Below are 71,535 nucleotides of genomic sequence, written 5' to 3'. Positions count from 1 at the left end.
GTGTGTGTGTGGTCGTGAGGTCGCCCGTGAGTGCTAGGGTGGTGAAACGGTGTGTGTGGCCTTGAAATGATCATTGAGGGGTGAACCGAGACATACCCATGCATGTGTGGTCGTGAGGTGGTCGATGATCGGCCACTAGTGGTGGAGTAGTGTGTGTCTGTGGCCTAGGGGTGGTCGGTGGGTTGCCAATATTGGTAGAACTGAGGGGGGGCATAGGGTCATTTAGTGGCCATCGGGTTAGTGGTTGGGTGTGTGTGTGAGGCTGCTCGGTGGTCTCTATCTGTTTATTTGTATGTTGATTCTAGTGAGGTGACCTGTGTGTGTGTGTTTGGTTATTTTATTATTGGAATCTACAGTGAATGTGTATGTGAGGGTACGTAGATATTTGCAATGTGATTCTGCACGTTTGTATGTCGGTTTAGGTGCCATTCTTTGCATGACTTTATACATGAAACTGCTTTGTTGTGTTCCTGGTGGTATCTAGTTAATCTTAGTTGGTTATTTGTTGGTGGATTATTCTTAAGGTATGAGATGTGCAGTGATTGTTTTTGATCTTATGTTTCTTGGTGAGCCAGTTGAGCTGGTGGACTGGATGAGGTGTTATGGTCGAGTCGAGTTGGGCTGTGAAATTAGGTGTATGGTTCAGGGAAGGTAAGGGTTTAGGGAGGCATTGGGTTGCTCAAGAGATAGAGTTTTATAATAGGAGTGCAAAAGAAAGGGGACACTGAGCTAGGAGTTAAATAGTTTTTTTCTATATAACTCTGTTTTAAATTCTTATTGGGCTTGTATATGCTTATTACGTGTTATTTTCAGATGTGGTAAAATAAGACTCTAAACATTCCACGGAAGGACAACACTTCAAGGGGGCGCAATAATTAAAATACTAGATTCACATTGACACACATACGTGTATACAATACTATGCTATTTGTATATTGGGTCTGTATGCTAAAATTCGGAGGGGTAATAGGGATGTCTTGTAAAATTCCTATGTTAGAACTCATTGGAGGAAATTGTCTGTAAAGAGAAAACACATGATATTTTTACAATACTTACAGAATTGATTCAATGTTGAGTATGCTTTATTTAAAATAGATATACATGGTATATTAACGCTTTCAAATTTAGCCAGGGCGTTACATATGGACTATCGGTAATTGCATTTTTTTTACGAGAATATTAATTTAACGTAAATTGTACATTTTGTGTGTATCATTATTAGAAAAGTGACGACGTTACAATCGATTTATAAGTACCATCTAATTTTAGAACTACATAAATTTTTACTCAAAAAATATAAAACTTACTATGCATGTATCTATTATATATAGAAGTAATATTTGATTTTGTCACGTGACAATTTTTCATTTCTTAAATTTTTTAAAATTTTAATAATTTTTAAATATAAAAATAAAATTAATTTAAATATATATATATAAATATAGTTATATACTTAAAATAAAAATAGAATTTAATTCCTACCACAATTTTAAATTTTAGAACTTCATGCACAAGTAGATGTTTGATATTGATATATTATGATTAATTGATCTTATTAAAAATTTAAATAATTTTTAAATATAAAAATATGATTAATTTAATTATATATTCATATATAGCTAATTAAATTTTTATGTTTAAACCTATGTTAATTTTTGTTAATAATTACTACATATACACCAAAGGCCAGCATTTTTTGGGGAGGGGGGAGGGGATTGTAACTCTTTCTGCCCCTCAGCTTTGTACATGACACCTCTTTTTCTTGCAGATTCATAAAAAACAATTAGAAGAAAATTTTAAAAAATGCATATATTATTATATATACATATATATAAATCCATAAATACAGCTACACGCTGTAGTAAAGTGCCGGCAAAGGGGGGAACAAAAGAAGGGATATATAAGATGTGGTTCATTAAGTTTTGCTAATAAGACGTTAATCGGTCTTTAGTGGACCCAATTAATTAATTAATTAAGTGATCAAGATTAATTAAGCTAAGCTAAAAGCCGGCCTTGTTCACTTACAATTTGGCCACCAATGCTCATGCTCATCAATCATGTAACAGTCCTACAGTCTTATAAGCGAAGATGATAAGCTTTTCAATTAATTAATTAATTACTTACTGCCTTATGACAGCTTGTACCAATTAAACTTTAATGTTTATATATATATATGTATATGTATGTGAGAGTGATTCCTAAATCATATCTGATGCCCCAGCTTGTACTTATGCAAGGTGGTAATACGTATATATCACATATATAACATTATATAATGAAAAAGGAAACGATACATAGTATTTAAAGCTCAATAAGCAATTTACATGCAAATTCCTTGTAAAGATCAAGAAGGGGGAATACCTTGAGTGTCTACAACCAAAAGTACATTTTTTATACATGGTGTGGTGTATCTATAGATTTTTGGTATATATAGACTATTTCCTCGAAATAAAATATAGTTTGAATGTTCTTCCAAATTATAGTATATGTAAATTATCGTACAAGATGTCTTGTGAGAAGAAATACTTAGTTTTATTAACATACTAAAGTTAAAATAAAGTAACGATTTTTAGCATGTAAATAAAATAAGATTATAATAAAATAGTGTTCTTAAATTTTATTTTATTTTTGTTAAATTAATCATTCAATTAATTTTTCTATTAAAAAATATAATTTGTAAATATATCATCATCAAGTGATAGGTATATTATCAAACATTGTCAATATGAATACCTTATAGATTAATATATTTCATTCGAAAATCTTATTTATTTTTAAAATATCTAAATTTAGTTCACTAGAGATATTTTTTGTTTAGTTCTAATGTCTCTACCTTTCATAAGTACGTCGTGTTTAAGTTTATTTAATTTTTTTTTTAAATTTAATCTATATGAAAATTTTATATAATTTGATGACATAATTATTATATAGTAATGACTATATTTACATATGTATATATATTTTTTATTTAGATATATTATTAATATTGTTACCATTATAGTTAACGTACAAATAAATGATATCAAGAAATTGAAATTTTGAAAATGAGTAGCTACTAACATTGCATAAAAACTATAAGTTAGTGCAAATTTGACATTTCATAAAGCCTCATCAATTTACATTACCAAATTAATTAATCTTCTCCAACAAGATTTCTATTTCAATAATTATTTCTTTGTTTAATAATAAAGTAAATATTATTAAGAAAATTTACAAATTCAACTTAATAATTTGGATCTTTACGACATGATTGTTGTAATGCCCAAATTAATTTAATTGTAAATTAAATTAATTATAAATATAATTTTTTAATTTTTTAATTTTAATTTAGTATAAAAATGAAGGAAATATGATGGGGGATGAAATTGAAAACAATTTCGAAAAAAATGAGTGAAAATTTGGATTCTGAAATATTTTTAAAAGAAAAATCAAAAACCAAAGGTCAAAATATAATTTAGTAAAGTTTTGCCACGTAGGATGCCCGGTCAGCAGCCCCGACGAACCAGGGTGTGCTGCGTGGCAACAGACGCTTACGCGATGTCACGCGAGAGGCCACACAGGTGATCTGCGTGCCCGCGATCGAACGGCTCAGATCCATCCCCGTGTGCACGGACGGCCTGGATATGTTCCCTCCCCAAATGTGATCAGACGGTCAGATTTAAACGCGATCAGACGGTCTAAATTAGATCGCGATGAACAGTCCAAATTCACTCCCTATTTAATCGTGATCGGACAGTCCAGATCAGTCGCGATGAACGACCATATTAGATGAGGACGGATATAAATAACTATCTTCACACCAAACCCTAACCCTAGCTGCCAGACGCCCTCGCTGGAGAAGAAGACCCAGCCGCCGCCACCCGCTGTCGCACCAGAGCCCTTTCCGACTGTTAAAAGAGGTAAAAAAAAAAATTTTTGCTCGAAATTCAATTTTAAACACCTTCATGGCCAAATTGGAGTAAAAGAACCAGTCGATTGGCCGAAAACTGCAGGAAAGTCCGGCGATGCCGCCGTGGGAAATTTCACAAAACGCCTCCAATGAGGCCCTTCCTTATTCCTGTTATGCGTAATTTTTTTACCATTGTGATCATCATTTCCTTCTCTACAGGCTGACCAGAGCAAAACACCCAACCGCAACGTGAGTCGGAGGAACCGCCGCACCAAAGAGCTCCGCCACCGGTGAGTTTCAGTTTTTTGTATTTTTTCGACCAATTGAGGCCCCTTAACATGTTTTCTCGCAGAGATTGATGCAAAATCGATCGAAAACGGTCAAAAATAGCCGACTCAAGGTGAACCACCGCTGCGAGCGGTAGTGTCGTTGCCGGAGCACGCGGAGCTACCGTGCCGAAATTCCAGAATTGGCCAAAGTGAGCCCTGACACTGTTTTTAGATTTTTTTTTGGGATATTTGTAGGTACTTGTAGCGCGTTTTAATCCCCGAAAAAAAATTCAAGAAACCCAGGGACCGCTAGTAGGCATAGTCAATAGTTTAACCTTTCGGGCATCAAATTGAGTAAGAATTTCTTACCCTATTCTTCTGTCATAGAATTGAAGTTTAAATAAATAAAAACATGGTATTTTGTATAATTTAGAAAATATTCATAATTAATTACAGATTACTAATGGAGGCAGAACCAGAAATTATCTATTGTTGTTCTGTTGGTTATTTTTTTTACAGTTTAAATGCTTGATAGTTTATTGATCAATTTTATAGTTTTGAATGCATTTATTGTTTGATTTATGTGATTATAATTGAATTGGAAAATGAAAACTAAAGAAAAATAGAAAATTGTGTGATTAAGTAAATGGATGAAACGACAGCCTTACTTGTAGCGCCCGGAAAGGAGGAAGGAAAAAAAAAAAAAAAGGGCCACGTCGCCTGCCACGTGGCAAAACTACATCGTCCCAAAAAGGGCCACGTTGGCGATCCGCGTGGGCGCGATCGGACGGCCCAGATCAAGCGTGCGATCGGACGGTCCAGATTTAAACGCACGGACGGCCCAGATTTAATCAAAAATGGACGACCCAGATTAAAACAAAATGGACGGCTGAGATCAAAAGGCAAAGGGTTATAAATAGAACCCCCACACCAGACCACAAACCCTAGCCGCCTGCCGCTCGCCGGAGAAGATGAACCAGAAGCCGGCCGCCGCCACCCGCCGCCGCACCGGAGGAACTTCCGACCGCCGATCGAGGTAAATTTCGTACCCCCGACTCGTTTTTCTACGCTGATTCCTCCTGTGGCCAAATCGGAGCCAAAATCCCGGCCAAACAGCCGGAATATACGGCCGAAGCCCAGCGGCGCCGCCGCGCCCTTCTCGGTTTTTGCCTCCGATGAGGCCCTTCCCGGCCTCCGTTTGATGCAAATTTTATATCACCGTGATCACCATTCTTTTCTCTATAGGTTGACCGAAGCCGAATCACCAAAACACGAACCTCGCCGGAGAGTCGCCGCACCCGAGAGCGCCGCCGCCGGTAAGCTCCGTTTTTCCGTGATTTTTTTGCCCCCCGAGGGCCCTAGGGTTGTTTTCTCGCAGGGACCGATGCGAGTGTGGCCGAATTCGGCCAGAAATGGCCGAAAACAGCCAACCCGAGGCGAATCGCCGCCGCCAGCGGCGGCGCCGTCGCCGGAGCATGGCGGAGCCGCCGTGCCGGAGTTGCGATTTGGGCCGAAAGAGGCCCTGGGCCTAATTTGGATTTTTTTTGGAACACGTGCAGGTACCAGTAGTGCGTTTCAGTTCTCCGAGGAAAATTCAGGAAAAATTAGGGACAGCCTGCAAGCGCACTATGAAGCCGTGTTCGGACCCCGAAACGAGTAAGGACCCCTCACCCTATTTCCTATCACGGTTTTAAAGTCCAATAAATGATAAAACGGTATTTCGTGAATCAACGAATGTGTGAAATTGCTTAAGGTCGCTAATGGAGTCCGAGTCTAGTGTGTTTGTCGGTTAACTGTTATTTGGCCTGTTTTACAGTTTTAAAATGCAGCATGAGGTTCAATGTTTTCGTTTTATAGTTTCGTGTGCATATTTTACTGTTTTATTGATTATGGATTGAATGACCGGGATATTGATGCTGTATGTTGTCTGTTTGGCATAAATTATCGTTTTACTTGTTTGTATGTGATTGATAATGCTGACTGAGGGAAAAAGAGAATGAAAGATTATGTGAATGGAAATTGTATAATGTGTTCAGCCTGACTAGATATCCTGGGAGATGGTGGACGGACCGGGTCCGTAGGGAACCCTACCGGGATTGTGGTCTCTCATACCGGACGGGGTATGGAGATCTTATGTGTTTTGGCGCCCATACCGGACGGGGTATGGGGACGGCCCGTTTTATCCTCATACCGGACGGGGTAATGAGGTCTATGTTTTGGCGCCCATACCGGACGGGGTATGAGGACGGCCCTGGAATATGATTTCGAGTGTTAAGGATTAACGGGTAGCGGGACCCCTATGGATTCCCATGGATACTAGTGGGCTGGTGAATTAGGAAAATATGTTGTGTAACGATTGAATTACGAAGAGTGTGATAGGTATTATGTTATACAGTTCATATATATGTTTTCATGATGACGATGATGTTATTGCTTTCGTATATTGTTTTTATGAATTTCACCGAGGGAAGTAAATGGTAAAGGTTTTATTTTCGATAAAAGGATTTGTTGTAATTTATGCTCCATTGGTCTTTTTGTGTTTTCTATCCACCTTTACCTCCGTGACGGTGAGATATCGTGATGTCTTTACTGGGCTAGTGTAGCTCATTCCTTATTTAATCATTTCAGATCAAGAGGACATCGTTCCCGAGCCGGTTCCGCAGGAGGACGACGAAGGGGACACCTAAGGACTCCATAGTCACATTCGTAGTTTTTACTTTCAAGTTTTCCCTTTAGGTAGTTTAATCTTTTATATTTTGTGAGCACGTTTTTGGTTTTAGTGTAAGGGATGTTAATCAATTTTGTCTTCGCTTCCGCATTTGATATTTATAATATAATTTCCATTATGAATTACCGGGGCTGTTACATTACTAGATATGCTGGAAGATGGTGGATGGACCATGTACAATAGGGAACCCTACCATAAATGTTGTCTCATACCGGACGGGGTATGAGAACGGCCCATAATTGAGAATGTTAAAGGAAAGAGTTCATGCGTAGCGGGGACATCCCTATGAAACCCCATGGATGCCAGTAGGCTGATGAAAAGTGACAGTTGTTATTTTGGTTATTTGAATATGAAAGTATAATATGTGCTATGTTACCAATTACATATGAAATCATGATATGTATAATATTATTATTTCTATAGGTTATTTTTGTAAATTTCGTTACGGTAAGTGAACGGTAAATGATTTTATTATTAATAAATGCATTTGTTTAATTAAATGTTCTATTAGTTGTTTTGATTTTCTACCAACCTTTATTCTGTGTCGGTGAGTTGTCGTGATATTCTTACTGCGCTAGTGTAGCTCATTCCTTATTTAACCATTTCAGATCAAGATGATCAGGATCCAGAACCTGATCCACAAGAGAGTTGCGAGTATGATGCTAGTTTTATTTATTTTTTGCTTATTTCCTTATTTTTTTCTATTTTTTTTTAAATGGTAATTCTCATAACACTATTCGTAACTTTAAGTTATTGTGTAAGGAATGTAAACCTTAATATTTTATTTCGCTTCCGCACTTAAGTTATAATTTATTTCTTTGGACACTCCGAGGTCATTACAAATGTTCTCTACTTATAACCAAGTATTAGTAATATATTAATATAAATTTATTAAATTAATATTTAATATTTAATATTTATTATAATTTAATTTCTAAATTTTTAATGTATTAATATTTAAATCATTTCTTAATTCCTTAGATCGCAACGGCTTAATAGGCAAGAGAAGAGCATAAGAAGGGTGTGCTATGCATATAATTGACTATGCAAGACAATGATGTATAATATGTGGTGAGAGAATTATTTAATTTAAATGATATAATATTTTTATTGTTGAATTGATAGTTTAAATATAAATATTTAAAAAACTATATAAAATAATAAGTATTTTAATTTTTAAGGTTTAATTTAGTTCATTTTTATATTTATTAATTAGATATTACGTATACATAAATCATTATAACAGAATAGAAATAATATTTAAATAGTATTATAATTTTTCAAATTTAAAATTATTAGAAGAAAATGTAGTTTTGAATTTTGAATTTTGAGCATATATAATTATATTTAATTTATGTTTTTTTTTTCTAATAATTAGCTATTGTTCAACTCAAGACATTTTATGAACTAATTAAGTTAATTTATTTAACACTAATATCACATAATATGCACATAATATTAAATCATATACATAATTTTAAATTAAATTTGAGGAAATAGTCATATATACATTTTTTAAAAATTATTTTGTCTCTGTAATAACTAGATTATGATAGGAAAAAAAATAAATAAAAAAATAATAGTAATAATATATATATATATATTTATATATATATATATAGAAGAGAGGAAGAAGGAGAAGGGATGGCTCATATCAAGGGATGGGAATGGACGGTTGAGATGATTTAGTAGAGTAGGTATAAATAGGATGAAAAAAAAAAAAAGAAAAAACGAAGGAAAAAAAAAAGAAAAGAGGGGAAAAGAGAAAAGAGGAGATAGTCGATCGAGGATTTGAGAGAAAGCCGAAGAAGGAGGAGACGAGAAGAGAGAAGAGGTGGCAGTCGGCCGAGGACTTGAGAGAGAGCTAGAGAAGGAGGAGACGATTAAGGATTTAGTGAGTTGGGGCTGTGTTAAGGACGATGGAGACATGATGTATGGTAAATTTATTATCAGCAGGAGAGGAAGTCCGAAGGATGTAGGAATTATGCAAGAAAATATATAAATGTGTAGGGTATATCGGACAGTCGCCAAAAAGAGGGGAAGTTTAGAGGTCGCTGAGGTTTGGCTGTGAAGGGATTTGTGAACGAGACTGTGACAGTGGTAGCGGTCTAAAAGGGATGATGAGGGTGAGAGAGAGAGTTACCAGTGAAAAGGGGTGGTTTGATGAGGTATTGTCGAGTGAGATGAGAGGGAGAGATAAAAATGAGAAAAAGACAGAAACAGTGAGTGAAGGCATGGTGAAAACATGCATTAATAGTATGTGTATGTGTGCGCGTTGTGAGAAAAGTGTAATGAGTATGTATAGGAATTCTGTTGGTTGAACATGTGTGTGGACAGTGAAATGAACTGGTTTACATATTGGTTGAATATGTGTGCCTCTATGAACTATTCTGTGTGTTTACTAAATATGCATGCATGTATGATGATTGACTCTGATTGTAGAAATTGTATAACCATACTTATAGTATTGTCGTGGCTACATACGCCGATGTTGGTTATTGATAATTGTTGGTCTGGGAGAGGAGTGGGGTCGCCGATATTGGTGATGGTTAAGGGTTACCGGAAGGATAACGATGTGAGTGTGTGGCCAGTTTATGGTCGAGACTTGGTGGAGGTGGGGATGAGTTGAGTCGTCGATATTGGTGATGGAAGGAATGGGTAACGGTGTGAGTGGGTGGCCAGTTGGGGTCGAGTAGTAATAAAAAAAATATAGAGTCGCCGATATTGGTGATGGCTAGGGGTTTGATCTGGGAGAAATAGTGTGAGTGTGTCGTCGGGTTAGGGTCGAGTGGACAGGTACATCAGATATGTGGGGAAATGTTGGGGTGACCTATTGTGGTGACTTCACGTGGTAAGACGTGAAAATGGTTGACAATTTTTCTTCGAGGAGATGTTGTAATTATAGCAAGGGGTAGGTGAGTAAGAGGAGAAGAGTGTGAGTAGGAGGAATGGCGTGACTAATGGAAGTTGGGACCTAGGAGAGTAGACGTTTAACTAGATTTTCATGCTATGTTTATGATTTGAATTTACTTTAATGAATTTGTGTATACTCATTAACTATTATTTACAGATGATGTAGCATCGGAAACTGGACCAGAGCTGTGTTTTTACGATCTTAGCGAGTAGAGGAGACGGAACAGGAAGTATAGATAATGAAACGGAATACTCATATAGTTAGTAGAAAATAGCTCATGTTGAAATGAAAATTTGTGAAATTGTAATTTACAGTTGATGAACATACAATGAAGTAACTTTAAAATTTTGAATAATTTGATTTGAACCTTTTCTATGTGGTATGATCGATTGGTTACGGAATGATATATGTTATGCTACGTGTACTAACATGATCGTTGTAACGCTACTGAGGCTAAATTCGGAGCGTTATAGTCTCTCTACTTTGAAATAATTTATTCTTAATTTTATTTAATTCAATAAATTTTAACTTGAAGGTAGAAGAGAGAACGTAGAAGTAATTTAATTATAAGAATAAATGAGTTAATTAATGTCCCAAAAAAGCCAAATTCCAGCACAAATTGGAGAAATTAATTTTTATTTAAAATAAATGAGTTAAAATTATTTTTTTTGTATTAAAAATAATAATAATAATAATAAAGAATAACGGCCGGAGAGTAGAAAGTTTCAGTTGGGAGAGAAGGACAATTCCTTAATAGAAAGACAAAGGAAGGAATAGTTGAGGGAAGTTAGTTGTAGGGACGCACCTCCCCCCGACCCCACATCCTTAGGGATGATCAAATTGGATAAATCACAGCCGTTGGATCTAAAACTGCCGTAAGATCCTCAGTTCGATACACGTGCTACTCTCTCTTTCTCTCTTTTACTTCTTTTAAATCTTTGCTTCCATGCATGGATTTCTCCTCCAAATAAAATTAATTAAATATTAATTAATTACCGTTTAGAGAGAGAAGAAAAAGAAACTCTCACTCGACTCTTTCTGCTTTAATTTTTTCTTCTTTGGCTTTGTTCATCGCCATCATTAGCAACAAAGGTACTCTTCAATTTTTCCTTTTTTTTTTTTATTAAAAAAACAAATCTTTCCATCAAATTTCAACTACCAATGAAGCTGTGTATTCAGAGATAAGCTAGCTAAGTACACACTCATCATCACTCTCTCTTTTCTACACTTCTTTGGTGGGGATCAGATCTTGTTCTTCGTTCTGCAAAATTCAGAATAGGGTTGATTCTTGTTCAGTCTTTGTTTACTCATTGCAAGAAAACCCATGATCTGATAAATCGGTTTCTTTAAATTTCTGCCTTGATTTTCTGATCTGGGTTCCTCTGTTTCATCACCATTTTCCTTTCAATGAAGATCAAGAATTGTTAATTTCAGTTTTACCTTTCTGTTTGTCTGTTTTCTCTCTTACCCTTCTTTAAGAAAATATAGATTTCTAATCAGCAAGAAATGGAAGAAGATCAAGAAATGTTGAAACATTCATGTAAGTTCTGCAACAAGAGCTTTCCCTGTGGTAGATCCTTGGGGGGTCACATGAGGTCTCACATGAATAATGAAGATAAAGATTTCGCCAAGCAGAAGCTCTCTCATGATAATCCCAAAATCAAGAAAAGTAGCGTCACTGAGATTTCCAGCTTCGGAGCCGGAAGTAATTCTGGTTATGTCCTCAGAGAAAATCCAAAGAAGACATGGCGACTTACAGATCATTCAAGTGAAGAAACTTCAGTTCATCTCCTCCATGATAAGTTCTGCAGAGAGTGTGGGAAAGGTTTCCAGTCGTGGAAAGCACTGTTTGGTCACATGAAATGTCACTCAGAAAAAGAGAAACTTTCCATTAATGGGGGTGATAATACTAGTTTGGATGGTGGAGAACAGGAATCTTGGGCTAGTGCTAACCAGAAGCTTGTCATGGACAGCCAATCCGACAACGAAGCTGCTGGACCACCAAGTCGAAGTAGGAGATCAAAGAGGAGAATCGGCACTGCTGCAAATTCTTCTTCTGTGTCCGAAGTTGAACAAGAACAAGAAGAAGTTGCCATGTGCTTGATGATGCTTTCAAGAGATGTGAGCAATTGGGCTGGGTTGAATTCTGTTGCAGAGTCTTCTGATAACAATTCTGTGTTCTTGGAAACTAAATTGATCAGTGGTAATGGAGATGAGAAGTTGAAGAAGAAGGTAAACCAGAAAGTAATGGAGTCAAGCACCGTGGAATATTCTGCTTCTGGGTTTTCAAGAATAGAGTCTAGAATCAACAGAAATCAAATTTCTAGCGATGGGTTTTCCAAGATTGATGAGAAAATTAGAAAGAGAAGTGGATTAGGATTAGGCCAAGTTGAAGCTCAATTGGGTTGCAGTGCCAAGAAAAGCTTTCTTGATTTTGCTGCTGCTGATGATGATGATGGTGGTGATGGTGATGATGATCATTATCCAGATTCTTTGAAAAAATCAACAAGTGATCATGATGTTTCTGATTCTGAACTGTTAATCTTCAAGGATTCAAAGAAGAGAAGCAAATTCAAGTGTACTACTTGTGACAAGATCTTCCAGTCTTACCAAGCTTTAGGAGGCCACAGAGCTAGCCATAAAAAAACCAGAGGCTGCTTTTCTTCGACAATTGACACCAATGAGAACACCATTAATGAAACTCATCATCACCTTCATCATCATTATCAGCAGCAGCAGAAGCAGCAGGAGCTTTCTCCCATCAAGTCAACCAGAAAAGAGACTAAAACCCATCAGTCAGTTCCCAACTTCGAAGAAAACAACAAGGCTAAAACAAAGAAAAGCAAAGGACATGAGTGCCCAATTTGTCTCAAAGTATTCCAATCAGGACAGGCTTTAGGGGGTCACAAGAGATCTCATTTACTTGTTGGCACAGAGACAAAATCCAACCAAACAATTGTGATTGAGCAAAAACCAGCACCCAAAATTCGGGAGTTTCTCGATTTGAATCTTCCTGCTCCGGTTGAAGATGAGACCGGTAATAACAATAATGCTCATGCTGGATTTGAGCAATGGTGGATGAGAAGCAGCCACAAACTTGGGTTGATCTCAAACTGATTCAAGTTCAATTCATCATAGTTCATGATTTTTTTTTTTTTTTTCTCCATAGTTTTTTTCCTTTTTCCCAATAAAAAGTTTGAACAAGTTCTGTACAGACAGCTTTTTCTGCAGATCGTTATTTCATTCATTCTTTTACAGATTCAAGAATTCATCACCAAAGGGGATAATATTGCTGCTTATTGTCATCTCAAGAATCAAGTCTTCAATTTTCAATCTTCATTTTTCAGTTTTCTAAGTCTTTATTGATGAAAACTCTCAAGAATCTGAGTTGAGGAATTCTCATGTTGTTTCTTTTTAACCCAATTGAAATATGTATTTTTCCAAGTGAAAAAGAAAAAAAGCAATCTGTTATATGTTATTTTCTTGGTATGGAATTAGAGAAAATTGACAAGGAAGTGTACTTGAAGCTTTGATCATATGGGTTTAAAGCTATCTTGTAACACATTCTAATGTACATATTCGAACCCAATTCGATTAAAAGTACATTTTAAAAAATAGTTCAAAAAATTTAGTCTCTGATATGTAAATTGGTTTATATATATATATATATATTTTTTTTTTAAAAAAAGAAGAGTATTTGGAGTGGGGTGTAAAGAAGTGAGTGAGTGGCAAGGGGGGGAAATAAAAGCAAAAAATTTTTATAATGTACACAAGGAAGGCATGTGAGAGAGGTGAAGGTGGTTGTTTAGTCACCCACCATAAAACATGACAACCCATCTCCCTTCTTTTCTTTCTCAAACTCATTTGTGGAGTGAGTGAGTAACTACTAGTTAGTTTAACTTTTAGTGCTACTAAGACTATAAGTTAGCCTCTTCCTCTTATATATATATATATAATATTATGTATCATTATTATTATATATTTCTTTACAGCTTCAATATTGGATTGGACCACTTTTCCAATTTTATTTCAAACGTTTGTTATTTAATATGGTTAAAGTTCCAAATTCATAGATAATTTTTTCTTAACTATTTTTAATAATTACATATGGAGTTATCTAGATAGCATTTGGTTACATTTGAATTTTAATCAGAATCGTGTTATCAGATTCTATCTCTATTTATAATTTTTTTGTAATCACGTGAACGAATTTAAAAAAATTATTAAGTGCTTTAAATTTTATAAGTATAGATTAAAGTAAAAATCTTATTAAGTATTATTCATACACTTTAAATTTATTTTTTTATAATCTTTTAAATAAAAATTCAAAATAAATTAATTGTATTTATATTAAACTATTTGTACTTTAACGAACAGTGAATTTATCTTAAACCAAGTTTATATAATTTACTAACAATCTTTTTTAATTTAAGTATATACAGAATTTAATTTTAAATTTTTCTATAAATGATAATTATTTTATTTCGAGCACAACTTAATATATGTTCTATAATCAAATTCTTTTGAACTTTATTTAGTCATACGAGCATAACGAGGTACAAGAGATTTATATCAACTAAAAATATTTACAAAATTAAAACGGATTATTTATTTATTTATTTATTATAATCCGTTTTTATTAGTTTGTTTTATGAAAATGAGTGTACAATTTATGATTCGAATGTATATTTTTATAAAAAGTTGTAAAATTATTAACTATTCAAATAATGAACTATTTATTAATCCAATAGAATCATAATATATGGTTTGGAAAATTTGTGTCCAAGATATATGACTTATGAAAGGTGCTTAGGTTATGGTTAGGTTGAAAATTGATGGGATGAGGTATTTATATAAACTGCTTATGACTAGTCCTTATCTCACCTTATGAACATGATATAATTAAATTTAGTGGGATCACGACTTGTAAGTATCATCTTACATATTTTAAGTTAAAGAACAAAAAAAAAAAAAAAAAGAAAAGAAATCAACTCCCAGATCTGTGAACCATTTCTTCTTTTTTTTTTTTGTTTTCCTTTCAATACAATAATTAAGTTTATATATCTAGAGATAATCATACAGTAAGTTGGATTATCAATTTAAGAATTTCTTTATCAGATTTTTAATTAAATTATATAATATACAAGATGAAAATATAGCTATGGTATAATAAAAATTTGGGTTCAATTATTATGTTGTACTCCAATTGAAACTATTATAGATTAAAAAATATTACTTTTTCCAAACCCAAGTGAGAAATGTGTTAAATCTAAAACAAAAATATTGTACTATCTGACTCACTATTAATTATATAGAACAAATTTTTTGCAAAAAAAAAAAATTAATTTGATCACTTAAGATTTGAGATTTTTTTAAATTTGAGATATTGTAATTTTTTTCTTAGTAACTTACTTTAGATATTAATCAAATTTATTATATAGTTATTGTGAAAAAATAAAAAGAATTAAATAGTATACTTATCGGATGAAATTTTAAAGTAAAAAAACTTCAAACACAAAAGTTAATCGAGATTTTATTAAATCGGATATTATTTTAAAATTTATTTATTTTTAATAAAGGGCAAAAAAAGAGGGAGAAATTAGGGGGGTGGTGTCCTAAAATTGAAGCTTGGCTCTAAAATGTTACGAGTGGTCACGGGCACTAGTAATGCCTTATATTAATAAGCCTTGCCTAATTTTCACCCTAACTTTTGGAGTTTACCAATTAATTAATCTCTTGAATTAAATTATATGCTAAATATATATATATATATAATACACATTAAGTGTTTGAAAAATATTTTTTACTCCTAATTTAGTGTGACAATAAATTAATGAGATTAAATAAACATCTACATTTTTCTAATGTGTTTTGTATTTTCTTCGAAATTAGCCTGTACTAATATTTTGATTCCAAAATAGACAATTTATTTTTTAAGATTACGTTGGCCTCTGGATTTAATTTTTGTCTTTTAAAATTGTTTTTCTCTTTAATTATTATTATTTATTTAAAATTAATTTATTAAGTATATACTAATTATAATACAATATAAATAATTTTTAAATGAATATTTATGAAAGAACTCAAATTTCATAATTATTAGGAAGAGGGAAAGTATAAAACATTTGAAGATAATTAGATTTCACTTAAAAGTAATTTAAATTTCCTTCGTATAAAATAATTAACATTTTCTAGAAAAAGAAAAGACTCCCCACATTGTAATATTATATTGTGTCTCAGATTTTATGTGGAAATACTAAAAACGTGCCACGTGTTGACATGTTAATGTCTTGAGAACAAATGACATTTATGTTATTATTAATCAAAAAGAAAAAAAAAAGAATTTGTTAAAATATTAATGGAAGTCAATTTTGTAACGATCCCGAAATGTTCACAAGAAATAAATTATAAATTAAGCGCGGAAACGAAATAAATTGTTAAAGTTTACATTTCTTACATAATAATTTAAAATATCGTATAGTGCTACGTGAATTACTCTTTTGAAAGAAATACAAAAAAATAAGGAAATAAACAGAAATTAAATAAAACTAACATTCTACTCGTAACTCTCTTGTAAATCAGGCTCTACATCCTAGTTCTCTTGATCTGAAATATTTAAATAAGAAATGAAGTACACTAGCTCAATAAGAATATCACGCTACTCACCGATACATAAATAAAAGTTAGTAGAAAATCAAAATAACTAATGGAGCACTTAATTAAACAAATTCATTTATCAATAATAAAACCATTTATCATCCACTTACCGTAGTAAGATTTATAAAAACAACATATACAGACAATAACATATGTAGCGCCCGGGGAAATTGAAGAAGGAAAAAAAAAAAAAACGCTCGTGCCACGTCAGCAGACCCAGTCAGCAGGCCTGGCCAACCAGGACCTGCCACGTGGCAAAACCACGTCGACCGGGGACGGGCAACGTTAGCGATCCGCGTGCGCGCGATCGGACGACCCAGATCAATCGCGTGCACGGACGGCCCAGATTTAATCAAAAACGGACGGTCCAGATTAAATCAAAATGGACGGCCCAGATCAAAAGGCAAAATGCTATAAATAAGACCCCCACACCAGACCCCAAACCCTAGCTGCCTGCCCTCGCCGGAGAAGACGAACCAGAAGCCGGCCGCGGCCACCCGCCGCCGCACCGGAGGGATTTCTGATCGCCGATCGAGGTAAATTTCATACCCCCGACTCGTTTTTCCACGCTGATTTCCCCAGTGGCCAAATCAAAACCAAAATCCAGGCCAAACGGCCGAAAAACACGACCGAATGCCAGCGACGCCGCCGCGCCCCTCCTCGGTTTTTTACTCCGATGAGGCCCTTCCCGGCCTCCATTTAATGCAATTTTTATATCACCGTGATCACCATTCTTTTCTCTGCAGGTTAATGGGAGCCGAATCACCAAAACATGAACTTCACCGGAGAGCCACCGCACCCGAGAGCACTGCCGCCGGTAAGCTTCGGTTTTTCGTAAATTTTCGGCCCCCCGAGGGCCGTAGGGTTGTTTTATTGCAGGAACCAATGCGAGTGTGGCCGAATTCGGCCGGAAACGGCCGAAAACGGCCAACCTGAGGCGAACCGCCGCCGCAAGTGGCGGCGCCATCGCCGGAGCACGGCGGAGCCGTCATGCCGGAGTTGCGATATTGGCCGAAAGGGGCCCTGGGCCTAATTTGGGATTTTTTTGGAACACGTTCAAGTACCAGTAGTGCGTTTCAGTTCCCCGAAAAAAATTCAGGAAAAATTAGGGACAGCCTGCAAGCGCACTATGAAGCCGTGTTCGGACCCCGAAACGAGTAAGGACCCCTCACCCTATTTCCTATCACGGTTTTAAAGTTCAATAAATGATAAAACGGTATTTCATGAATCAACGAATGTGTGAAATTTCTTAAGGTCGCTAATGGAGCCCGAGTATAGTGTGTTTGTCGGTTAACTATTATTTGGCCTGTTTTACAGTTTTAAATGCAGCATGAGGTTCGATGTTTTCATTTTATAGTTTCGTGTGCATATTCTACTGTTTTATTGATTATGGATTGAATGACATGGATATTGATGTTGTATGTTGTCTGTTTGGCATAAATTATCGTTTTGCTTGTTTGTATGTGATTGATAATGCTGACTGAGGGAAAAGGAGAATGAAAGATTATGTAAATAAAAATTGTATACTGTGGTCAGCCTGACTAGATATCCTGGGAGATGGTGGACGGACCGGGTCCGTAAGGAACCCTACCGGGATTGTGGTCTCCCATACCGGACGGGGTATGGAGATCTTATGTGTTTTGGCGCCCATACCGGACGGGGTATGGGGACGGCCCATTTCACCCTCATACCGGACGGGGTAATGAGGTCTATGGTTTGGCGCCCATACCGGACGGGGTATGGGGACGGCCCTGGAATGTGGTTTCAAGTGTTAAGGGTTAACGGGTAGTGGGACCCCTATGGATCCCCATGGATACTAGTGGGCTGGTAAATGAGGAAAATATGTTGTGTAACGATTGAATTACGAAAAGTTTGATAGGTATTATGTTATACAGTTTATATATATGGTTTTATGATGATGATGATGTTATTGCTTTCGTATATTGTTTTATGAATTTCACCGAGGTAAGTGAATGGTAAATGTTTTATTATTAATAAAAGGATTTGTAGTAAATTATGCTCCATTGGTCTTTTTGTGTTTTCTACCCACCTTTACCTCCGTGACGGTGAGATATCGTGATGTCTTTACTGGGCTAGTGTAGCTCATTCCTTATTTAATCATTTCAGATCAAGAGGACATCGTTCCCAAGCCGGTTCCGCAGGAGGACGACGAAGGGGACGCCTAAAGACTCCATAGTCATATTCGTAGCTTTTACTTCCAAGTTTTTCCTTTAGGTAGTTTGATCTTTTATATTTTGTGAGCACGTTTTTGGTTTTAGTGTAAGGGATGTTATTCAAATTTTGACTTCGCTTCCGCATTTGATATTTATAATATAAATTTCATTTTAAATTTTCGGGGCTGCTACAACATAGCACTTATCATGATTTCATATGCAATCGGTAATATGCACACATTATAAATTCATATTCAATAAATCAAACAACAAATATCCCTTTCCATCAGCTTTCGGTATCCATGGGAGTTCATAAGGATGTCCCCGCTACGCGTGAACTCTTTCATTTAACATTATCAATTAACAGGCCGTCCCCATACCCCGTCCGGTATGAGCACCAAATTACTAAACTTCAATACTCCGTCCGGTATGAGGGTGAAACGGACCGTCCCCATACCCTGTCCGTGTATGAGAGTCAAATTACCAAGTCTCGATACCCCGTCCGGTATGAGCGCCAAATTACCAAGTCTCGATACCCCATCCGGTATGAGACAACGTTCACGGTAGGGTTCCCTATTGTACCAGTCTGTCCACCATCTCTCAGGATATCCAGTAATGCTGTCGTTCTATCCATTCATTTAATCACACGATTTTTGGTTTTTCTTTAGTCTCTATTTTTCAATTCAATGATAATAACCTAAATCAAATAATACATGCATTCAAAACTATAACTCGTTCAATGAAATACTATCATGCAATTAACTGTAAAATAATTCAACAAAATCAACAATAAATAATTTTCGGTTCTAACTCCATTAGTAACCCGTAATTAATTATGAATATTTTTTAAATTACACAACATACTGTATTATTATTTATTTAAACTTCAATTCCATAACAGAGAATAGAGTAAGAAATTTTTACTCAATTTGATGTCCGAAAAGTAAAACTGTTGACTGCGCCTACTAGCGGTCCCCGGGTTTCCTGAATTTTTCTTCGGAGATTAAAATGCGCTATGAGTACCTAAAAATATCCCAAAAAAAATCTAAAATCAGTATCAGGATCCACTTTTGGCCAATTTCGAAATTTTAGCACGGCGGATCCGTCGTGCTCTGGTGACGGCACCGCCGCCCGCGGCAGCAATCCACCTCGGGTTGGCTGTTTTTGACCGATTTTGCATCAATCCCTGCGAGAAAACATGTTAAGGGATCTTGATTGGCTGAAAAAATACAAAAAAACTGAAACTCACCGGCGGCGAGGCACTTCGGTGCGGCAGCTCCTCCGGCTCACATTGCGGTTGGGTGTTTTGCTCCGGTCAACCTGTAGAGAATGAAATGTTGATCACAATTGTGAAAAAATTACATAGAACGAGAATCGGAAAGGGCCTCATCGGAGGCGTTTCGTGAAATTCTCCGCAACGGCGCCACCGGACTTTGTCCGCGATTTTCGGCCAATTGGCCAGTTTTTTTGCTCCGATTTAGCCATGGGGGTGTTTAACATTGAATTCCAAGAGAAATTTTTTTTTACCTCTTTTGGTGGTCAAAAGTAGCTCCGGCGCGGCGGGGGGTGGCGGTGGCTCTCCTTCCCGCGGCTGGGTCTTCTTCTCCGGCGAGGCTGTCTCGCAGCTAAGGTTAAGATTCAGTGTGAAGAGGGTTATTTATATTCGTACCCATTTAATCTCGGCCGTCCATCGCGTTTGATCTAGACCATCCGATCACGATTAAATAGGAAGTGAATCTGAACCGTCCATCGCGATCTAATATGGACCGTCCGATCGCGTTTAAATGGGAAGTAGATCTGAACCATTGATCGCATTTAAATCTGGTCGTCCAATTGCGTTTGGGGAGGGAACGCATCCAGCCCGTCTATGCGCGCAGGAAAGGATATGGACTGTTTGATCACGGGCACACAGATCGCTCGTGTGGCCCCTACGTGGCACCGCGTCAGCGTCCATTGTCATGCAGCACGTTCTGCTTCGTCGGGGCTACTGACCGGGCATCCTACGTGACACAAGTTTTCTAAATTGTATTTTGACTCCCGTTAAATAACCCAGAACTCAAAATTTCACCCCCTTTTTTCCAAAATTGTTTCCAATTTCATCCTTCATCAAATTTCTTTTATTTTTACACTAAATTAAAATTAAAAAATTACATTTATAAATTAATTTAATTTATATTAAATTAAATTTGGGCATTATAACTCCCCCTTCCCCCCAAAAGAAATTTGGTCTTTCAAATTTGTCTCTCTCATTCATAATCAAATATATGGGAATATTGGACTCTAAAGTCTGATTCTACCTCCCATGTGGCCTCTCTCAGTGTGTGATTATACTATATGACTTTAACAAACAAAATTTTTCATTTGCAGAGTAATATGCTCTTTCGGTCCATAATAACGACCGGTACTTCCTCATATGACAAATCCTCCTGGAGTGGAATAGGCTCGTGGGCCAAAATGTGAGAGCGGTTCGGGTTGTACTTGCGTAACATGAACACATGAAACACATTATGGACCCTAAAAAGTTCTGAATGCAGTACTAGTCTGTAGGCGGTGGTACCAATTCTATCTAAGATTTCAAGTGGCTCAATAAATAGGGGATTTAGTTTCTCCTTCTTGCCAAACCTACTGATTCCCTTGAAAGGAGTGACCTTAAAAAACACCCGATCGCCTTTATCAAATTCCAAATCCCTCCTCCAGATATCCGCATAACTCTTTTGCTTGCTCTGAGCCGTCTGAATATTCTTCTTGATCTTAATTATTTTGGCTATAGTCTCATCTACGAGATCTGGATTGAACAGTTTTCTATCACCCACTTCTTCCCAACATATCGGTGATCCGCATGGGCGGCTATACAATGCCTCATAAGGAGTCATGCCAATACTTGCTTGGTAGCTATTATTGTAGACAAACTCTATCAGAGGTAGATAGTAATCCCAATGGCCCCCACAGTCAAGAACACAAATTCGGAGCATATTCTCAAGTGTGCGGATCGTCCCTTTTTACTGTCCATCGGTCTGAGGGTAGAATGCAGTACTAAGTGACAGTTTCGTTCCCATGACTTGCTGACAGCTAGAATAAAATCGAAAAGTGAACCTGGGATCCCTGTTGAACACTATTATCACTGACACTCCATATAATCTGACTATCTCCCGGATATACATTCTTGCTAACTTGTTCAAGGGATCAGTCATCTTGATGGCCAAGAAGTGAGAAGACTTTATAAGGCAGTCAACAATTACCCAGATAGCACATGTCCTGAGCGTGCTCTAGGAAATCCTGTCACGAAATCCATAGTGATATATTTCAACTTCCACTCCGGAATTGGTAATGGCTGAAATAGCCCACCTGGGCGTTGATGCTCTGCTTTGACCTGCTGACATACAAAACACTTAGAAACAAAGTCAGCTATGTCTCTTTTCATCATGTTCTACTAAAATCCAAGTCGCATACTTTGGTATATCTTACTGTTTTGGGGATGCATGACAAACTTTGAGATATAGACCTCTGTCATAATATCCCTTTTCAACTCACAATCACCTGGAACACACACTCTGTCTTGAAATCTAAGCAACCTATCGGCAGAGACTCGAAATTCTGAGTTAACTCCCTGTTCTAAATCTTTCTTGAGGGCTGCTAGGGTGGAATCGGCGGACTGAGCTTCTTTTGTTCTTTGGATTAACTCCGTCTGAACAGTCAGGTGCCCAAAACACGTGACTCTCTTCAAGTCCTGAAGCAGTACCTGTTGTGCGGCCTCTATCTGCCTGTATTATGAAACCATCAAATGAGTTAACGTACCTGCATTTTTCCTGCTAAGTGCGTCGACTACCACATTACCCTTACCCAGGTGATACATGATGTCACAGTCATAGTCTTTGATGAATTCTATCCACCTTCTCTGACGCATATTGAGATCCTTTTGAGTGAATATGTGTAACGGCCCCAGAAATTTAAAATAAAATATGTGTATTAAAAAAGTCAAATGCATAAGCGAAATAAAAATTTCGATTAACATCCCTTACACTAAAACCAAAAACGTGCTCAAAGTATAAAAGAACAAACTAACTAAAAGAGAAACTCGAAAGTAAAAGCTATAAATATAACTACGAAGCCTTTAGGCGTCCCCTTCGCCGTCTTCCTGCGGAACAGGCTCGGGAACAATGTCTTCCTGATCTAAAATGATTAAATAAGAAATGAGCTACACCAGCCCAGTAAAGAGATCACACTATCTCACCGTCACGGAGGTAAATGTGGGTAGAAAACATAAAAAGACCAATGGAGCATAATTTACAACAAATTCTTTTATCAATAATAAAATCCTTTACTATCCACTTACCTCGGTAAAATTCATAAAACAATATACGAAAGTAATAACATTATCATCATCATGAAATCATATGCGCTGTATAACATAATACTTATCACGCCTTTTGCAATTCAATCATTATACAACATATTTTTCTTCATTTACCAGCCTACTAGTATCCATGGGGATCCATAGGGGTCCCGCTACTCGTGAACCCTTAACACTTGTAATAAGATTCCAGGGCCGTCCCCATACCCCGTCCGGTATGGGCGCCAAAACTATAAACCTCAATACCCCATCCGGTATGAGGGTGAAACGGGCCGTCCCTATACCCCGTCCGGTATGGGCGCCAAAACACATAAGGTCTCCATACCCCGTCCGGTATGAAAGACCACAGTCCCGGTAGGGTTCCCTACGAACCCAGTCCGTCCACCATCTCCCAGGATATCTAGTCAGGCTGACCACATTATACAATTATCAATTTTTATAACCTTTCATCCCCCTTTTTCCTCAGTCAGCATCATCAAATCACACACAAACATGCAAACCGGTAGTTCACGCCAACAAGACAACACACAACATCGGGTTCTCAATCATTCAGTCTATAATCAATGAAACAGTGATACATGCACACGAAACTATGAAATAAAAATATCAGACATCATACTACATTTAAAACTGTAAAATAGAACAAACAACAACTGACTGACAAATACACCAGACTCGGGCTCCATTAGCAATCTCAAACAATTTCACACAGCTATTGATTCATGAAATACCATTTTATAATTTATTGCACTTTAATATCGTGATAGGAAATAGGGTGAAGAATCCTTACTTGTTTCGGGGTCCGAATACGGCTCTAAAGTGCGCCTACAGGCTGTCCCTATTTTTCTCTGAATTTTTTTTCCGGAAAACTGAAACGCACTACTGGTACCTGCACGTGTCCTAAAAATCCCAAATTAGACCCAGGGCCCCTTTTGACCAATATCGCAATTTTGGCACGGTGGCTCCGCCGTGCTCCGGCGACGGCGCCGCCGCTTGGGGCGGCGATTCGCTTCGGGTTGGCCGTTTTTGGCCGTTTCTGCGTGAATTCGGCCACACTTGCATCGGTCCCTGCGATAAAACAACCCTAGGGCCCTCGGAGGGCAAAAAAATTACGAAAAATCGAAGCTTACCGGCGGCGGTGCTCTCGGGTGCGACGGCTCTCCGGTGAAGTTCGTGTTTTGGTGATTTGGCTCCGATCAACCTGTAGAGAAAAGAATGGTGATCACAGTGATATAAAAATTGTATCAAACGGAGGCCGGGAAGGGCCTCATCGGAGGCAAAAACTGAGGAAGGGCGCGGCAGCGCCGATGGGTTTCGGTCGTATTTTCTGGCCGTTTGGCCTGGATTTCGGCTCCGATTTGGCCACAGGGGAACTCAGCATTAAAAAACGAGCTGGGGTATGAAATTTACCGCGATCGGCGGTCGAAAAACTCCACGGTGCGGCGGCGGGTGGCGGCAGCCGGCTCCTCCGGCGTCTGGTTCGTCTTCTCCGGCGAGGGCAGGCGGCTAGGGTTTTTGTGGTCAGGTATGTGGGTTTTATTTATACCCTTTTGCCTTTTGATCATAGCCGTCCATTTTGATTAAATCTGGACCGTCCGTGCTTGATTGAATCTGGACCGTCCGTGCGCGTGCATCTGGGCCGTCCGTGCGCACGCTTGATCTGGGTCGTCCGTGCGCGCGGGGACGCATCTGGGTCGTCCGATCGCGCGCACGCAGATCGCCCATGTGGCCCGTTCCCGGGTCGACATGGTCTTGCCACGCGGTAGGTCTTGGTGGGCCAGGGCTGCTGACTGGGCCGCTGACGTGGCTGCTGATGTGGCGCTGACGGGGTGCAATTTTTCTAAATTGTGTTTTGACCCCCGGTTTCCAATTTTCTTTTCAAAAATACCCCCAGAATCCTAATTTTTACCCCTTTTTTCCAAAATCAATTTCAATTAAATTCAAATAATATTTTTACCCAATTTTACAATTATTATTGTTTTTATTTTTATTAACTTAAATTAAAATAAACTAAATAAATAAAATAAATAAATAAATAAAATAAATAAATAAATAAAATAAAAAATAAAATTAATGATAATAACAATAAAATTCTAAAATTGTTGGGCGTTACAATGTGTTTCAAGTTCTTATGATCAGTATAGATCTAAAATGTCTCTCTATATAAATAATGGCGCCAAATTTTCAAGGTGTGGATAATTGCGGCAAGTTCTAAGTCATTGGTGGGGTAGTTTTTCTTATGACTCTTCAACTTCTTAGACCTATAGGCCATGACATTCCCATGTTGTATCAAAACACAACTCAACCCCAGGTAGGAGGCATTACTATAAATCATATATCAATGCGATCCGCTTGGCAAGGCCAACACAAGTACGATAGTTAACCGTTTTTTAAGTTCTGAAAAGCTTCTCTCACAGTTCTCATTTCACTTAAACTTGATGTTCTTCTTTGTGAGCCAAGTCAGAGGAGCAACTAGACTAGAAAACTCTTCCACAAACCTGCGGTAATAACCTGCCATACTCAGAAAGCTACGGATCTTCTTAACCAATGTCAATTTTTCCCAACTGAGCACTGTTTTAACTTTTTTGAGGTTATTCACCGACACTCCATCCTTTGATATGATGTGTTCCAGGAAGGTAGTTTGCTCAAGACAAAACTTACACTTAATCAACTTTGCATACAACTTCTTTTCTCTGAGAACCTGCAAAATCTGAGTCAAGTGGTGAGCGTGTTCCTCTCTACTTTTTGAATAAACCAAGATATCATCGATGGATACAATGACAAACTGATTCAGGAATTATCTTAAAATCCTATTCATCAAGTCCATGAATATGGCTGTTTGTCCAAATGGCATAGCTAGGAACTCATAGTGTTCGTATCTAGTTCGAAAGGTTATTTTTAGAATGTCTTCTGCCTTGATTTTTACCTGATGGTAACCTGAATGCATGTCTATTTTAGAGAAGATTTGGGTACCCTGCAATTGATCAAAGAGATCATCGATCTTGGGGAGGGAATACTTGTTCTTGATCGTGACATTATTCAGACCTCTGTAATCAATACATAACCTCAACGTCCCATCTTCATTTCTTATAAATGTGACTCCGATACCCCAAGGGGACACATTATGTCGGATGAATCCAATATCCTACAATTCAGTGATCTGTTTCCTCAGTTCTCCCATCTCAAGTGCCTGGCTGAATGTTTATGGTAAATTCGACTTCTCTGTCCACTGGTATCCAGGTAGTTCATTCGGAAACATATTTGGAAAGTTTCAGACTACCGGAATCTCTTGAATACAAATTTCTTTCTCGAGTTTGCCTAGTTAGAGAAAACAGTTGGGTTAACGTACTTGATAATAAGAAAATTTGTCATGAGGGAACAAATGTTAAACAATTTTATTAATTTGTAAATGACTCATCATTATGAGGGTTGAATACAACTTTTTTACTAAAACAATCTACAGTGGCGTGATACGCCACTATCTAGTTCATTCTTAAAATTACATCAAAGTCCCCGTGTCAATTTCTATTAAGTCTACACTCAATTTTTTATATGTTATATCTATAACATAGACTCTGTATACAACCTCCCCCAGTAGTGTCCTACTCCCAAGAGTAGACATAAATAACATAAAATCAAGTTTTTCAAGTAATACATTTAATTTTGATGTAAAAACATGTGAAATAAATGAATGCGATGGACTAGTATCAATCAAAACATGAGCAAGATGGTCACAGATAGTGCACATATCCTGTACTATGTCTGGGTTGGCTTTTGCATCATGCTGAGTGAGATTGTAAGCTTTACCCTAGATAGGAGGTCTGGCCTGATTCTAATTCCTCGGACACTCCATTGTATAATGTTGGGTACTACCACATATGCGGCTGGTGTTGCTGAGGCGATAGCAGGGTTGGTCCCCATGATCCTTGTCACAATGCTGACAAATCTTGTCGCGTCCTGCTGCTGGAACCTGAGGGGAAGTCTGAGTCATCGGCTTGGGTCTCTTGTTCTGTTGAACAGGTGCAGCAGGTGCTGGTTTGCGGTGTGGGGCTAAGGACCTAAGATTTCCTACTACTTGAGAGAAGGTGTGAAGGCTCCTCTCCACTAACTGTGTCTTGGCCAGAACAACCGAATAAGTACTGAGCCCGAGCACAAACAACTGTTGTCTAATCTTAGGACGGAGACCCACTCGAACCTTCTAGCCTTCCTGTCTTCATCCATCATGCTATTAGGAGTATATTAACCCAACTCTAGGAATTTGCGAGCATATTCTTATACTCTTATGTTCTTTTGGACCAAGTGTGCAAACTCCATCTCCTTTAAATATCGGAGATGCTCTTGGAGGTACTCTGCATGTAAGGCCGTCAGGAATTGTTTCCAAATGACTGGAACAGGCAGGGTGGTCTGCTTGAGTTGCCACCAGCAGTCTGCTTCTCCCACTAGCATGTAGGTAGCAAGGATGATCTTCTATTCAGGAATCACCCCAAGGGTCTTGAAGGCCTTATCTGTCTCAGCTAACCAGTACTCGGCCTTTTCAAATAAGAATTCCCTTGCAAAAGTAGATGAATTTGGTCTTTTATACCTTTTTATATAGCCTGGGTCCATCATGAGAGTAGCTGAATCCCGTGGATGAGGGACTGGACTGTGCCTAGGGTGGACTGGATGGCCCTACAGTGATACTCGATGATACGGTGGAGGCACTGGATTATACTGTGGTGGTGCCGGGTGATGCGGTGGCTAGGGCACTAGATCATACTATGGTGGTGCCGAGTGGTACTGTGAAGGAGTCGGGTCATATCGGGGTGGCTGGGGTCCTCCCGCTGCAGGGGTGGCTCAACTTGTGGCAGCGGGGGAGGGTCAGGTAACTCCCTCCTTTCCTCCTGGGCTTGCTCGACGGCAATGAATCTCTCCACTATCTCAAATAATTGGTCAACATCCATTCTAAGCGAACCCTCCTGGGCTACTCAATTTAGTGGGGGTCTTTCTCTCCTCATTTATCTGTACCTGCATTTCACAAGGAATGGTTGAGTGACAATTTATTATTTTTTGTGTTTTCTAAAGATTTTGTGTAATGAATGGGTTGAAGAAACGCGGCTCTGATATTAATTGTAACAACCTCAGAATGTTCAAAGGAAATAAATTATAAATTAAGTGCGGAAGCAAAATAAATTGTTAAGATTTACATTCCTTACACAATAATTTAAAAGTACCGAATAGCGTTACAGAAATTACTATTTTGAAAAAAAATATAAAAAAAATAAGAAAACAAGCGAAAAATAAATAAAACAAACATCCTACTCGCAAACCTCTTGTGGGTTGGGCTCTAGATTCTGATTCTCTTGATCTGAAATGGTTAAATAAGAAATGAGGTACACTAGTTCAATAAGAATATCACACTACTCACAAACACAGAAATAAAGGTTGGTAGAAGATCAAAATAATTAATGGAGTACTTAATTAAACAAATTCATTTATCAATAATAAAATCATTTACCGTCCACTTACCATAGTGAGATTTATAAAATGAACCTATAAAGACAATAACATAGCACTTATTATGATTTCATAGGCAATCGGTAACATGCACACATTATAAATCCATATTCAATAAATTAAACATTAAATGTCCCTTTCCATTAGTGTAACGGCCCTGGAAATTTAGAATGAAATATGTGTATTAAAAATGTCAAATGCGGAAGCGTAATAAAAATTTTGATTAACATCCCTTACACAAAAACCAAAAACGTGCTCAAAATATAAAAGAACAAACTAACTAAAGAGATACTCGAAATAAGGACTATAAAAATAACTACGGAGTCTTTAGGCATCCCCTTCGCCGTCTTCCTGCGGAACGGGCTCGGGAACAATGTCTTCCTGATCTGAAATTGTTAAATAAGGAATGAGCTACACCAGCCCAGTAAAGACATCACACTATCTCACCGCCACGGAGGTAAAAGTGGGTAGAAAACACAAAAAGACCAATGGAGCATAATTTATAATAAACCCTTTTATTAACATAAAAACCTTTACTGTCCACTTACCTCGGTGATATCCATAAAACAACATATGAAAGCAATAACATTATCATCATCATGAAATCATATGAACTTTATAACAAAACATTTATCACACCTTTACATTTCAATCATCAGAAAACAGATTTCCTCTTTTACCAGTCTACTAGTATCCCTGGGGATCCATAGGAGGTCCCCTCTACACGTGAACCATTAATATTTACAACTTGATTCCAGGGCCGTCCCCATACCCCGTCCGGTATGGGCACCAAAACCATGAACCTCAATACCCCGTCCGGTATGAGGGTGAAACGGGCCGTCCCCATACTCCGTCCGGTATCAGCACCAAAACACATAAGGTCTCCATACCCCGTCCGGTATGAGAGACCACATTCCCGGTAGGGTTCCCTACAGACCCGGTCCGTCCACCATCTCCCAGGATATCTAGTCAGGCTGGTAAAAGAGGAAATCTGTTTTCTGATGATTGAAATGTAAAGGTGTGATATATGTTATGTTATAAAGTTCATATGATTTTATGATGATGATAATGTTATTGCTTTCACATGTTATTTTATGGATCTCACCGAGGTAAGTGGACAGTAAAGGTTTTTATGTTAATAAAAGGGTTTATTATAAATTATGCTCCATTGGTCTTTTTGTGTTTTCTACCCACCTTTACCTCCGTGGTGGTGAGATAGTGTGATGTCTTTACTGGGCTGGTGTACCTCATTTCTTATTTAACCATTTCAGATCAGGAAGACATTGTTCCCGAGCCCGTTCTGCAGGAAGACGGCGAAGGGGACGCCTAAAGACTCCGTAGTTATATTTATAGTCCTTATTTCGAGTATCTCTTTTAGTTAGTTTGTTCTTTTATATTTTGAGCACGTTTTTGGTTTTTGTGTAAGGGATGTTAATCAAAATTTTTATTACGCTTCCGTATTTGACATTTTTAATACACATATTTCATTCTAAATTTCCGGGGCCGTTATAGTTTACGTCCGGTATGGGCGCCAAAACAATGAACCTCAATACCCCGTCCGGTATGAGGGTGAAACGGGCCGTCCCCATACCCCGTCCGGTATGGGCGTCAAAACACATAAGGTCTCCATACCCCGTCCGGTATGAGAGACCACGTTCCGGGTAGGGTTCCCTACGGACCCGGTCCGTCCACCATCTCCTAGGATATCTAGTCAGACTGTCCACATTATCCACTTATCAATTCACATAACTTTTTTTCCCTTTTTCTTAGTTTCAATCATTCAAACACACACAACATGTAAACCAGTAATGGACACCAGACAAGACAACACAGTATCGGGTTCATCATAATACAAACTATAATAAAATAAACCATGATTCATGCATACGAGACCATAACGTAATTACATCAAACATCATGCTGCATTTAATACTGGAAATTAAATCAAACAATAACAGTCCAACACTGTATCAGACTCGGGCTCTATTGGCAACCTTAATCAATTATACATTTATAAAGTCACACAGTACAGTTTAATTATTTATTTAGCTTTAATACCGTGATAAGAAATATGGTGAGGGGTCCTTACTTGTTTCGGGGTCTGAATACGGCTCTACAGTACGCCTACAAGCTGTCCTTAATTTTCTCTGAATTTTTTACGGGGAACTGAAACGCACTACTGGTACCTGCACGTGTCCCAAAAAATCCCAAATTAGACCTAGGGCCCCTTTCGGCCAATATCACAATTCCGGCACGGCGACTCCGCCGAGCTCCGGCGACGGCGCCGCCGCTTGCGGCGGCGATTCGCCTCGAGTTGGCCATTTTCGGCCGAATTCGGCCACGCTTGCATCGGTCCCTGCGATAGAACAACCCTAGGGCCCTCGGTGGGCCAAAAAATTAGGAAAAACTAAAACTTACCGAAGGCAGTGCTCTCGGGTGCGCCGGCTCCCCTGGCGTGAGTCGCGTTTTAATGTTTGGCTCCAATCAACCTGTAGAGAAAGAACGGTGATCACAGTGGTATAAAATTTGCATTAAACGGAGGCCGGGAAGGGCCTCATCGGAGGCAAAAACTGAGGAGGGGCGCGGCGGCGCCGCTAGGTTTCGGCTAAGTTTTTCGGCCGTTTGGCCGATGGTTTGGCTCCAGTTTAGCCATAGGCGGACTCAGCGTCGAAAAACGAGCAAGGGAGAGAAAAATTACCTCGATCGGCGGTCGAAAACTTCCCCAGTGCGGCGGCGGGTGGCGGTGGCCGGCTCCTCCGACGTCTGGTTCTTCTTCTCCGGCGAGCACTGGCGGCTAGGGTTTCTTTGGTCAGGTGTGGGTGGGGGTATTTATACCCTTTGCCTTTTAATCTCGACCGTCCATCTAGATTGAATCTGGACCGTTCGATCGCGATTTAATTGGGATTAAATCTGGGCCATTCATCGCGACGCAATCTGGGCCGTCCGTGCGCGTGAATCTGGGCCGTCCGTGTGCATAGGAACGGATCTTGGCCGTCCGATCGCACGCACGCGGATCACCCACGTGTCCCGTTCCTTGGTCAGTGTTGCCTTGCCACGCGGCGCGTTCTGGTTGGCCGGGGCTGCTGACCGAGCCGCTGACGTGGCTGCTGACGTGGTGCTGACGTGACACAATTTTTTTAAATTGCGTTTTGACCTCCGGTTTCTGATTTTCTTTTTAAAAATACCCCCAGAATCTAAATTTTTACCCTTTTTTCTCAAAATCAATTTCAATTAAATCCAAATAATATTTTTACCTAATTTTATCATTATTATTATTTTTATTTTCATTGAATTAAATTAAATTAAATTGAATAAAAAATTCAAATAAATAAATAAGAATAAAAATAAATAAATAAAATATTTATTTTTATTTGGGTATTATAACTCTCCCCCCCTTAAAGAAATTTGGTCCCCCAAATTTGCCTCTTACTCTTGGTTGAATAAATGGGGATACTGGGCTTTAAATTCTGATTCTAGCTCCCAAGTAGCCTCTCTGGGCGTGTGGTTCTGCCACACGACCTTTACAAATGATATTTTCCGGTTGCAGAGTATTATGCTCTTTCGGTCCGTGATACCGACCGGCACTTCTTCGTAAGACAAGTCCCCTTGGAGTGGAAGCGGTTCATGAGCCAGGACATGAGAAGGGTCCGGGTTGTACTTACGTAGCATGGATACGTGGAACACGTTGTGGACTCTAGAGAGCTCTAGAGGCAGTGCTAGTCTGTAGGCAGCAGTACCAATCCTGTCTAAGATTTTGAAGGGTCCAATATACCGGGGGTTTAATTTTCCCCTCCTGCCAAACCTACTAATTCCCTTGAAAGGAGTGACCTTAAGAAACACTCGGTCGCCTTTCTCAAACGCTAGGTCTCTCCTCCGGGTATTTGCATAACTCTTCTGCCTACTCTGAGCTGTCTGAATGTTCTTCTTGATTTTAACTATCTTGGACGTGGTCTCCTCTACCAACTCCAGGCCGAACAATCTTCTATCGCCCACCTCTTCCCATCAAATCGGTGATCTGCACGGGTGCCCATATAACGCCTCATATGGAGCCATGTCGATACTTGCTTGGTAGCTGTTGTTGTAGGCAAACTCTATCAGGGGCAGATGGTCGTCCCAATGGCCCCCGAAGTCAAGGACACAAGCTCGGAGCATATCCTCAAGCGTACGAATTGTCCTCTCTGATTGTCCATCAGTCTGGGGATGGAAAGCAGTACTAAGAGATAACTTTATTCCCATAGCTTGCTGGAAGCTACTCCAAAACCGAGAAGTGAACTTGGGATCCCTGTCGGACACTACTATCACTAGAACCCCATGTAATCTGACTATCTCCCGGATATACATCCTTGCCAACTTGTCCAATGAATCGGTCATCCTGATGGCTAGGAAGTGGGAAGACTTGGTAAGTCGGTCAACGATTACCCATATGGCATCGTGTCCTAAACGTGCCTTGGGTAGCCCCGATACGAAGTCCATGGTGATATGTTCCCACTTCTACTCCGGGATCGGTAAAGGCTGAAGTAACCCACCTGGGCGCTAATGCTCTGCCTTGACCTGCTGACGTACCAAACATTTAGATACAAAGTCGGCTATGTCTCTCTTCATCCCTTGCCACCAAATCCGGGGTCACATGCTCTAGTACATTTTGGTGTTTCCTGGATGCAAGAAAACTTCGAGCTATGGGACTCCGTCATGATGTCCCTTTTTAACTCACTGTCATCTGGGACACACACCCCGTCTTGGAAACGAAGTAGTCCATCGGCAAATATTCAGAATTCTGAGCTCCCTCCTTGTTCTGCATCCTTCTTGCGGGCTACCAGGGCAGGGTCAACTGTCTGGGCTTCCCTTATTCTCTGAATTAACTCGGGTTGGACTGTCAGGCGGCCCAAACATGTGACTCTCTTCAGATCATGAAGTCGAACCTATTGTGTGGCCCCAATTGGTCTGCATTCTGAAACCATCAAATGGGCTAAGATACCTGCACTTTTTCTGCTGAGGGCATCTGCTACCACGTTGCCCTTACCAGGATGGTATAAGATATCACAATCATAGTCCTTAAGGAGTTCCATCCACCTTCTCTGACGCATGTTGAAATCCTTCTGAGTGAATATGTGTTTCAAACTCTTGTGATCGGTATAGATCTGAAAGGTTTCTCCGTACAAATAATAGCGCCAGGTCTTCAAGGCATGAATGATTGCAACAAGCTCCAAATCATGGGTGGGATAGTTCTTCTCATGATTCTTTAACTGTCTGGACCCGTATGCTATAACCTTTCCATGTTGCATCAGAACACAACCTAGGCCCAGATAGGAGGCATCACTATAAACTGTATATCCTCCCGATCCACTCGGTAAAGTTAGCACGGGTGCAGTGGTCAGCCGTTTCTTTAATTCTGAGAAACTTCTTTCGCGGTCTTCATTCCACTCAAACTTGGCATTCTTCTTTGTGAGTCGGGTTAGAGGAGCTGCTAAACTGGAGAATCCTTCAACGAACCTGCGGTAATAACCTGTCATTCCCAAGAAGCTACGGATTTCCTTAACTGATGTCAGCTTCTCCCAGCCAAGTACCGCTTCAACCTTTTCGGGATTCACTGATACCCCTTCCTTCGATATGATGTGTCCTAAGAAGGCAGTCTGCTCAAGCCAGAATCCACACTTACTCAGCTTCGCATATAACCTCTTGTTTCTAAGGACCTGCAAAACTTGGGCCACATGGTGAGCATGTTCTTCTCTACTTTTTGAGTAGACTAAGATATCATCGATGAACACGATGACAAATTGATCCAAGAACTCTCTGAAGACCCTGTTCATCAGATCCATAAAGATTGCCGGGGCATTGGTTAGCCCGAATGGCATGACAAGGAATTTATAGTGTCCGTACCTGGTTCGGAAGGCCGTCTTGGGGATGTCCTCTGTTCTTATCTTCACCTGGTGGTAACCGGATCATAGATCTATTTTAGAGAAGACTTGTGCACCCTGCAGCTGATCAAAGAGGTCATCAATCTGGGGAAGGGGATACTTATTTTTGATCGTGATATTGTTTAATCCTTTGTAATCAATGCACAGTCTTAATCCATCTCCCTTCCTTGCAAAAGTGACTCCCGCACCCCAAGGGGACACACTGTGTCTAATAAAACCACTGTCTTGCAATTCAGTGATCTGTTTCCTCAGCTCTTCCATCTCAATGCGGCTCATGCGGTAAGGAGCAACCGAAATGGGCTGGGTACCTGGCTGTAGGTCTATAGTGAACTCGACTTCTCTGTCCACTAGCAGATCGGGCAGTTCGTTCGGAAACACATCTGGGAAGTCTCGGACTACAGGAATCTCTTGAATACAAATTTTCCTCTTGGGCTTGCCTAGTCAGAGAAAACAACAAGATTAAGGCACTAGAAGTTAAGAAAACTTACCATCAAGGAATACGTACTGAATAATTTTATTAATTTGTAAATGGTTCCTCATTAGGAGGATTAAATACAACTTTCTTGTTGAAGCAATCTATGGTGGCGTGATACGCCGCTAGCCAATCCATTCCTAAGATTACATCAAAATCCCCCGTGTCTAACCCTATCAGGTCTACACTCAGTTTCATATTTGCTATCTCCACGGCACAAGCCCTATAGATAGCTTTCCCTAGTAGTGTTTCACCCCCAGCAGTAGACACAAACAACAGTGATTCAAGTTTATCATGTGATACATTAATTTTAGAAGCAAAAGCATGTGAAACAAAAGAGTGCGATGCACCAGTATCAAATAAAACATGAGCAATACGGTCACAGATAGTATACATACCCTGTACCACATCCGAGTCGGCGTCGGCATCCTGCTGGGTAAGGTTGTAAGCTCTGCCCTGGATAGGAGGCCTCCCTTGATTCTGGTTCCTCGGGCATTCTCTGGCATAATGTTGGGCACTGCCACAAATGCGACAAGTGTTGTTAAGGCGGTAGCAGGGTCGGTCCCCGTGATCTCTGCCACAGTGTTGACAGATTTTCCCACGTGCTGCCCCTGGAGCCTGAGGAGGGGCCTGGATGACTGGTCTGAGCCTCTTGTTTGGTTGGGCAGGCGCCGTGGGTGCTGGCCTGCGAAACGAAGTTGAGGGTCGGGAACTCCCTCCTGGCTGAGGACGGGTACTGAAGCTTCTTTCCACGATCTGTGTCGTTGCTAGGACTACTGAATATGTCTTGAGCTCTAGTACTACCAAGTGTTGCCTGATCTCTGGGCGGAGACCCGACTAGAATCTCCTGGCCTTTCGGCCCTCATCCATCAATGTCTCCGGGGAGTATCGGCCCAACTCGAGGAACTTACAAGCATACTCTGATACTATCATCTTTCCCTGAACCAGTTGAACAAACTTTGTTTCCTTTAAGTGTCGGATGTGCTCAGGGAGATACTCCGCATAGAAGGTCGTTAGGAACTGCTCTCAAGTGACTGGTGTAGGCAGGGTGGCCTGTTTGAGCTCCCACCAACGTCCTGCTTTCCCTACCAGCATGAAGGAAGCAAGGGCAGCTCTCTACTCAGGGACTACTCCCAAGATCCTGAAAGCTCTCTCAGTCTCCGCCAGCCAGTACTCGGCCTCTTCAAAAGAGGATCCCCCTGCAAAGGTGGAGGGGTTCAGTCTCCTGTACCTCTCTATGTAGCCCGGGTCGATCAAGGAAGGAGCGGAGTCCCGTGGAGGAGGGACTGGACCCGGCTGGGGATAGACTGGGGGGTCCTGTGGTGGCACCTGCTGATATACTGGGGGCACTGGGTCGTGCTGTGGCGGTGCCGGGTAGTACCGTGGCTGGGGCACCGGGTTGTACTGCGGTAGTGGTACCGGGTGGTACTGTGGAGGAGCAAGCTCGTGCCGGGGTGGCTCGGGGTCAGCCTGCTGTAGCGGAGGCTCAACCTGCGGTAGTAGAGGAGGGTTGGGTAACTCCCTTCTCTCCTCTCGCCCTTGCTGGGCAGCTATGAATCCTTCCATCATCTCAAATAGCCTGTCTACATCCTCCCGAAGAGAATTATCCCGGGCCGCTCGGTTTAGGGGGGGTCTTCCTCTCCTCATTTCTATGCACCTGCATTTCATAAGAAATGGTTGAGTAACGGTTTATCGGTGAATATTTCTCTAAGTATTATAGTGCAAGGGATGGGTCCGGGGAACGCGGCTCTGATACCAACTGTAATGACCCCGGAAATTTAGAATGAAATATGTGTATTAAAAATGTCAAATGCAGAAGCGTAATAAAAATTTTGATTAACATCCCTTACACAAAAACCAAAAAAGTGCTCAAAATATAAAAGAACAAACTAACTAAAAGAGATACTTGAAATAAGGACTATAAATATAACTACGGAGTCTTTAGGTGTCCCCTTCGTCGTCTTCCTGCGGAACGGGCTCGGGAACAATGTCTTCCTGATCTGAAATTGTTAAATAAGGAATGAGCTACACCAGCCCAGTAAAGACATCACACTATCTCACCGCCACGGAGTTAAAAGTGGGTAGAAAACACAAAAAGACCAATGGAGCATAATTTATAATAAACCCTTTTATTAACATAAAAACCTTTATTGTCCACTTACCTCGGTGAGATCCATAAAACAATATATGAAAGCAATAACATTATCATCATCATGAAATCATATGAACTTTATAACAAAACATATATCACACCTTTACATTTCAATCATCAGAAAACAGATTTCCTCTTTTACCAGCCTACTAGTATCCCTGGGGATCCATAGGAGGTCCCCTCTACACGTGAACCATTAATATTTACAACCTGATTCCAGGGCCGTCCCCATACCCCGTCCAGGCATGGGCACCAAAACCATGAACCTCAGTACCCCGTCCGGTATGAGGGTGAAACGGGCCGTCCCCATACCCCGTCCGGTATGGGCGCCAAAACACATAAGGTCTCCATACCCCGTCCGGTATGATAGACCACGTTCCCGGTAGGGTTCCCTACGGACCCGGTCCGTCCACCATCTCCCAAGATATATTGTCAAGCTGTCCACATTATCCACTTGTCAATTCACATAACCTTTTTGCCCTTTTTCTTGGTTTCAATCATTCAAACACACACAACATGTAAACCAGTAATGGACACCAGACAAGACAACACAGTATCGGGTTCATCATAATATAAACTATAATAAAAGAAACCATGATTCATGCATACGAGACTATAACGTAATTACATCAAACATCATGCTGCATTTAATACTGAAAATTAACTCAAACAACAACAGTCCAACACTGTATCAGACTCGGGCTCCATTGGCAACCTTAATCAATTATACATTTATAAAGTCACACAGTACAGTTTAATTATTTATTTAGCTTTAATACCGTGATAGGAAATAGAGTGAGAGGTCCTTACTTGTTTCGGGATCTGAATATGGCTCTACAGTGCCCCTACAGGCTGTCCCTAATTTTCCCTGAATTTTTTCCGGGGAACTGAAACGCACTACTGGTACCTGCACATGTCCCAAAAAATCCCAAATTAGACTTAGGGCCCCTTTCGGCCAATATCACAATTCCGGCACGGCAGCTCCGCCGTGCTCCATCAAGATTGAATCTGGGTCGTTCATCGCGATGCAATCTGGGCCGTCCGTGCCTGATTGAATCTGGGCCATCCGTGCGCGAGAATCTGGGCCGTCCGTGCGCACGTTTGATCTGGGCTGTCTGTGTGCACGGGAACGGATCTGGGTCGTCGGATCGCCCACGTGGCTCGTTCCCTGGTCAACGTTGCCTTACCACGCGGCACGTTCTGGTTGGCCGGGGCTGCTGACCGGGCCGCTGACATGGTGCTGACGTGGCACAACTTTTCTAAATTATGTTTTAACTCCCGGTTTCCGATTTTCTTTTCAAAAACACCCCCAGAATCTAAATTTTCACCCCTTTTTCCCAAAATCAATTTCAATTAAATCCAAATAATATTTTTACCCAATTTTATCATTATTATTATTATTATTTTCATTGAATTAAATTAAATTAAATTAAATAAAAAATTCAAATAAATAAATAAGAATAAAAATAAATAAATAAAATCTTTATTTTTATTTGGGTGTTACAATTAGGCTGTTGGTATCCATAGGGGTTCATAAGGATGTCCCCGCTACGCGTGAACCACTTCCTTTAATATTCTCAATTAATGGGTCGTCCTCATATCTCATCCAGTATGAGCACCAAATTACTAAACCTCAATACCCGTCCAGTATGAGGGTGAAATGGGCCGTCCCTATGCCCCGTCCAGTATGAACACCAAATTACCAAGTCTCGATACCCCGTCTGGTGTGAGATAACATTCACAGTAAAGTTCTCTATTGTACCCGGTCCGTCCACCATCTCCTAGGATATCCAGTAAGGCTACCGTTTCATCCATTCACTTAATCACACAATTTTCTATTTTTCTTTAGTCTCCATTTTCCAATTCAATGTATTCACATAAATCAAATAATACATGCATTCAAAACTATAAAATCACTCAATGAAATATTGTCATGCAATTAACTGTAAAATAATTCAACAGAATCAGCAATAGATAATTTCTGATTCTGGCTTCATTAATAACTCATAATTAATTATAAATATTTTTTAAATTACAAAAAATACCGTATTATCATTTATTTAGACTTCAATTCCATAATAGAGAATAAAGTGAGGGATTCTTACTCAATTTGATTATCAAAAAGCTAAATTGTTGACTGCGCCTACTGGCGGCTCCGGGTTTCTTGAATTTTTCTTCGGAAATTAAAACACGCTATGAGTATCTATAAATGTCCCCAAAAAAATCCAAAATCAGTCTCAAGACCCATTTTTGGCCAATTCTGAAATTCTAGCTTGGCAACTCCGTCGTGCTCCGGCGACGCCACCACTACCCGCGAGATAATTCACCTCGAGTCGGTTGTTTTCGGTCGACTTTGCATCAATCCCTACGAGAAAATACGTTAAAGGGCCTCGGTTGGCCGAAAAAATATAAAAAATCAAAACTCACCAGCGACGGGGCTCTCCAGTGCGGTGGCTCCTCCGGCTCACATTGCGATTGAGTGTTTTGCTCCAATCAGCCTATAGAGAAGGAAACTTTGATCACAATGGTGAAAAAATTATGCAGAACAAGAATCAGAAAGGATCTCATCGAAGACATTTTGTGAAATTTCCCATAACGACATCGCTTGGCTTTACCCACGATTTTCGGTCAATTGGCTGTTTCTTTTGCTCCGATTTGGCTATGGGGGTGTTTAAAATTGAATTCCAAGTAAAAAAGAAAATTTTTACCTCTTTTGGCAGTCGGAAGTAGCGACGACTCTCCTTCCCGGCGATCGGATTTTCTTCTCCGGCAAGGGTGCTAGCGGCTATGGTTAGGGTTTGGTGTGAATAGGGTTATTTATGTCTATCCCCATTTAATCTGAGTTGTCTATTGCTTTTGATCTGAACCGTCCGATCGCAATTAAATATGGAGTAAATCTAAGCCGTCTTTCGCGATCTAATTTGGACTATTCGATCGCATTTAAATAGAAAATAGATCTTGACTGTTGATTGCGTTTAAATTTGATCGTCCGATCATGTTTGGGAAGGGAACGCATCCAGGCCATCCGTGCCCGCAGGAACTGGGCCTTTTAATTGCGGGCACGCGGATCGCTCACATGGCCTTCCACGTAGCACCGTGTCAACGTCTGTTGCCACGCCGCGCGTTCTGGTTCGTTAGGACTGTTGACTGAGCATCTTACATGGCACAAGTTTTTTAAATTGTATTTTGACAACCGTTTTTCGATTTTTCTTTCAAAAATATTCTCATAACCCAAATTTTCTCCCATTTTTTCCAAAATCATTTTCAATTTCATCATCCATCAAATTTCCTTCATTTTTATACTAAATTTAAATTAAAAAATTAAAAAATTATATTTATAAATTAATTTAATTTATATTAAATTAAATTTGGGCATTACAAATTTGGTGTTAGAAATTTACAAATAAAAAGAATTGGGTGGTGGAAATTTGGGTCTTCAAACGTGGAATTATTTAACTCAATTCAAAATTTCTTTCAAACAAATTGCAATCATCACCACCCGATTTGGTGGTAGAGTTAATAGTCATGTATATATATATATATATATATATATATATGTATTTGTAACAATGACCCATATAAAAAAGTACTTGCAATTTTATTTTTTATATTCAATAAATGAATAAAATATAACTTTACCAACCGAAACATAAAGAGGAAAATATATATTTGGCTTTTCACAACTTCATAAGAAATTTACATTTCGTATTTATTTTTGATGAAGATTCTTAAATTGTTAAAATTGAGATCTCAAACAATTAATTGAAATTGAAATTATAAATTATAAAGATCTTAAAAAATATATTCTCCATCTTATTTATTGTGACTTTATTAAATAGTGAAAGATAAATTTCATTTTTTTTATAAATATCATGTAGAAATTAAACTTTTTGGTGGAAATTAAAACTAAAATTTTTAGGCCTTAATTTTTAAGTAAATTATAAAATCTTCTCACTAAATGAAAAATTAAAGAATCCATTCTGAAACGGACCCGTTGATCCAATAGGCCCAATTCAAAACCCGAATCCCGATCCGGATCCCCGTTGATCTAATAGGCCCAATACAAAATCTGAAACCCGATCAGTATCATCCCGACCCTTTGATCCAATAGGTCCAACCCAAAATCTGAATTCCGATTCGGATCATCCGGTTTCCGCTAATTGGATGGATTCTCTCTGTACCAAAATACCATTTCTTTCTCTCTCTCTCTCGCTCTCTCTCTCTCAGACTCTTGAGTGTTTCAATCGACGGCCAAATACATCGTGTTTGAGACTCTGAGCGTTTACTGCAAGGAGAAACACGCTGTACGAAAACCCTAACCCTAGATTTTCTTCATCACGACAGCCTAAATGTTCCATCCTCGACAGCAACCGCCATCTCTGCCATACTTCTCTTACCCGACGCATTATACCCCTAATCTTAACCCTCACGTACCTTTCTCTCTACCGATTTTCACTCCTGCTGAGCAAGTTCTGCGCCCACCCGGAACAGAAACCTATGCTAACCCGGTTACGCACCCGCTAGCCCATGTTGCGTCTGCCGCATCAACACAATGCTTCCAGGACCTAAATGCGGGTTCTCGGAATTGGCTGGTTGGAGGGGCTGAAGCCATTAGATATGATGCTGTAAGTGCTTCTTTGATGCTGCTTTTCTTCTTCTTTTGTTTGTTCCCTTTCTGAATTATGCTTGTTTAAGTGGTATTGGTTTCTTTTTCTGGAGTATTTTGTTGTGGATTTTTGCAGGCTTGTTAGCCTTGTTTGATTGTAAACTATTGCAATCTTTTTCTTGCATTTTAGATATGGATATTGTTGAAACTGATGAAGGAGGATGTTAGTTATTTTGATGTTTTTTTTTTAGATAAAAAAGAGAAATGCGATTAAAATGGATATTGTTGAAATTGATGAAGAGGATGTTAGTTATTTTGATGTATGCATATGTACTATTTGAATTGTTTCTTTTTTAGTGGACTGATTACAGTTTCTGTCAAAACAAACAGCTCAATTTTTTAGTGTCCATTTGCTCATCTGCTCAATTTTGCTTTATGTATTAATAAATTCAGAAGTTCCAACTACCTACTTGAATATACTTCTTTATTTTCAATTTTGAAGGTTCCTTGATGGGATAGCAGTAACAGTATGGGGCCTTCTGTAGTATGCATATTATCAGCTAAAGCTCTACAAAGGGAATTTAACATTACTTCTACTGGATATTACATTTTCTTTAAAAATATGGTTACTAAAAGACATTTATGCTGGGTTTGGTTAATTTTTCATTTAATTCACAGTTATTTTCCTAGTTCTAATTTTCATATAGCATTGATATGCATAATTAGGACATAATTTATTTCGTATACTATAATTTCTTTTGTATGAGTTACTACCCATATTCCCGTTTGAAATTCCTTAGGTAGTAAGAAATGCAGGAATTGAATCCTTTAAGGTGCAGTTGCTGGTCATTGAAAAACAGTAAGGTTATCTTTAGAATAAATCTAGTATTCGGGTGTAATTTATTTGCAAATACAGGCTTATTTCCATTAGAAGATAAAATTTTCATATGGAATTAGAATAGTGTAATTTGGAATTTATTATTCTAATTTCACATAAAAATTCATATATACTCAGTCTTTTGTCGTCCTAACAGAATTGGCACATTTTCCTAATTAAACGAAGTGCAGATTTGCAAACGAGTTTTACATTATTTCTGAACTTATTTCAAACAAAGCCTAAACAATTTTTTAGGTAGAACTCAAGATTGAGTGGGAATTAGATGGGAAATTAACTATGTGCAACCTTAATGTTCTAAATGCAGATGTTGCAGTTGTTTACTTTACCGGTTTGTTACTGGTACCACTCTTGCCATCAATACTGAGAAAAGTGAAACTTATGATTTGTGATTTGCAGGTAGCATTAATGCATACTGGTTTGAACTCTTTGGGAATCAGCAACTGGGCAAATCAGGCCTTGGAGAATGGTGTCTCAACAAGCACAGTGAAGCAAGGCAAGGTTTGGTGTGAGGTTTGCAATGTTGTATGTAATAGCAAAGATGTCTTTGATAAACACGTGACAGGGAAGAAACATGTGAAGAATTTGCAAGTTAAAAATAAACCTAGCACAACCAGTAGCACAAGCTTGGCTGGCCAGACAAGCAGTGTTGTCGGACAAATGATTATTGGGACTTCTGATGTGGCTTCTCGTCAGGGTTTGGAAGTAGAAAAACAGACTGTCCAGGGTTTGGAAGTAGAAAAACATACTGTTTTAACTGGTGGTGCAACAACTGATTCGGTCAGGGTTTGTACCATATGCAATGTTACTTGCAATAGCCAGGAAGTTTTCAATGAACATATAGCTGGAAAGAAGCATGCTATTCAGGTGAATTAGAACCTCTTCCACTGATACATTTAGATCTCTTACTTCCTTTTCCAACTATGCTTTCCTTTTTCTTGGTATATAGGTATCTGTATTATACATGGATTTATATAGCCAACTCTGAAAATTTATTCTGACCTTTTCCATTGATAAGTTTCTTTTTCTGCTTCCCTTCTGAGTGATGACTTTTTTTCTTCCTACCTAGTACTACTAACAAATAATATCTTTTTATTGGGACTTAGGTTATACATGGATGTATATAGCCAGCAGCTCCGAAACAATCTTAAGTTTCTCTGTTGCATCATTCATATATACTTTTTTGCATTCATCATTTCTTCATTGATTATGGTTATCCTCAAAATTAATAAAATATCTTCCTTCTTTACCATGTAGGCGGGATTAATTCCTGTCGGTGCAGTCAAAGTTAATAATCTCAGCAGTTGGAGACATCGAGTGAAGAAACCCAAGTTTGTTCAATCTTCATGGTGCGACGTCTGCAAGATCAACTGTAATAGTACCGAAGTCTACACGAAACACCTGCTGGGAAAAAAACATCAGAAGAACCTTGAGAAATTGGAAAAATCTAAAAATGAAATATGCTCTTCCACCTCAAACATTGCCGAAGTTAAAACGAACGAAATTATCGGACCAGCAGAAAATCCAGTGGCCAACAAAGGTAAGAGAGCGGCATTGACTCAGGCAAATTTGGAGACAAAGAAACGGAAAGTCATGGAAGGTGGAACATCAGCTAGTGCTGTCAAAGTATGCACTATATGCAATGTGGTATGCAATAGCCAGACGGTGTATAATTCTCATGTTGGTGGGCAAAAGCATGCAGCAATGTTGAAGAAACATGGAGGAATTGTTGACTCTCAATCAGTTGTTGCTACCTAAAGGTACATTAGTTGAGAAATACCATAAAATGAAAATGAAAAGGCTAGGAAATTATTTTATCTGGTTCCTAGGATCGTTTTATATGCCCAATTGTAGTTGACCCATGTCCAAAATCATCTGCTTTCTACTGTTTTTATTGTGGAACTCTAGGTACAAGCCACAAGAATGGCAAAGTATAATTAGGGGAAAGCATTCTGGTTCAGTTAAAAAAAAATTTTGATAGTCAAAGAGATCATCGATTTGAAACACTATAATTGATGGAACCGGTTGAATTATACCAACCGAGGAAGGATGTAAGTGGACTTGGTAAACTTGAACTTAAAAATAAGTTAATAGTTCAAGTCTTTTGATATTTTGTAAATACATTAAATGACAGATATCAATAAACAAATTGATTGCAAAATTTAAAGGAAATGAGCAAATGCCAAAGAATAAATTAACTAAAATCTAAATTTTTTGAGATCTTGTAAATATATTAAATAAAAATATTAATTACACACACGCACATACATATATAATAGTGAAATAAACTGAGTAAATACCAAAAAAATAAGTTAAAAAAAGTTTCCATAAATTGAGCAAGGGTCAAAGAATAAGGTAATAAAATCTAAATTTCTTTAAATTTTGTAAATATATTAAACAACAATATTAATCAAGCATGCATATATATATATATATATTAAATAGTGAAATTTATGAAATATTAGATCGGAATATATATAATATTTAATTTAAAAATAATTATTTGTTGTTTTTTTAATTTTTAACCAACTTAGCTAAAAATTTAAACAAGTCGAATTGTGTCTCTGTAAACTTATTCAGTAAGCATTAATTTTCAATTTCTGAAACTGATTTTTAGAAGTTTATTAATCCTACTTTATTGTAATACATAATTTTACTATTTTATTTTCATTAAGGTTAATATATACCAATAATAACATTCCAGACGTACGGAGCAAGTTCCCCAAAACCTGACTTCATCTTTGGTGCTAAATTCTATGAACCATAATCTCTAGCATGATTGCATGCAGATTTACAAAATCTGACTACTCTAACTTGGCAAAATTTTATTTTTTTAACTTCATAAATAATCATTCCCTATAATTTTTCTTCAATTATTATTAAAATTAATATGATATCTCAATGTATAAAATGGTTTTTTGAAAAATAAAGATCATAAAAGTTTATATTATGGTTAATTATGAATTTATAACTTTTTATCTGTAGTAAAATCTGAATCGAATTGAACTAAAAATATAATAAAATTTTTAATTTGATTTTTTTTTACTACTTTTTCAATTAGTAAATTAAAAAAAAACAATTCATGCATTTTATTTTAAATTGAATTAGATAAAAAAAAGAAAAATCGATTCGATCCAATATGAATTAAATTTAAAACAATTCAATCTTTAATATAAATGCTATCCGTACTTTGTTTTTAGTCCGATTTATTTGAATGCAGTCATGTTGAATTTCGTATCGTTGTTCACCTCCGAATTAAGGAAGAGATGCATTATGAAGTTCTCCAGATTCCAATTTTGCCCATTGAATATTAGAACAAGTATCTCTCAGTTTTTGGTTTCACAAGAAGCAAATGCAATTTAAATAGGCAATCCAGTTTAGGTGCTGAAATTTAATTCAATTCAAACCTTGACATGGGATTTGATTTAACATTTCCCCAAACTGAAGATAATAGAAAGCAATGCCTTCAAAAAATTATAATAATATCCCAAAAAATGTTATTACACAAAATTTATATATATATATATATAAATCTCTTACGAACTTTTTATAGAACAAGATAAATAATTTGCATCATTTTTTTTTATTTTCACAATTTGTAAAAAAAATTTACATTTTTAGTTCATTTAAAAATAAAAAAATCTATAATTATCTTTTTTTAAAAAATATATATATATATTTTTAATTACATATATATACCAATTGAACTTTTGTAAAGGAAGAAGTACAAATTCCTATCTTTTGCTTAAGAAAATGAAATTTGCTTTCTTTCTTTTTTCTTTTTTTTTTTTTTCAAATGAAACTAACGTTTTTTATTGCCCATAGTGTTAATTTCGGGTCAGGTATGTTCTTCTAGGCTCCATATTGATATTGACCCGACCCGACTCGAGCCGGACCCATTTCTCCTTTAAAAAAACTGGATTGCGCTGGCAGCTGGCTATCGGGAACAGCAAGAAACATAAAATTTGAAAAATCTTCCGGTTAAAATCATAAAACCCAATCTCTCAAGAAGAAACGCTCTCTGTTCGATTGAAATCAAAGAAAGATTGCAGGTACCAGGTTCCGATTATCTTCCAAAGGTTAATGTCCTTTTCACCATCTCGATATGAGCATTTAGATATACTATGCGTGTATGATTTGGCTTTTTTTGCCCTTTAAGATTTTTAGGAATATATTCTGCACGGAAACTTTTGGCATTTCTTAGTCCTCATTTCCTTTAGAAGATGGAAAAGACTTTATAAGTTTAGGTTGTTTTTATTATATTTGTGTTTGTTACTTTTTTGTTTGTTGTTATTTAATACTCGTCTAATTTTCTATTTTATTAAGATTTTTTTTTTCGGTATCCTGCGAAAATCAGAAACTGATGATTTTGCTTAACTCGGTTTTTTGAGCGGTTGCTTAGTTCTGGTTTTGATTTTAGTTCAGGAGTTCTTATGGTGGGTTTGATCATGTTGTCAATTGGACCAAACCCCTGTTGCCATTTTTAGAACTTTTTTTTTAATGTTCTTCTGTTGTATTAGTAGCATAATTCTTCTGTTTTGGATTGATAGATAGACGAATATAGTCTATGGATGCTTTATGTTTTTGTGTTCTAGAGAAATTTTGGTGCCTGGTAGTACGTATGGGGAAACCATAATTTTCATAGAGACTAGATAAACAAATTTTCATGTGGCATGTAAATAACATCTCTGTTCTCCCATTTCCAAAGTACAGCAGTTGACTGCCACTGCCATCAACTGTTATAGTTGTTAAAACTTGGTTATTGAGTAAAACAGTCGAGTATTAGTACTTTACATTTTGGTAGTTGTTAAAACAATGGTTCAATATGTACTAATGGCTTTGTTTGCTTGTAAAAATGCCAAAATTTTATGTTCTTTAATGATTAGTGCATATATTGTTCTTGATAACTCCTATGCTGCATCACATCATCTCCATGTCATGTACTCTGATTTGAATGGTTTTTTTTAATGAACAATCTTTTGATATGTTAATACAGGTAGGTAATCCTGTTGTATGTCTGTGGCAGTGCTGAAGTTCCATACGTAAAATGTCAACTAGATCCAGTAGTAGCTCCAGGAGTGATGCCGATAACTTTTTTGATGTTGAGGAACTCTTACAAATTGGGACAAGATGCAGAGAGGTATATGCTTATCATCTTTCCTTGCATCATGATAATTTTGGTTGAGAAACGAACCCCAAGCTTATAATCCTTCTTTTGTATTTTCATATGTGTATCAAACAGCTCTTTGTATCTTATAGGTTTTTAAAAAGCTTCCAGTAGCACCCTTATTTGTGTATTTAGTTAAGTAAATGAAAAGCAGAGAAGAAGAGAAAGGTGGATAAGTAACTGACAATGAGAGGAGAAGCTTCAAATGGAAAAATGACCAAAATGCAGTTGACAAAACATATTGGTCTGTCAAATATAACAAAGATTGGGATTTCATGTTACTATTTGATACATTTCTAAAACACATGGGCGCTAATTAATCTTATTAAAGAGAAAATGAACTATCTGATACAAAGATGAAATGCTACGAAGTTTCATGATAATAAACTTTATTATATTGTTCTGTGTTTCACAGATTCCATTTGAGTCTTCTGTTTGTCTAAATTATTTCTTTATTTTTAAAATATGTGGTTATTGAACTGTTTTTGGGATAATCCCTAATTCCCAATGAACTTGGCTAAAGACCTACTTGAGGTTGGGGCCTCCACAATCAAAAGTATACTAAATCAAAGATTAGAAAAACATGTATTGAGAATTGGCTATTAACCCACTTGAGTTAGTGAAACTCTCCTTGTTATATATTGGATTTTCATGCATCAATTTATCAACACTTGCAATATGGTGACTAATTTTGAGGCAGTGAAACTCTCCTTAGTATACATCTATTTCGTTCATCAATTTATCAACACTTACAGTTTTAGAAAAATTGGTGCCAAATACGTAATACCTGACCTCCAGTAACACATGCATGTCATAAAGTCAGAAATTTTATATTATAAAATTATCTAGTTCTTTTTGGAAATACTATAAGATTATCCATCTTGATTCTTATTTATCTTAAAATACCAGCTGCATTCCTTTTTCATTGACTGTCTAGAACGAAATATGTTTTTTATGTGCTTTTCATTGCGTGCTTATTTTCCCTTTCCATTATTCTTGGTGCAGCTACGGAAAGAAAAGGATATGTTGAGAGAGTCACAATCCCAGAGTTTTGAACTAATCAGGGTAATTCTTACTTTGCACTTTTCACAACCCTGGAGTATTCTGGCTTTAAATAAGAAAATATGATCATTTTGAGACAAGTTAAAAGGTCTATGCTGTGTGATATCAATCCCTTGAGTAAACTAACTGATTTGAGATTTGTTTGCTTGGTTTTTTGGTTAGTAGGCATTCATTAATTAAAAAGAAAAACTACAAGGTCACATTTTTTTTTAATGCAGAAATTGGAATTACATGAAAAGTCATTATCAGAAGCTCGTCTAGAAGATAAGAAGCACATCCAAGAGTTGGAAAGAGAGCTCAAGAACTGCTCTCAAGAAATAGGTAATGATTTTATAGCCATTTACTAAGGTTATACATGGTAATGTAACAGTCATTTGCTAAGAATATTATTACTTTATCTTTAGCTATATTGACACAAGATATATGATGCTAGCAACTAATGGCGTTCAATTTGTCAACTTATTGTTTGTCCGTTTTGTCAGCATTTTCCTTTTTCATTATATGTACGCCAGACATATAACAAACTTAAACCATGTTTTTGTAAATTTTTTCATGGGATAAAGTATTAGCAGCCTATTTCACTGATAGGAACTGAGTTTCAGAATTTTATTTAGACCCTACCTGTTAGTTATTTCATCAAAAAAAAAAAAGAACTACTTGTTACTTGCACTAACATTTAAATTTTGAATTAATAAAAGAATGATCAGGTTGCATTTTTTGGGGGGAGCTTGTAAAAGGAATTTGTTCCAATTTTAATCATAAACAAATTGGAAGTCTTTTTCTGTTGTTGTTAATGCTTGGTGCTATAAATTTGTTATTCTTCCATGGCAAGTCCCAAGAAGATCATTACCAAGAACTCGTTGGCATGACGCATGTAAGTTAATAATATTAGAAGGTGTATGAATAATGGTTGGTACTCTGTAAATCACTGCCTACCTTTTAGACCTGAGGTTTAGTTGCTTTTATGATTCATCGCAGATTACCTGCAAGACCAACTAAATGCGAGCAACACAGAGGTAAACTATTTAAGTGAGCATGTTTGGAGGCTTGAGTCGAAGTTAGCAGACATGGAAATTTTACAGGATCAAATTAACCACTTGAGAAATGAGCTAAGGAAATCTACTTCTCGGAATTTCCAGTTGGTGCAAGAACTCAAGAGTAAAGAAGTAGAGCTGCAACACTCAAGATCATGCATAGAGAAACTTGAAGAGTCTATTTCAGTTTTATCACTAGAGTCCCAATGTGAAATAGAGAGTATGAAGCTTGAAATACTGGCTCTAGAGCAGACTTACTTTGAATCTGAGAAAGTGCAAGAAGAAAATGTTCAAGAAAAAGCTCGGATGAGTGAGTTAATTGAAGAGCTTCAGGTTAAATGTCAGAATGCACAAGAAAACATTAAATATTTAGATGAAGAAAACAAAGAGGTGAGACAGAGGCTTGTTATATCTGAAATGAATGCTAAAGCTTTCTGTCAAAAAATCGAATTATGGCTGGAAAACAATGATAAAGCAGAGGTGGAAACAGAGAGCAAGCTGACTATATCAGAAGAAATGAGGCAAGTCGGAACTTAAAAATTGCATTCTTTGTTACTGGATCTTACTGGACTTTTAGGATGTTGATTGCTTATTTTAAGTCAACTTGATTAATTTTAATTCAGAAGCTCGTGATTCCTGTTGATTTCTTGTTTTGCTTCTGTCGAAAAAAGAGAGCATGTGTGTGTTTTAGGTGGGAGAGGGGAATTTGAGCAGTCTTTATTAATTAAAGCTTATATCCCGGACTTAATTTTCAATCAGAGAGAACTGAACAATGAGAAATCCTTGTCAAGGTTGGGCTTAGGGGCTGTCCAACTAGTTTACAACTAGTTTTTATTACATCAATGTTGAAAGAGTGGTGATGCATTTTTAGGTGTTTGTTTATGTGTCTTTAGATTCTATCATATTCAGTTGGCTCTTGAAAAGTTCACCTGTACTGCTGTACCATAGTACGATTTTAATAATTTTCCTGTTTTAATAATTTTTCAGAAGCACCTGCGGTGAAGCTTTGAATGCAGTCCTTTCCAAATTGGCATTAGTACTGGCATCAGGTGGAGATTTTAAGGAAAAGTTGGAGAGTGTCTCTCTTAAGATGAGTGAATATGAACTTCATGTTAAGAAGCTCAAGGTATGAGTTATCACATTTAAGGAACTATAATCTTCTTGGAGTTCAATTTTAAATTTGGCTTCACAATGTTTCAGTAGAGTTTCGAGATTTGATTTCTTCTTCTTAAGTGGCTATATTTATTGTGCAACTGAGTAGGATGAATTGAGAGAGGAGAAATTGAAAGCAAAGGAAGAAGCAGAAGACCTAGCGCAAGAAATGGCTGAACTCAGATACAAAATGACAGGTTTGCTTGAAGAGGAGTGTAAGCGTCGAGCTTGCATAGAACAAGCATCATTACTCAGAATAGCTGAGTTAGAGGCACAGGTGATAATTCTATAACATGCAATTTTTTTTAATCTAGAAAAGGATCTTGTTAAAGTCAGGGAATCTGATTCCTTTTTATTTTTGAAGATTAAGAAGGAACAGAAGAAATTCTTTTCTGCTGTTGGGCAACTTCACGAAACATAGAAATTGAATCAACATGAAGTCTGGAGATTGATAACTGGAAGCTGTTGATAAGAGGTTTGCATTGTTCTCACCTTCTCTACTTCGGACATGTTTTGACTTCTGATTCCAATACAATCAATATGTTTTCTATGTCTTTTTGTGTAATTTCCTAAAGATGGGTTTTTCTCTATTAACTTTCTTAGTCCATTCTTGATTGACAATGCTATCAGTAGGAAATGAATGCAGTTCTCCCTTACAAAAGATATGGCTGTTTTACCCCCTAACTTTATCCAGTCGTTTTTGGGTACATGAGAAGAACTTGCTAACATTCATCTCGTGAACAATGCCAGCATGCATCTAGATTCCTATTTTTCCTAAATTCTGCTATTAAAATTTATTGTTTTGTGCAGTAATGCAGATGGAACGTAGCCTTGATGTGTTGTGTTTCTAACATGTTGAAGGATGTCCCGGGTCCGGCTCTGGAGGTTGCATTGAAAAAGATGCTTTAGATACTGAAACTCCTCTATTTTGTTAACTGCTTGATGCATTGCACCTCATGGGGCAGTCTCATGTACCAAGGTTGGTGCTGCATGACTAAGGACTGAGTGTTGGCTTCTGGTGCAAGAGTCTAATGGAAGGTTAAGCTTGAAAACCATACTTGGTAGAACCTGCCTGAGACATACATGCTTGCAGTATTTCTATTTATAGGAGTTTCATATCTGATTATCAGATGTGAATTTAAGATTTTTCATTTCATTCACATCTCTTCAGAAGAAAGAGCTAGTGCTTCTAGCTTTGTGTAAAGAAAGTGAAATCTGTCTTGTGTGTCAAGTATACTGTATATTATTGGTGATGTTCAAATTTCTGTGAAGTTCTCTTTCAGGATTGCCTGAACTTGTGATCAAAATCGTAACGGATTAAAAAAAGACGGGTAGAGTAATTCCTTGATGGTTAAGAAACTATGAAGTAAAAACAGACCATTTTGATTTTCCATTACAATAACGACCTTCCTGGAAATTTCCTCTACGATTGAATTATTTAATGAAAGAAACTAATTATATTTTTTTTTACTAAAATACTTTTCCATCAAAATAATTATTAAAATAGTAAAATAAAATCTTAAATTTATTTATATTCAGAAAGAACTTGTCAAAACTACTGTTCTTGAGTTGACTTCTAGGTCAATGGTCTTCTTATCCCATGGTAACATTGTTTTCTTAATTCATAAGATAAATAATAATTTCATGGATAAAAACTTATTTTAAATTACTAATATTAAGTTTTTTTTTTAATTATTAAAAAAATTATATTCATGCATAATTTATGTATTAAATACATACAAAACTACACATCCAAGCCTCATGATATTCTTTAAAAAAAAAAAAAAACCCATTGAATCTCCAATAATTAATTTTAGAATATTCTAAAAATATTATTTTTTAAAAAAATATATCTAATCAATTTCAATACATATTCTTAAAGAAAATATTAAATGTATATATTTAAATTTAATCCAACCATACACTATTAAATCTAAATTACCAAAACCATATCACTTTCCGACTTAATTAAATTAAATAATGCAATAGGGTTTGGGTCACACCCACATCAGAAAACCTTTCTTAACTAATTTCTTGAAATGATATAAAAATACCAATAAATTAAGAACAGTTTTATTTTTCTAAAAAAACACATGAAATTATTTTCAGAATTATATTTATCTCATTTAGATTTCACCATTGTGACAGCATTATTAATTAGTATTTAAAATTTATGGAGAGATTAAAAAATAAATAAATAAATATTGTTATGTTTATCTTTTCTTTTAAATCAAAATTTAAATAAAATCAAAAATCTCAACAAGGCTCCGGGATATGATTTATTTATTTATTTATTTTTTTGAAGAAATATGATTTATTCAAATTTAAAGATAAAAAATCATGGGCCCACAAAAATATAATTGTCTTGGGACCCAAAAATTAAAAGGATTTTCTTTTAAATATATATATAAAATTAAAATTCATAAATACCCGTTAAGAGCATACATTTCTTGATTTCTTCTTCTACTACTCAACCCGTTTGACAATTTCTTACCGCTTGCTACTCCTCAAGAAGACTAAATCTTGAGTCTTCGACGCGTTTAATCCTCTTCTCTTTCTCTCTTCTCCTCATAAAATCCGCCTTCGTCTCTCTCTCTCTCTCTGTAAATTCATCAAACTGTTTCAAGTTTGGAGCTTTTTGATAACATCCAAAATCTCAGGTATACTCTTGCCTTTTCTGTTTTGATTCTGTTTCTTCTCTTTGATTCTATGGGCCCTTTCATGGGCATCTCGTATTTTTTCCTTTTTTATTCTTATTTTTCATCACGTACCAGTACTTCCATGGTATCCAAGCAAAAATCTACTTGTTCCCGTCAATTGTGTTGTATCTGCACTTTTGATCTTTATCTGGGCTTCTTTTTAAAGCTTTTTACTCTCCTTTTCGCTAATATTTTTAGGGGTTTTTGCTTTTTTTTTGGTCCTCCTGTTTGTCTCTCGGTTTGGTCTGGACTTGTTCGTCGGTTATGTGTTTGGTTACCCACAAAAACTGAGTGAATATTATGCTTTTTCATGTCCCGGATCTTCTGTCCAGGGAAGAAAGATCCCAGGTCAACTCTGAAAACCAGACATGTTCTGATATAATTTTTAGTTAGTTCAGGATTGAAAATTTTGATCTCTAGTTCTCTCTAAATTTATCACTGATTAGATGGATATCATATGTGGTCATTTCTATTTGCATTTTTGTTCATGATCTATATAAGTTATGATACTGATTTTTCCCCCTTTTGATTGTTTTTTGGCTTTCTCAGTATTTGCTTCTACATTTTTCAGTAATTAAAGAAAAAGAAAGAGAGTTGTCTTTCAACTGTTGTTTTGGTGATTTCACCTTTGGCTTTATAGATAATTGGTACTCATTTTTTCTCTGTTTTCTTCATTTTTTTTTCAATCACCTTCTTACCTTTGCTGTTTTAGGGTTATTGCAAATTTCCCCATGTTCATTTCTCTTATTTGTATATACAATTGATGTTCTCTGAGGGGTTTCTCTTGTAAATGCACTTCCAATGTGGATGGTTTTGTCTCTTTTCTGTAGGGTTACTCCAAACATAATGTCACAGCATATTTTTGTTTGTTTCATGACAGGCAAGTTGATTGATTAAGTTCGTATTCAATAATATTCAATTGTTTGGTCAGTGAATTGTTCAAAGAATGTTTGGCTTAAAGAAGTCTCCATTGAAGGCTGAGAAACATAACTCAGTTGATCCTGCCTATCCTGTTTCTTCTCGTTCCAACCCTTTCGATTCTGATGATGAGGTGGAGAGTAAGCAAAACCTTAAACCAAACAGAAAAACCTCTTCTGAGCCAACACTGACAGCGCAAAATGTTGCTACAAACCCTTTTGATGGTGAAGTGGATAAAGAGAGTTCTTTCTCTACTCGATCACTTACCTCAGCTGAAAGAAACAAGTATAAGAATGGTTTCCGTGACTCAGGAGGATTGGAGAACCAGTCAGTGCAAGAGCTAGAGAACTATGCTGCATACAAGGCTGAAGAGACTACAAAGTCAGTTCACGGCTGCCTGAAAATTGCAGAAGAGATAAGAGAAGATGCTACAAAAACTTTGGTCACATTACATCAGCAGGGTGAGCAAATTACCAGGACCCACCATACTGCTGCTGACATTGATCATGATCTAACCCGGGTATGTCTTTTGCTCTTCAAGTTAAATTATCAAGCAGAAAAATAACCACAACAATAAAGTTTATTAGGCTTGTTCCAGTTAGATTTTGTTATATCTTGGCATGCATTTTTCTTACTTTTTCTTTCGAAATTTATGGGGGTGCAAAACTATTTCATAGCAGGTCAAAGATTTCTTAAGAGCTGGTTTATTCTGCCAGTTTGAAAATCTTATGGTTGAGTTGAATATGTGTAGGTTTAATTAATTTAGGAATTTTAATACATAAGAGTAAGAATTCAAAAGTAGCAAGTGGCTTTCCTCAGTTTATAGTCATATCATGTTCATGATTCTTATGTCTGGTTTCAGCAAAAATAAAAAATAAAAGACTATTCAGATTATTCTTGTTATAATCCTTTCCCCCAGCTGAACTTTCTCCTTCTGCCTCCTGATTATGCTAGTGATGTTTCCGTTTAAGTAAATTAAGAAGTTTGTAATGTGCTTTACTTTCACCTTTAAAAAGAATTGTGAAATATCTCCAACAACATCATCTTAGCGCTGTTATTAGTTGATATTTTCAGAATGACCAGAAGTTGGAATTACCGTTGGCTAAATTTAGCAAGCTGTGTGAGTTGGGAAAAAATATGTCCATATTAGTTTATTCTGGTTGCATGGAAAATACTGTTCCTTTTTGCTTTGCCCAGATAATTTATCTGGTAAATAGACAGCCAGTTTGCTGATTGTTCGGTGCTGATTTCAGGGTGAGAAGCTCCTGGGAAGTCTTGGTGGCATGTTCTCGAAGACTTGGAAGCCAAAGAAGACTCGTCCAATAACCGGTCCTGTTATTACAAGAGGTCATTTTCTTTTTATATTTTTAATTATTGTCTAATATCTAAAACCAGTATATTATCATCAATTTAGTTTCCATTTTTCCACGATGTGTAAAATTATTTGCTTGGTTTTGTAGATGATTCACCAAAAAGAAGGGGTAACCACTTGGAGCAGAGGGAAAAATTGGGATTGAACTCAGCACCAAAGGGACGGTCAAGCACACGAGCCCCAGTGACTGAACCAACAGATACATACCAGAAAATTGAGGTATCTGTTAGTCTTTAGTAACCAAAAAATCTCTACTAAAGCAAAGATCATTATTGGAAATGAGTTATTTTATATCAGTTTTGTTTGGAACATGGGTCTGCTAATCTCTGAACTATAATATATGGTTTAAACTTGAATGCAACTTACTGGTTTTTCCTTTTAATTGTCTTTTATCTTTGAGCTCCAGTTGATATTTTGCTTCGCTTTCTTTAAACAACATTTTCTATTGAGTATCAGATTTTGGGGATGATCCCTTTTGAATAGCACGATCTGTTTTTTTAAATGTGTAAAAAGTCTATCTTTTCAGGGTTGTATTACCTTTTAGGGTCATAAAATGTTATTTCCCCATGTTTTGTTCTCATCATGATGTTGTTTTTCATTGTTTGAACAGGTGGAAAAGGCAAAGCAGGATGATGCACTCTCAGATTTAAGTGATCTACTGGGAGAGCTGAAGGACATGGCTGTAGACATGGGGACTGAGATTGAAAGGTTTGTTTTTTACTCTTTTGATCACATAAAAATACATTTTCTCCTGCTGCTTTCTGCGTTTCACACTTTGGGTAGTCTAGTTTTCGTGAAAACGCATCCACATATACATATATATGTACATAAATCTTATGCATTTGTGGTGGAAAAAGAAAACATCTATGCTTATAATGATCTTGTGGGTATTACAGGCAGAATAAAGGGCTGGATCTTCTTCAAGATGATGTAGATGTACTGAATTTTCGGGTCAGAGATGCAAATCAACGCGGCCGTCGTTTACTTGGGAAGTGAGATGCAAATCAACAGACTGCTTATTATAACTCCCTTTTCCCAAATCCCACATTTAATTGTTGGTTGTCAATCCCATGGCAAACATATGTGGATCAAGATTTAATTCATATTGAAGCTTTACTTTCTGTACCGAGATTTTCTTTTTTATCCCCCTATAACGTGTTTGTGTCTGCGCTTGTTATTTTTCACTAAATATTCCAATATTCCCGTATCTGCTGGTTATTTGACTGCATCAGCTTGTAGAAATGAACATAGGTGAAAAAGTGGCCGAGATGAGGGATTGATAATTGGAATCCACCAAAGCAGCTACATTGGTAATAAATCAAAAAAAATTTTAGAAAATTTATTTATTAGGTCGTACTGGGTTTAATGTAACCGGAATTAGAATAATGAATTAAATTTTTGTTAAACAAGTGTATAAAAAATGTTAAAATTTTGTTACTCCTGCACAAAATTCTTGATTTTACAGAACGGCAGAGAGAACAAAAGTTGTAAGCTTTATAGTTTAGGTTTTATGGCATCTTCTCAAGATTTAATTAATTTGTAGTTTACATTTCGGTGAACTGGAATCAAATTGCACTTTTTATAGATAACAAATGATCCACAACTCTGTTTAAACCAAGAAATTTAGTAAATAAATATTAATTTTTTAATACCTTATGTATTAGTAATAAATTATACAGCTTTCATATGTTCACAAAACATAAAATTAAAATTTATCTTACAAATAAAAATTTAAAAACAAACTTTAACTGCACAAACTACTATCAAGCGGCACCAATAAGACTGTACATGTTTCAACCTCAAAATCTAGTTTACTAAGACCTTGAAAAGAGAATACAACAATAGAATTGATACAAACAATGTTAAAAACACTCAAGATACTCAAAAGACATCAAAAGGTGATTTGGAACAAATTTCAAATGACATAAACATAAATAAAGTTTCAAACCTGAAAAGTTTAAGCAGATCAGTAACAAGATCAATGACAAAAAAACTTAAAGAGTTGATCCAAGTTTTCACTCAAAAACATGTGGATGATAGGTTGACAAATTGTAGAAAGTTCAAATATGAGTTTTTTGAACAGTTCAAATTCGTAATTTTAATTAGGTTTAAATAATTTGGGATAATTTGAGCTTGTTTGAGTTTTATTAATAATGGGTGAATAAGCCTTATGTATTGGCTGAATTAGTTGAGTTATTTTAAGTATTTTGGATTATTTTATTTTAGTTTGAATTAATTAAGCTCATATAGTCAAGTGTAACTCATTTGGGCTTAAGTCTTGTCTTAGTATTATTACAAGAATGAACCCACAATTATATGGTGTCACAAACAATTAGTGGTGTTGGTTAAGAAGATTGGAGTTATAAGACGTTACATAACAATTACATGCCTATACTTAGTTTAGTTATTGTGGGAATTACAATTGTAGTTAATGTATTATAACTTATCATTGATTTCTTTGGTTATAAATACCAAAAGAACTCTTCTTTGTGGACATCAAGAGTTGTAATCAAACATTTCAGAATTGAGTTAAGAGTGTTTTTGCTTTATTTTCACTTTATACATAAAGTGTTGATTTGGAATACAACTGGTATCACTTCTATTCAATTTTGATTTCCTATTTCAATTAGTGTTGGTATTTGTTTGAATTGGATTCAAGTGATATCATTTATCTTTCTTGGGTTCTATTTAACTTCTATCATTTGGGTAATCAAACAAATTTACTTTATTTTTGCTTGTGATTTAAATTCTATTCTACACCAATTGAAGAGTTCTAAGCTTCAAGTAAGGATCTTGGAGTTCCGCATCATTTGGTATCAGAGCTAGGTTCACCAAGTAAATTATTCTATAATTATTTTGTTGTCTTTATTTTTATTATTTTTTGCTTAAAAAATAAAAAAAAGAGAACTTTGCATTCAGCAAAAAAAAAAAAAAAAAATCAGATTAGCCTAATTTGTTTAATTGTGCAAAACACACTTCAACCAATTCTACATTGTGTAATTGAAACACCTGCTATTATTTCCCTTTTATTTATCTCATATAATATTCAAATACATTTAAAATTTAAAAGGAAAATGCGTTTCAAGACTGTTTGTTTGGTTGAGATTGTTTGTGTAATTTTTGGGGCTGTTTGAAAACAACTTACCTCAATTGAGTTTTTTTTTTTCATCCAACACTGTTTGTTTCACTTAATTTGAGTGTTTTGGATGATAATTTGTGATTATATTAGAGAATTACAAGTTTCCTGCATTAAATTTCATATTCATCATTTTTTTTCTTACATATTTAGTTTTCATTTAATATTTCTGACCATTTGCTTCTTATTACATCTTGAGATAATAATATTAATTCGTTGTTGCCTAATTAATATAAAAATCATCACATACTTATTTCTATATCAAATGTGTGCTCTTCATTGTTTAGAATGTTTTAGTTTGCTTTTAGAGTTGAATTCGTGTATCTTATTTTTTTAAGAATTTTTGTTATCTCTAATTAAAATTGAGTACATAGTGATAATTAATTGTTATTTGAATTGACCATTTTGTATAAAGTTATAAAAGATTGCTTAAGTGGTAAAAAACAAGAGAGTATGAGCTCAAAAGAGGGTAAAAGCCAAAATTGAGTGAAATATGAGTACTCATACTATGAGAGTAAACACGTGAGGGAGTGATTTGTGAGGTTGCAATCTATTTTGTTTGTCATTAAAATTTCAGATTTGAAGATTGAGCTACAAGGGAGTGAAAGAACATTAAAAGATCAAGAATTTATCCTCAAAGCAATGCAACAACAATTTGAGAGGATTCAACTAGCTATTGGCAACATGAATGAGAAACTAGAGAAACAACAAAGTTAGTTAAATTCCATGAGAGGGGAAACTTCCCAAACCAATCCAATGGCAAGAAGACTTCCAACACCACCTTTTGACGAGGAAGTGGAGGAAGAATTTGATGACCAAGCTACTTTGTCAATGAAGGTCGAAATTATGGTAGGGGTCAAAATGATCTTGATAAAAATATTGGGAGCATCAAAATGAAAATCCCATCGTTTCTAGGCAAGAATGATCCGAATGCTTATTTTGAATGAGAGCGCAAGGTGGAGCTTATTTTTTAGTGCCATAATTATTTGGAGGAGAAAAAGATAAAGCTTGTGGCCGTGGAGTTTAGAGAGTATGTCATTGTGTGGTGGGATCAACTCATCACAAGTGAAAGGAGAAATGGAGAGAGACTTATTTCCACTTGGGCCGAAATAAAGGCTATCATGAGAAGGCGCTTTGTTCTTACTCACTACTATAGGGACTTACATCAAAAATTGCAAGGCCTTATACAAGGGATCAAGAGTTGTAATATAATATTTCAGAATTGAGTTAAGAGCATTTTGGTTTTCTTTTCACTTTATGCACAAGATGTTGATTTGTAATACAATTGTTATCACTTGTATTCAATTTTGATTTCCTATTTCAATTGTTCTTGGTGCTTGTTTGGATTGGGTTCAAGAGATATCATTTATCTTTCTTGGATTCTATTTAATTTCTACTATTTGAGTGATGGAACAAATTTGCTTTATTTTTACTTGTGATCTAAATTCTGCTCTATACCGATTGAAGAATTCTAAGGTTCAAGCAAGGGTTTTGGGGTTCCGTATCATTTGGTTCAACCACAACACTTGGCAAAGAAAGGTCAAGTTCGTTAGTTGAGAAACAAGCTTCCTTGTACATGAGTACAATCATTGGCTTGTTAGAAAATAAAATTTCTCTTTTTCTTTTTCTTTTCTTTTTCTCTCGGCCTCTCTTTGTGCAAATTCATCATAGGACTTTTCAAATTGCATTTGGTCTTCAAAAACTTGTTTAGGGGTTAAAGGAAGAAGATTATATTTTTCTCTTTTTCTTTTCTTTTTCTCTCGACCTCTCTTTGTGAGAATTCATCATGGGACTTTTCAAGTTGCATTTGGTCTTCAAAAACTCTCACCTCCCCACTATTGTTGAGTCATTGCAGTTTATAAGGTTTAGGATGTTTTGTAGTTTCCAAACTCAGTTTATCAACAAACAAGGTATTAGCCACATTTATATAACTACCCCAATCAATAATCATGCTACACAATTTTTCATTCACTAGACATCTAGAATAAAAAATGTTCTCTCTTTGCAACTTAACCCCCTCATCATCATTCCTTACTTACCTATTCAAAGCACGCCTAGAAAACAACAATCTACCTTCCATAGACGTTTCCCCATCACTACAATCCTTCAAAGGAGGCATTTTAAGACTTTTATAGGTATGATGGTTTTCTATTTAAAAAGAAAAAATTATGTGTGCTTAATAGTTCTATTAGGGAGTTGCTTGTTCGTGAAGCACATAGTGGTGGTTTAATGAGACATTTTGGAATTGACAAAACTTTGAGCATTTTACATGAACATTTCTTTTGGCCTAATATGCGCAAATATGTTGAGAAAATTTGCACACAGTGCATCTCATGTAGGCAAGCTAAGTCTAAAGTTCAACCACATGAATTATATATGCCATTATCCATTCCTACACATCCTTGGGTTGATATATCTATGGACTTTTTGTTGGGTTTACCTACGTCTAGGACTAGAAAAGGCTGAGACTCAATATTTGTTGTTGTTGATCGTTTTTTCAAAATGATACACTTAATACCATTTCACATAATAGATGATGCCACACACATAGCGGATTTGTTTTTCCGCGAAGTTGTTAGAATGCATGACATTCCTAAAATTATTATGTCCGATAGGGATATTAAATTTTTAAACCACTTTTGGTGAGTTTTGTAGTCTAAACTTGGGACCAAAATTTTATTTTCTACTACTTCACATCCACAAACAGATGGTCAAACTGAAGTAGTAAATAAATCACTTGATATATTATTACGTACTTTAATTGGAATGAATGTTAAAACTTGGGAATATATGAAACAATTTGTTGAATTTGCTTATAATCGGAGTATATATTCTTCTACTGAGTTTTCTCATTTTAAAATTGTGTATGGCTTTAATCTCTTAACTCCACTTGATTTGTTGCCTATTCCTATAAGTGATATTTCTAATTAGGATGGACATAAGAAAGTAAAAATGGTTAAAATAATTCATAAAAAAGCAAGGTAGAACATTGAAAAGAAAAATGAACGAGTAGCATCCCATGTCAATAAAGGAAGGCGCAAGATTTCATTTGAACCCGGAGATTGGGTGTGGGTTCATTTGTGTAAAGGAACGATTTCCATCAAAACAGAAATCTAAGTTGGATGCTCGTGGAGATGGTCCATTTCAAATCATAGCCAAAATCAATGAAAATGCCTACAAAGTGGACCTACCAGGAGAGTATAGTATTTTTGCTACATTTAACATATCTGATTTATCCCCTTTTAAAATTGATGCAGGAATTGATTCGAGGACGAATCCTTTTGAGGGAGGGGAAATGAAACAAACAAGACTAAAAAGATTCAAGATACTCAAAGAACATCAAAAGGTGACTTGAAGCAAATTTCAAATAATGTAAACACAAATAGAGTTCCAAACCTGTAAAGTTTCAGCGGACCAGTAACAATATCAAAGACAAAGAAACTTAAAGAGTTGTTTCAAGTTTTCACTCAAAAACATGTGAATGATGGGCTGACCAATTGTGAAATGTTTAAATATGAGCTTTTTGAACAACCCAAATTCGTAATTTTAATTGAGTTTAAATGATTTGGGATAATTTGTGCTTGTTTGAGTCTTATTGGTAATGAGTGAATAAGCCTTGTGTATGGGCTGGATTAATTGAGTTGTTTTAATTAATTTGGATTGTTTTATTTTACTTTGAGTTAATTAAGCCCATATAGTCAAATGTCACTCATTTAAGCTTAAGTCTTGTTTTAGTGTTATTATAAGAATGAGCTCATAACTATATAGTGTCACAAACAATTAGTGGTGTTGGTTAAAAAGATTAGAGTTACAATGAGTTACGTAATAATTACATGACTATAATTAGAATAGTTATTGTTGGAGTTACAATTGTAATTATCACATAATTAGCCTAATTATTGTGAGAGTTACAATTGTAGTTATTGTGTTGTAACTTATCATTGATTTTTTTAGTTATAAATACCAAATGAACTCTTCTTTGTGGACATTAAGAGTTGTAATCAAATAATTCAGAATGAGTTAAGAGTGTTTTGGCTTTCTTTTCACTTTATGCACAAGGTGTTAATTTGGAATACAATCGTTATCACTTGTCTTCAATTTTGATTTCCTATTTCAATTGTTCTTGGTGTTTGTTTGAATTGAGTTCAAGGGATATTACTTATCTTTCTTGGGTACTATTTAAATTCTACCATTTGAGTGATCGAACAAATTTGTTTTATTTTTACTTATAATCTAAATTTTGTTTTACACCGATTAAAAAATTTTAAGGTTCAAGCAAGGATCTTGGGGTTCCACATCAGGAATGGATTCTCATGGTTTTATTAATGGAATGGATTCCCATTGTTATTATTATTTTTTCTTTTGTCGAGGAAAAGAGAATCCATTAATTTGATTTGAACTAAAACGATTTCTTTACTGTTTAGTTTAGCAGGCTTTTAATATAAGCAAAAAAAGCTTAAATGGGTTGTTACTTCCATCTTGTGCTAAACCAATAGATAGACATAGTGAAGGAGATCAAACAAACAGAACCTTAACAGTAGGGATGCATTGAGTGCTTATTCCAATGATTGTTAGATTCCACCTTTTCCAAAAGCTAATTTGAATCGAACCATATCAAGGTGTGTCCCGCCAATGACTCAAATAAATTTTGCAGCCTAGATAAATAGTAAGGTCAAATTTGTCGGAGAAAGAGCTAATTCAAAACATAACAAATATCTAAATCTATAGAAACTATTAAACCATTCAACCCAAAATGGTCTCATATAATCTTCAAAGTACAAGAAATATTCCCATACCCATACAGCCGTGTTAATCACTGCTCTTTACAGGTCACATTGTTCTTACAAGCTTCTTCTTGACCAAAAAAGACAATGAAGAATATGCCTACAAGATGTCATAGCAAAAGCCTCAGATGAGATTGTAGAGAACCTCGAATGAGGACTAACCTCAAACTATCCTTAAACCGGAAAAAGCATTGGTCATGATGTTAGATGATCACATAAATCCTGGAATTGGTATAATCACGTGTGATATTAATGAAAAAGAGAAATAGCCAACATTTCTGTCACAAACACAAAACACAGAAGGCAAAGACGTGATTGAGTTTCCTCCCCCTCTCACTCGCCAAATAGAAAATTTTTACACCCACTGCTAATCCAAAGTCATTGGAGGTTGCTAAGGTTTGATTGTGATTTTTATTGGAATGTAAGGATCATACTTCCATATCCTGGTTTCTAGATTTGCTCTTTACTTCATGCACCAAGAAGATAACTTCAATAATGTACACCAACAATTCTTATGAGTACAAGACATCATACCATCATCATGTAAAATCTTTTTCTTGTTCATAAAAGTTAGCTGCAGAACCAGAGATAGAGAGCTAGCAGCCAACTATTTATGATTGAACAAGCATATATTGTTGATTATACCATCTCAAAACTAGCAATACAGAAACAAGCCCTCATTTACAACTGCCAAAACTGAAAACTGACGGTCTGCAATTACCTGACAAATTAAAGATACCCTTTTCAAGCAAGGTAGACGGAGCCAAGGTAACCCATGAGTAGCAGATATCATTAATTTTCAATAAGATGATCCCCACAAGATTGTCAAAACCCTAAACCCACTGGTGCGTATAAAAAGGAATCCAATATCATGCACTGTGAAACAACGTCACTTCCAACACCATCATGATAATAAATTTGATTTCAATACTCCCAATTCAAGACTTCAAATTTTAAAACCCTGGAGCTTTTAGAATTTAGCTTGCCTTTCGAAATATATTAACAGTAAATTAAACGTTTATTCAAAGCCCCAAATTTCATCCACCAACATGAGCATATTTCATCACTCGTCAAACTCTAGCTCAATACACTAATATTCACTAAAAATTTCATAAAAATCTCTTCATGTTTCAGTTTTCCCGTAAAAAAATTACAAAATTATACCAAAATTAAAAAGAAAACAAATCCTTCCATGGCTAACAGGGGTTAAAGTTGGAAAAAGAATACCTAATACTCTTCTAACAGGGTTTGACGTCCATTACGCTCTTGGTCTTGGGGGCATAGAGAGAGTACACAACGGCTTGCCGTTTGGCCACCTCCAGCTGCTTTTTCCCCTCGGCAAAAGCCGCCGACACCTCCGACGGGTTGGTGAGATTCCGGTTTTCGCGGAACCCGTGGATGGTTCGACCTTTTGTGTATTCCCTGATGTTGTAGTCACAAAACTCACGCGCCGCCCGTAGCAGAGATCGATACAAGGATAGGACCTCGCTTCTCGTCGGTGCGGCCATTTCGCGGAGGAATGAGAAATTTTTTTCTCTGGTTTGGTTTCTCTTTCCAATTATCTTGATTCTGTAAACCTCTCACGGATGACGAAGGATCGATTCTGAGCTGTCTTCTAGCGAATCTTACTCGAGGCTAAAACGCGGCGTTTCCACAAAGCGGTGTCGTTTATGAGATTTCGGGGTAGGCAAAGATTTAAGGGGGATTTTGGTTTAACCATTTGAAGTTACTGAAAAATAATAATTTAATTTACAAAAAGTATATGATAAGACAACTTTACCCTTTATGTTAAAAGTTAAGATCAATTTTAACTGAGGTTAGAGGTGTAATTTTATAGCTGTTTAAAGCATCAACTTTTAAATTGTCAAATCCGAAAACTCGGGGCGGGTAGATAGATCCGAAATGGATGCATCCAGATTTCCAGTGCTATAAAAAGCTGGACTACTGTGATCTCTTCCTTTCTCTTTACGTCGCTGGTAAGCATGGCAGCTCGGTGGACATTCACAGTGATTTGCTTTTTCTCACTTCTACTCACGATTGATTGCTCGAAAACCATAAAGAGAGATGGTAGGTAGCTCATTTCGTCAATTTTTTTTTAATGTTCTGTTTGTTTGCGTGAAAATATAGGAAATCAAGTGGAAAACTAGCTTGATGGAGTTGACATTGCGAAAGAACTAACAAGGAAGTGTAATGATAATAGTTGGTTTCTTCAGTTTCAGAATGCTTGCGATGTTGAAATTTTGGTTGCTATTTTCTTATTTTACTACAAGGCTTTCAAACCTGGCCTCTGTGTCTTTTTTTCCTCGTTTTATCTTCATAAGTGGTCTGCCCTTCAAAGATGTATTTGCTTAAGAATTAAAGTAGGAAGCTACTGGAAGAAGATACATGCCTGTCCATGTTGCTCAAGCAAAGTGAAAATTGAAGCCTAATTATATGATCTTCATCGCATAGTTTAGCAAATCACCATAGCTCATATTTGTATGGTGATTAGACTCCATTTTCCCATCGAAGATCTTACCAGTTTTTCAACTAAGAAACTATCTCTTTAGTAACTTGCATATGTATTTCCAATTTAGAATTGCTACACTGCTGAGGCAGATCTATCAAGTGGTGGTGATTCCTATAATTTCCATTTCTACTGATGTGGAAAGGTTTCTAAATTTGATTAATATCCTAGAAGGGGGTAACTTGTACTAGGTTCAAGTGTAAATATAATGTAAACACTTCCATGGAATAAATAACTGATATTCTTTATTGTAGTGAAAGCGTTAAATGAGATTAAAGCATCACTTGGATGGATGGTTGTCTATGCTTGGGTTGGAGACGATCCCTGTGGGGATGGTGATCTACCACCTTGGTCTGGTGTCACATGCTCTACTCAGGGAGATTACAGGGTTGTCAAAGAGTTGTGGATATAATATGTAGTCACTCTTTGTTACTAGATCTATCCATTTATGAAGTTGATTTCTTTTCGTGTTTCCTCGTATTCTTAATTTTTTCATAATATTTTCCTTTTTATTCTGTTCCAATTGTGGTTGTTAATCCTTAAATACTTATGTCTCTATATTGAGTACTCGAGTTTTGATGTAAGTTAACCATGTTTTATTGTTTCGAAAGGAAAAAAAAAGGTTCTAACTTGTCCAGTTCTGTGCTATTTCAAAAGTTTTGTTCGATTAGTTGCTCAACCCCCTGTTCGGAGACACAACATACACTCCTGAATTGTTTCAAGTTTTCTTCTGTCACCTTAGTCTTTTAATGGCAATAAGTTTGAGAATGAAGAAATTCACATAAGCATTGTAATACTCATCATGAGCATTTTCGCTTGCAGGGAAGTGTATGCAGTATCAATTGTAGGTCCTTTCCCAATCGCTGTAACCAATTTGCTGGATTTAATAAGGCTGTAAGTTTCCAAACATTCCTTTACCAGCTATCATATATTTATTTTAGGTTTTATTTCTTTATTGCTGCTGTTTCCTATTATTATTACATTCAACCGGTTTGGAAGAGCTAGAACAAAAATTTTAATTGTACATACTTCTGTTCCTTTATACGATGGATGATGTGTAAACCTGTTTCTCTTTATATATATATATATATATATATATATATATATGCGCCATTTCAGTTATTTATCTTTCCAGTCTATGAAACCTGTTAGTACATAATAGATGCAAGTTGACTAAAATCAGATCAGGTACTTGACTAATCTTATATATGTGATAAATGAAGGGGAAAGTATGAAAAGAAGAAAACTGGTCACTTATATCTAAACATGAGTATATGTGTCTGCTCGGGATCTTGTTATGGTCCCTTCTGAAAGCTCACATTATCGGGTGATTCACAACAAAATCAGTAGGTATAATGTCATATTTTTTTATTTTCTGTCTTCAGTTATCTTTAGAATTCAAGCAAAAACAATGAGGGCTTGTTGGTTTGAGAGAGCCCTACAATATCTTGAAGAGAAATCCACTCTCGACCAATATCAAACTTCAGACATGATTCTTTTTTTTTTTTTTTTTTTTTCCGCACAGCAGCAGATATCTACAAGAAGAGGAGTTAATTCTGGAATTAATTGTCCAGAATTATCTAAACTGCCCTTGTCTTAGAAAAACAGACTTATTCTTACCCTAATACACGCTTAACGCTTATTTTAGTACATTTGCATAATTATTGCACAACAACATTTACGTTAACGCACATAAATATAAGCAATTGCACAGAATTATTAATTTTGTTCCTTTTTTGGTAAATCAGCTGGTCGAACTATTTTCTTCCTGACCGCTCTTCGTTGTTTCCTCTTTATAATAGAATCACAACAATCTGCACAAATCACTGAGAGATATATATGTCGTGTTTGCTGAATATTTTTGAATCTAGGGTTGTTTTCATTTTCTATTTCTGATTAACGTAAAAATAATTTGTATGAGATGGAGTTGAAAAATATCATTGTATTATGAGAACCTTAGCTTGTTTCTTAGAGAGCTGCATCTCTTCTCATATGTGCCTAAAAATAAGTATAAAAGAGGGACTTGATATTTTGAAATTCAAGGGCTTATTGCTGATCTGCAAGTGAATTTGTTTCCTTGATCATGTTGATTTGGCAGGGATCTCCATAACAACAAGTTGACAGGCCCAATTCCTCCTCAAATTGGACGACTAAAACTGCTCAGAATATTGTATGTTTTTATTTTTTTTTTGTAACAATTGTATGTTTTTATATTAATGCACTATTTTTCTTCAAAAGCTTCTGGTTATAATATTGCAATATCACTGAGCATTAAATCCCTTGCTTTGCATTTTCATCTTTGTTTCATAACATTACATAGTACCTATTCTTTTTTTTTTTTACCAAACTTCAGTTGAGGAAGCTTATTAGTGAACGGCCTCCTAATGGATATGATTCTATTGCCATTGCTGCAGACTAGTACTTTCCGTAGGTAAGAGGCCTTTTTTTCTAAAAGTTACACTGCCTTTCTTGTTATTCTATTTCTTGTTACTGAGGGTGCTTGTGACTTAAAACTTAGAATATCTTGATTTATCTGGAACTTCTCCATCTTTTGTTACCCTGCCCCCCTTTTCCTTTCTTGACACTCATTCACTTGTACAAAATAGTTTTACCGTATTATCCTTTTATTATTGTAAAACTTAATGTTTCCTTCATTTCAATTGAGACATAGAAATACACCAACTGACTCTAGTACCCTTTGGTGCTGCAGCAGAAAGTGAAGAGTGAAATTGGTGTCTTACTGGCTCTAATGCTTTCTACAGAATCAATTGGCACCATCTTTGACTATATTCAGGGCTTAAAGTAGGAAAAATGAATTCTTAGAAATTTGCTAACTAATTAAGATATCTAATATCAGAATTCACGTTAAAGGTTTTTTTTTTTTTTGGAGAAAAAAATATACCAGTATTACAAGGCATCAAGATTATGCCACCCAATTGCAAGAGATTTATAAAAGATCAGAAGCCACATTTCTGCTAGGATCCCCAACTCAAAAGCCTCAAGAATAGGATGACTCTAAACAAAATATTCAGGGTGTAGAACCAGTAATCTCTATCTTGTCAAAGAGCAAGTCCCCTCAAAAAATCTCTTGTACTCTTATTCCTCTCTTTCCAAATAATCCAAAAGATAGACATGCTAAAGAAATTTTTTCACAGAAATTTATCTGGAAGTTCTGATAATGTATGATTGCTCAGTGTTACATTTGAATCCTGATTTTGGCATGTTCCTTGTAGAAATTTGAGGTCGAATCAGCTACAAGATGTCATTCCCATTCCTCATGAGATTGGTGAGCTGAAGAGACTAACACATCTGTGAGTGTGTTCGAATTGTTACAGTTTCTAGCGCTCATATAATTTATATCACTGCGCTACCCGCTAATATGTTCTGTGTTTGACTGAAATTTCTGTATTTTGTAGATGCTTCAGCTTTAATAACTTTTAAGGGAGAAATTCCGAAGGAGCTTGCTAATCTACCAGAGCTTCACTACCTCTACCTTCAAGAAAATCGTTTTAGTGGATGAATCCCAGCAGAACTAGGCAGTTTGCAAAATCTGCATCATCTGTAAGCATTCTGTCAACTCTTTGCTGTTGTTCTTTTTGGGAATTTTAATTTGTATTCTGGCCTTAAACTCTGTTAAGTACTACTTTTTGACGTCTTTCACTTCTTTTGTCTGATTTCACATGTCCCAGGGATGTTGGAAATAATCATTTGGTAGGTACTATAAGAGAACTCATTCGATTTGAAGGAAGCTTTCCAGCTTTATGCAACTTGTAAGTTTTTATCTAGAAAATATTACTCTAATTTGTGTGCAGCTTTCTGCATGACAAGTTTAGAGAAGAACTCAATATCCTCTTTTCTTCCTTTTTTCTTTTTCATTCTTATCATGAAATAAGTACTTGAATAATAATTATGTGACTGGAGGAATTCCAGCACAGCTTGCAAACTTGACAAACTTGGAGGTTGTGTAAGTATTTACTATCTTTTACCTGGCCATGTTGATGGAAATCCTACTTTGTGAATTGGTACCAGTATGACGATGTCACTATAATTTATTGTTGCTTTCATTTTAGGTACCTATCCCACAACAAGATGTCTGAAGTGATACCATCTGCACTTGCCCATCTTCCTAAATTAACTAGATTGTGAGTTCAAAATATCAAAGTTTATAATAGTTGGAATTTTTTACTCTTTTATTGTACGATCTTGTTGAATTTGTTTTCTGGAGATACCTCTTCTTTTGCGATTGGTGCTTTATTTATGCTTTTCCTAATTACATCCAGGTATCTGTTCTGCCTTACATGAGCCTCGTTGTATTCTATCACCATGTCTAAGCATCAGCTGCAATGTCTGTGTTGACTACTGATTAACTTCGATGATATTCAGGTACTTGGATCATAACCAATTTACAGGAAGAATCCCAGATGCATTCTACAAGCATTCTTACTTGAAAGAATTGTGAGTTAGCTTCATGATTTGTATGGACTTTGAAGTCATATTTGCTTATTACACTGTCTTACTTTCAAAGGTTTACTACAGGTACATTGAAGGCAATGCGTTCAGACTGGGTGTGAGTCCTATAGGCATCCACAAGGTTCTTGAAGTTTCTGATGGAGACTTTTTGGTTTAATTAAAACACCATGCATCCATCTACTTGAAATGTGGACATTCCATTTGAATCGCTGATGGTAATTGGAACAAAGCTTCTATTTCTACATCTTTATAGGAGGCTATAACTTAGCTTGTAGATATATGTGTAGGGTACTACCGTGTTTATATAATCTTGGCTTGCTGCTAGAATGCAGTGGTGTATTTCATAAATTAAATTTTATTTGTCAGTTAGAATGAAGGCTGTAGGAGTTCACTAAATTTAAAAAATATACAGAAATTTTTGCAAGTATTTACAGGCAGCATATAGCTTATTACAATTGACTCTCTCAACAGTAACGATTCTTCATAATAGTCAAGGAACTGGCATTCTTTTTATGCGTGGCATATCTGAATATTGCTCATTTAGAAGAAGTTGGTATTTGAGGAGGTGAATATTAGGGTGATTATTTTTTATTTGCCTCCTTTTATTTTCTTTTATGAACAGTTTTCAAGATTTGTAGTAGATCGAGAAAAGAAGTTCCAAGTTGTACATATGTTGATGGGTTTACATTGCTTATGGCATATCTTCTGCATGTACTGCCG

General features: G+C 36.6%; 5 protein-coding genes across 15 annotated transcripts; 4 read left to right on the top strand and 1 right to left on the bottom strand.

The window, feature by feature from the left end:
• The first annotated feature begins 10,802 nt into the window (after positions 1 to 10,802).
• On the top strand, positions 10,803 to 13,202 carry LOC110825326 (uncharacterized). Its single transcript, XM_022055776.2, has one exon. It carries the CDS (start codon positions 11,307 to 11,309, stop codon positions 12,915 to 12,917), a length of 1,611 nt encoding a protein of 536 aa, XP_021911468.1. The 5' UTR covers positions 10,803 to 11,306; the 3' UTR covers positions 12,918 to 13,202.
• Positions 13,203 to 41,171: 27,969 nt separating this feature from the next.
• Positions 41,172 to 52,212, top strand: LOC110811141 (uncharacterized). Its single transcript, XM_088211614.1, has 11 exons — positions 41,172 to 41,639; positions 42,915 to 43,382; positions 43,773 to 44,270; positions 47,548 to 47,655; positions 48,688 to 48,747; positions 48,963 to 49,065; positions 49,723 to 50,299; positions 50,766 to 50,904; positions 51,040 to 51,207; positions 51,295 to 51,405; positions 51,741 to 52,212. The coding sequence occupies exons 1-10, from the start codon at positions 41,364 to 41,366 to the stop codon at positions 51,349 to 51,351; spliced, it is 2,454 nt and encodes an 817-aa protein (XP_088067740.1). The 5' UTR covers positions 41,172 to 41,363; the 3' UTR covers positions 51,352 to 51,405; positions 51,741 to 52,212.
• Positions 52,213 to 53,448: 1,236 nt separating this feature from the next.
• On the top strand, positions 53,449 to 57,044 carry LOC110811172 (SNAP25 homologous protein SNAP33-like). 3 transcript variants are annotated; one of them, XM_022037583.2, is made up of 6 exons: positions 53,449 to 53,590; positions 54,510 to 55,067; positions 55,801 to 55,894; positions 56,008 to 56,138; positions 56,530 to 56,627; positions 56,816 to 57,044. In XM_022037583.2, the coding sequence occupies exons 2-6, from the start codon at positions 54,576 to 54,578 to the stop codon at positions 56,913 to 56,915; spliced, it is 915 nt and encodes a 304-aa protein (XP_021893275.1). In that variant the 5' UTR covers positions 53,449 to 53,590; positions 54,510 to 54,575; the 3' UTR covers positions 56,916 to 57,044. The 3 variants fall into 3 exon arrangements, with proteins under 3 accessions (XP_021893275.1, XP_021893276.1, XP_088067714.1); XM_022037584.2 differs by having other exon boundaries at positions 53,450 to 53,590; positions 54,561 to 55,067; XM_088211588.1 differs by lacking the exon at positions 53,449 to 53,590 and adding an exon at positions 53,863 to 53,977.
• A 6,533-nt stretch (positions 57,045 to 63,577) lies between these two features.
• On the bottom strand, positions 63,578 to 65,491 carry LOC110811166 (LYR family of Fe/S cluster biogenesis protein). Of its 4 annotated transcripts, none has more exons than XM_022037576.2 (2): positions 65,067 to 65,491; positions 63,578 to 63,710 (listed from the first exon to the last, which is right to left on the bottom strand). In XM_022037576.2, the coding sequence occupies exon 1, from the start codon at positions 65,345 to 65,347 to the stop codon at positions 65,078 to 65,080; it is 270 nt and encodes an 89-aa protein (XP_021893268.1). In that variant the 5' UTR covers positions 65,348 to 65,491; the 3' UTR covers positions 63,578 to 63,710; positions 65,067 to 65,077. The 4 variants fall into 4 exon arrangements, with proteins under 4 accessions (XP_021893268.1, XP_021893267.1, XP_088067988.1 ...); XM_022037575.2 differs by lacking the exon at positions 63,578 to 63,710 and adding an exon at positions 63,762 to 63,939 and having other exon boundaries at positions 65,067 to 65,490; XM_088211862.1 differs by lacking the exon at positions 63,578 to 63,710 and adding an exon at positions 63,996 to 64,012.
• A 240-nt stretch (positions 65,492 to 65,731) lies between these two features.
• LOC110811167 (putative inactive receptor kinase At5g58300) lies at positions 65,732 to 70,722 on the top strand. Of its 6 annotated transcripts, none has more exons than XR_015816433.1 (8): positions 65,735 to 65,906; positions 67,168 to 67,239; positions 68,444 to 68,515; positions 68,699 to 68,776; positions 69,579 to 69,656; positions 69,762 to 69,906; positions 70,035 to 70,487; positions 70,626 to 70,722. XR_015816433.1 is itself a non-coding variant. In XM_088211681.1 (7 exons), exons 1-4 carry the CDS (start codon positions 67,643 to 67,645, stop codon positions 69,784 to 69,786), a joined length of 228 nt encoding a protein of 75 aa, XP_088067807.1. In that variant the 5' UTR covers positions 67,251 to 67,642; the 3' UTR covers positions 69,787 to 69,906; positions 70,035 to 70,115; positions 70,416 to 70,487; positions 70,626 to 70,722. The 6 variants fall into 6 exon arrangements, 2 of the variants coding, with proteins under 2 accessions (XP_088067807.1, XP_088067806.1); XR_015816434.1 differs by lacking the exon at positions 65,735 to 65,906 and adding an exon at positions 65,919 to 66,026; XR_015816436.1 differs by lacking the exon at positions 68,699 to 68,776 and having other exon boundaries at positions 65,732 to 65,906.
• The last annotated feature ends 813 nt before the right edge of the window (positions 70,723 to 71,535 follow it).

The sequence above is a fragment of the Carica papaya genome, chromosome 9, assembly GCF_054855325.1.
Source record: "Carica papaya isolate Zhongbai chromosome 9, ASM5485532v1, whole genome shotgun sequence".
Classification (NCBI taxonomy): domain Eukaryota; kingdom Viridiplantae; phylum Streptophyta; class Magnoliopsida; order Brassicales; family Caricaceae; genus Carica; species Carica papaya.
The sequence above is the reverse complement of the archived record's forward strand: the minus strand, read 5'-3'. Positions and strand labels throughout refer to the sequence as shown.

Bases quoted from the DNA above. Each gene is read 5' to 3' on its own strand.
- LOC110825326 (XM_022055776.2), top strand. From the start codon at position 11,307: ATGGAAGAAGATCAAGAAATGTTGAAACATTCATGTAAGTTCTGCAAC.
- LOC110811141 (XM_088211614.1), top strand. From the start codon at position 41,364: ATGTTCCATCCTCGACAGCAACCGCCATCTCTGCCATACTTCTCTTAC. The intron at 48,748-48,962 runs GTAATTCTTACT...TTTTTAATGCAG, and splicing joins AGAGTTTTGAACTAATCAGG to AAATTGGAATTACATGAAAA. The intron at 51,208-51,294 runs GTGATAATTCTA...TTATTTTTGAAG, and splicing joins TAGCTGAGTTAGAGGCACAG to ATTAAGAAGGAACAGAAGAA.
- LOC110811172 (XM_022037583.2), top strand. From the start codon at position 54,576: ATGTTTGGCTTAAAGAAGTCTCCATTGAAGGCTGAGAAACATAACTCA. The intron at 55,895-56,007 runs GTCATTTTCTTT...TTGGTTTTGTAG, and splicing joins CGGTCCTGTTATTACAAGAG to ATGATTCACCAAAAAGAAGG. The intron at 56,628-56,815 runs GTTTGTTTTTTA...TGGGTATTACAG, and splicing joins ATGGGGACTGAGATTGAAAG to GCAGAATAAAGGGCTGGATC.
- LOC110811166 (XM_022037576.2), bottom strand. From the start codon at position 65,347: ATGGCCGCACCGACGAGAAGCGAGGTCCTATCCTTGTATCGATCTCTG.
- LOC110811167 (XM_088211681.1), top strand. From the start codon at position 67,643: ATGGTCCCTTCTGAAAGCTCACATTATCGGGTGATTCACAACAAAATC. The intron at 67,696-68,443 runs GTATAATGTCAT...TTGATTTGGCAG, and splicing joins ATTCACAACAAAATCAGTAG to GGATCTCCATAACAACAAGT. The intron at 69,657-69,761 runs GTGAGTGTGTTC...TGTATTTTGTAG, and splicing joins CTGAAGAGACTAACACATCT to ATGCTTCAGCTTTAATAACT.